The sequence below is a fragment of the Scyliorhinus torazame genome, chromosome 19 (genome assembly GCF_047496885.1).
Source record: "Scyliorhinus torazame isolate Kashiwa2021f chromosome 19, sScyTor2.1, whole genome shotgun sequence".
Taxonomy (NCBI): Eukaryota; Metazoa; Chordata; class Chondrichthyes; order Carcharhiniformes; family Scyliorhinidae; genus Scyliorhinus; species Scyliorhinus torazame.
The window spans coordinates 106,161,431-106,232,978 of NC_092725.1; the positions used below are offsets into that span (position 1 = coordinate 106,161,431).

The window sequence follows — 71,548 nt, forward strand, 5'->3', positions numbered from 1 at the left end:
TGGACTCAGTGGTCGGGAACTCGGTCCATTGGGGACGAAGCATTGGGGGAGGGCCTTCAGGTGACATCCTGCGGCTGTCCCAAAGGTGTGCGGCAGGCTCCACGATGACGCCGTTTTCGAGAGGGCAGAGCATGCGTAAACAGGCGCCGTCCCCGATTCCATCGTAAAAAGGGATTCTCCGCCCAATCGCCGATTTACGAAATCAGTGTCGGGGAACGGAGAAACCCGCTCTATGTTCTCCCATCAGAGATGAATCACAACTGATTTGTGATCTCGCTTGCGCATCCCATTAACGGCCGGGCACCGTATTCTCCAAATAATTCCTCTATTTTCACACTTGAGTATCTTTCAAGTAGTCAGCTATGGAACTAGCAATGTTTACAAACATCTAGCTATGATTGACAGCTGTTGTACTGTATCAAAGCCAGTTAAGTGCTTTAAATGTTCTCACTTCTCTTTTTCTCTGTAGAAAGCACTTCTGTCTCATTTTGTGTTTACCCAACACTGGATTCTCCACCGCATCGGGAACTCCGCTACTGGTAGCAGGGAATCCAGCCCTCGATTAATCTATTCTATCCCTCCTCCTTTTCCATTCTTTCTTTTCAAAATGTTGTGTACACTAGAATATTCATTTTCCCACCTTGGTTACTTTGTATGAGAGGGTCAGTGAGGCAGAGCTAATTGGGGAGGTGGGTAGTGGGGTGTGTCATGATATGCAAACATGCAGCTAATGAACACATAGAATAGGGCACGACCAATGAGCAGTCAGGACACTCAGGGGCGGTATCTCACTATAAAAGGGATGAGGCACTCACACCCCACCTCTTTCCACAGGCCAACATCTACAGAGTGAGACAGGGTGTATCCTCAGCATCACAGCCCAGCACGTGGTTTAGAGCAAGGCTGGTTCAGTTAGACTGAGTTCCTACATTTAGATTAGCAGAGAGTCGAACTCATTGAGAACTGTGCTAATAGTTCAATAAAACACATTGAACTTACTGCAAAGTCTGGAGCATCTTTTACTCAAAACTGCATCAAGTGGCAGCTTGTGTTATTCCAAATTACGTAACACAACATGATACCAGGAGTCTGTTCAATCTAGTTAATTCAACTCAGCAAGATCCGTGACGACCAGCGAATGTATACCGGCACAATGGGAAAGATTCAGGCTCCTCACCAGCTCAGGACCTCCGGCAATCTCAGTGCCAACTGTGGACATTCAAGCAGAAATTTCAGCTTTATGTCGAAGCATCAGACCTCAATGGTGCGTCTGATGCACGGAAGATAGCTCTTTTCCTCACCACAGCGGGTGATCACGCCTTGGAAATATTCAACTCCTTTCACTTCGCCGAAGACCAGGACAAGACAAAGTTTCAGACCATCCTGGACAAGTTTGACAGCCACTGTGAGGTGGACAACAACAAAATCTTCGAGCACTACATATTCAAGCAACGATTGCAAGGTAAAGACGAATCCTTCAACTTATATTTAACTCTTAGACTTCTAGTGCAATCCTGCAACTTCAGTGATATCACTGACTCCATGATCAAAGACCAGATCATTTTTGGAGTTCACTTTGAACCTCTGAGAGAGCACTTACTGAAGATCAAGCATATGACCCTGCCAGTCGCGAGTGAAGCATGCACAGTGCATGTGCACACTAAAAATCGCTATTCTCAGTACAAAATGGCAGGAAATGATAGACTAGTCTCCCACGAGGCGGAGAGTGTGCAGGCCATCTCCCGGATGCAGCGCCTCAACATTGACAAAAGCGGCCATTTTGCGCGGTCTTCCCGGGGCCCGACGCCTGCGCGATGCAAACGGGATAACAAAGCGGCCAAAACCCGCACTGTGCAGGTGCAGACATCTGAGAACCACACTGCGCATGTGCAACGAAGCACGGAGCGTCAGGACGCCGACGTTATGACGTGTTCGAACTGTGGCACTGCCCATTTAAAGAAACACTGCCCTGCAAGAGGCAGATCCTGTTTAAACAGCAGGAAGCCAGGCCACTATGCAGCCCTGTGCAGATCTGCACCACCAGTCAGGAGCCAGCGCTCCCAATTCCGACGACGGTGCATCCGGAGTGTGCAACAACGCCTACAGGATTCTGGTCCCGGCAGTGCAACGGATCCAGATGATGAATGTCTGGACAACGCCTACCGTGTGGGCAATATTACAACGTGTGAATATGCCACATCAGACACATCGCAAGTCCAATCCATCCTAGCTGTGGATTCGGAGGGCGAATGGCGAGCAGTGATGAAGGTCAACCACTGCCCCATCCAGTTCAAGCTGGACACAAGTGCCTCTGCCAACCTCCTCTCACAGGCAGACTTCAGACGCATTAAGAAGCCCCCCACGGTCCTTCCAGCTGCCTGCAAGCTCCTGAATTACAACGGGAATGCCATCACGGCACTGGGATCCTGCCATCTGCACCTATCCAACCGACACACGCAAGCACGGTTATGCTTTGAAATTGTTAAGCCGGACAGGGCATCCCTACTAGGTGCGCATGCCTGCAAGCAGCTGAACCACATTCAAAGGGTTTACACCCCGACATCCTCCCATGTGGATCTTCAGGCCGGCATCAACAACATCCTCGCCCAGTATCCAGATGTGCTCAACGGGATGGGCACTCTGCCGTATCGATACACGATTCTGCTACAACCTGATGCCAAGCCAGTGGTCCACACACCACGACGAGTCCCTGCTCCACTGAGAGAGTGCCTGAAGGCACAGCTCAAGGATCTTCAGCAAAATGGCATCATATCCAAGGTCACCGAACCGACTGACTGGGTCAGCTCAATGGTGTGTGTAAAGAAGCCTTCGGGGGACCTGCGCATCTGCATTGATCCCAAGGAATCAGTGAGAATATCATGCGGGAACACTACCCCATCCCGAAGTGGGAGGAACTCACAAGTGAGATGGCACACGCGCGCTTCTTCACCAAATTGGATGCATTTCCAGGGATTTTGGCAAATACAGCTAGAAGAGTACAGCAGAAGGCTCTGCACCTTCAACATGCCTTTTGGTAGATACTGCTACAATCGCATGCCATTTGGCATCATCTCGGCATCGGAGATATTCCATCGCATCATGGAACAGATGGCATCATGGAACAGATGATGGAAGGCATTGAAGGGGTTCATGTGTACGTGGACGACATCATCATATGGTCCACGAGCCCTGAAGAACAAGTGTCCCGTCTCCAGAAGTATTCAGCCGTGTACATGCCAACGGCCTAAAGTTAAACAGGTCCAAATGTTGTTTTGGCACATCGACGCTCAAGTTCCTAGGCGACCAGATCTCACAGCTTGGTGTGCACCCGGACACAGACAAAATCAAGGCCATCGAGGCGATGAAGGTCCCGGAGGACAAAAAGGCGGTGCTGCGTTTCTTGGGTATGGTCAATTTTCTGGGCAAGTTCATTCCAAACATGGCCTCACACACCATGGCCCTACACAACCTGGTGAAAAAAAAGTCAACTGCCTTTGAGTGGAAGGCGGCACACCAGACAGAGTGGCTGGAGCTGAAAGCCAAGCTCACCACTGCACCAGTCCTGGCATTCTTCGACCCGGACCGGGAGACAAAGATATCCACAGATGTGAGTCAGGATGGCATCAGTGTGGTGCTGCTTCAACGAGATGACATATCATCCTGGGCACCAGTAGCCTACGTATCAAGGGCGTTGACGCCCACTGAAACCAGATATGCACAGATTGAGGAGTGTTTGGGTCTTCTCACCGGCATCTTCAAATTTCATGATTATGTCTACGGCTTGCCGACATTCACTGTCGAGACGGATCATAGGCCTCTGGTCCACATCATCCACAAGAACCTGAACGACAAGACGCCTCAGTTGCAGAGAATCCTGCTTAAACTTAGGAGGTATGACTTCAACTTGGTGTACAAACCTGGCTAGGAGCTCATCATCGCTGATACATTGTCCCGCTCCGTCACCTCGCCCAGTGAGCCGCTGGAGATCATCCAGCACATCGAATCGCAGGTGCAGCTGTGTGCTAGCACTCTCCCGGCGTCAGATGAGAAGGTAGTTCTCATACATGAATGGACAGCCAAAGACCCCCTCTTGCAGCACGTCATCCACAACCTCACCAATGGCTGGCAGAAAGGGCAGTGCCCACAATTTTACAATGTGAAGGATGACCCGACGGTGATTGATGGTATCCTCCTCAAGCTGGACAGGATTGTCATTCCGCTCAGTCTCCAGGGCTTGGTGCTGCGCCAGATTTGTGAGGGACACCTGGGCACCAAAAAGTGCAGGCGCAGAGCCAGACAAGCTGTGTACTGGCCCGGCATCTGCCTGGACATCACAAATATGGTCTTGAACTGTGCTACCTGTCAGCGGTTCCAGCCAGCGCAGAGCAAGGAGACGCTCCAACAACTTGACATAGTGACCTCTCCGTGGTCCAAGGTTGGCATCGACCTCTTTCATGCGAATTGTCGCGACTACGTATTGATCATCGACTATTTATCGAATTACCCTGAGGTGCTGAAGCTCCCGGACCTCATCCCTCGGACCGTCATCAAAGCCTGCAAGGAGACGTTCTCAAGGCATGGCATCCCAATCACCGTCATGAGCGACAATGGCCCGTGCTTTACCAGTCGAGAATGGTCCACGTTTGCCAGGCCATACAATTTCCAGCATGTCACCTCCAGTCCGCACTAACCGCAGTCCAATGGAAAAGTCGAGAAAGGGATGCACATTGTGAAACAGCTCATCTGCAAGGCCGCGGACCCTGCTTCCGACATACACCTTGCACTGCTCGCGTACAGGGCGACTCCATGTCGCCGGCTCAACTCCTAATGAACAGGGACCTGCGGACGACGCTTCCAGCCATACACCTGCCCAACCTGGATCACCTCCCAGTGTTGCAGAAGATGCAGCAGCTCAAAGACCGTCAAAAGCAGGGCTGTGATGCCCATGCCACCGATCTGGCCATGCTATCCCGACAGACACTGTCAGGATCAAGATACCGGATGGTGGGTGGTCTGCTCCGGCTGTCGTTGTTCGAAAGGCCGCGCCCCGCTCTTATGTTGTACGTATGGCTGATGGCTCGATCGTGCGAAGGAATCAACGGGCACTGCACAATGTTGCCTGCCCGCAACCACTTTCTCCTCCATTTCCATATGTTGAATTGCTACCTCCTGATACCTTGCACCATGAGGCCACCAGTCAGGCTTCCATCCCGCCTGTCAAGGCGCCGTCGTCCCCTCCGCCACCTCTCCGGTGGTCGACCAGGATCAGACACAAGCCTCAGAGACTGGACTTCTGAACGTTTGTTTTGTTTGCTCTGTTCTGTTGTCCTCCGTCAGTCACGTTAGACAGACTCATTCACATGTAAATACATTCACATACGCCAACAAAACATTTTTAAAAAAGGGGAGATGTCATGATATGCAAACATGCAGCTAATGAACACATAGAATAGGACACGACCAATGAGCAGCACGGTAGCATTGTGGATAGCACAATTGCTTCACAGCTCCAGGGTCCCAGGTTCGATTCCAGCTTGGGTCACTGTCTGTGCGGAGTTTGTACATCCTCCCCGTGTGTGCGTGGGTTTCCTCCGGGTGCTCCAGTTTCCTCCCACAGTCCAAAGATGTGCAGGTTAGGTGGATTGGCCATGATAATTTGCCCTTAGTGTCCAAAATTGACGTTAGTGTTGGGTGGGGTTACTGGGTTATGGGGATAGGGTGGAGGTGTTGACCTTGGGTAGGGTGCTCTTTCCAAGAGCCGATGCAGACTCGATGGGCTGAATGGCCTCCTTCTGCACTGTAAATTCTATGATAAAAAAAGGACACTCAGGGTGGCATCTCACTAGAAAAGGGATGAGGCACTCACACCCCGCCTCCACAGACCAACATCTACAGAGTGAGTCAGTGTGCATCCTCAGCATCACACCCCAGCACGTCTTAGAGCAAGGCTGGTTCAGTTAGACTGAGTTACTACATTTAGATTAGCAGAGAGTCAAACTCATTGAGAATTATGCTTATAGTTCAATAAAACACATTGAACTTACTTCAAAGTCTGGAGCATCTTTTACTCAAAACTGCATCAAGTGGCAGCTTGTGTTATTCCAAATTACATAACACAACAGGGCGGAGTGAGTGGTGGTTATTTGGCGGGGGAGGTGTCAGTGAGAGGTGATTAACTTGAGGAATCAGTGAAGGTTGGTTAATTTTGGTGAGGTCAGTGAGGAGTAAATTCTCTTGGGGATGGTGGGTAATTATCAGTTCACTGAAGGGGTAATTTAGGTCTCTCTCTCCCTCAGGCCACGGTCTGTCTCGCTCGCTCTCTCTCTCCCTCCCTGGGCCCATGGTCTCTCCCTGGGCCTGCAGTCTCTCCCAGGCCCCAGTCTCTCTCACTCTCTCTCCCCCGGGCCCGTGGTTTCAGTGAGAGGGTGGGGTTAATGAAGGGTGTATTGTAGCAGTATCAGTGAGGGGAGTAATTTTATGTGTGTTAATATGGGGGAGGTCAGTGAGGGTTTAGATTTTGGGGGGGGTTCAGTCGGGAGTAAATTTTGGGAGGCCAGTGGGGGGAGCTAACAGGGTTAATCTTGGCAGATTAATGAGGGGTAATTCTGGGGTGTATTTTTGAGGGGTTAATTTATGCAGTGTAACACTGGGGGTAATTTTTTGTAAGGGTAATTTTGGAAGTGGAATTCGAAGGCATTTTTTTTGTAAGAGGGTAATTGTGGGGAACAGGGTAAATCTGGGGGCTATTTTTTGTGAGGGGATAATTTTTTGGGTGGTATTTTTGTGGGAGGTTACTTTGCGGGTAATTATTTGAATAGTTATTTTGGAGGGGTGCAATTCTGGGGGAAGGGCACGGTATATCTGAGGATTATTCCAAGGAGAGTATTTTGGTCGGGATAATTTTGGGGGGTAATTTAATGATTTTAATGACTCCATCTACAAGTTTGCTGATGACATGACCGTAGTGGGTCGGATCTCAAACAACGATGAAGCAGAGTACAGGAGGGAGATAGAGAACCTAGTAGTATGGTGTAACGACAACAATCTCTCCTTCAATGTTAGCAAAACTAAGGAGCTGGCCATTGATTTCAGGAAGCGAAGTATCATACACATCCCTGTCTGCATCGATGGTGTCGAGGTGGAGATGGTTGACGGCTTCAAATTCCTAGGTGTATATATATCCTCATCAATCTGTCCTGGTCCACACATATTAACGCTACAACCAAGAAAGCACAGCAGTGGCTATAGTTCCTCAGGAAACTAAGGAAATTTGGCATGTTCGCATTGATTCTTACCAATTTTTACAGATGCACCATAGAAAGCATCCTATCTGGCTGCATCACAGCCTGGTATGGTAACTGCTTGGCTCAGGACCGTAAGAAACTACATAGAGTGGTGAACACAGTCCAGTCCATTACGTGAAACTGCCTCCCATCCACTGACTCTGTCTACACCTCCAGCTGCCTGAGGAAAGTGGGCAACATAACCAAAGACCCCTCCCACTCAGGTTATTCTCTCTTCCAACCCCTTCCATCGGGCAGGAGATACAAAAGTCTGAGAACATGCACTAACAGGTTCAAAAACAGCGTCTTCCCCACTGTTATCAGATTTTTATGGACTGAGCTGATCTCTCCACACATCTTCCCTACTGAGTAGTACTACAATCCGTAAGCTTGACCCGACGTCTGTGTATTTACATTGTGTATTTATGTATCTCCTATGTTTTTGCATGTATGGAATGATCAAGCTGGACTGTAGGCAAAACACTACTCTTCACTGTACCTCGGTACACGTGACAATAAATCAAATCAAATGAGTGGAAGGGTTATTTTGGGGGGGGACAATTTGGGGGTAATTTCTGGAGGGGTTAATTTTGAGGATAAAATTGGGGTTAAATTTGGGGCAATTTGAGAGAATTTTTGGGTAATGTTTTAGAGGTTTAATTTTGGGGGTAATGGAAAAGTTTTTTGTGTGGGTGGGGAAATTTTTGGAAGGAGGGGGAATTTTTGGGGAGGGTAATTTTTTGGGAGGAAGGGTGCATTTTTGGCGAGGGGTAAGTTTTTTTGGAGGCGGGATAATTCTTTGGGATAAGGATTTTTGGGGGTGATTTTTTTTAGGGAAGGGGAATTTTGGGGGAGGAGGAATTTTGCGGCTCAGAGCCGGTTGCAGGCGGGAGATTGTCCTCGGTCTGGGCTCCGGTCCCCCATCCCCCACCGCTCTCCAGTCACCCGACCGCGGCTGCAGCGGTAACCGGGGCCCCGGTCTGCCCCGCTCCCTCTCGCCGGGATGAGTGAGCCTCCGGCCAGCCCTGTGCCTCTGGAACAGGCGGTGCTGGAAACCTTCTTCTCGCAGCTGGGGATCTGCTCCCATGACCGGGCCAAGGACTATGTGGAGCGGGAGAAGGAGAACAGCCGGAGCGCGGGCCCGAGCTGGGCCGGGATCCTCTCCGCACTCGCTCACCTAGCGGCGGCCGAGAAAGCTTATCACAGCATGGGCTTCCTGGGACAGAAACTAGGTAAGGGGCGGGGGACAGAAACTGGGTAGGGGGGGGCAGAAACTGGGTAAGGGGGGGGGGGCAGAAACTGGGTAAGGGGGGGGGGGCAGAAACTGGGTAAGGGGGGGGGGGGCAGAAACTGGGTAAGGGGGGGGCAGAAACTGGGTAAGGGGGGGGGGCAGAAACTGGGTAAGGGGGGGGGCAGAAACTGGGTAAGGGGGGGGCAGAAACTGGGTAAGGGGGGGGCAGAAACTGGGTAAGGGGGGGGCAGAAACTGGGTAAGGGGGGGCAGAAACTGGGTAAGGGGGGGCAGAAACTGGGTAAGGGGGGGGCAGAAACTGGGTAAGGGGGGGCAGAAACTGGGTAAGGGGGGGGCAGAAACTGGGTAAGGGGGGGGCAGAAACTGGGTAAGGGGGGGGCAGAAACTGGGTAAGGGGGGGGCAGAAACTGGGTAAGGGGGGCAGAAACTGGGTAAGGGGGGGCAGAAACTGGGTAAAGGGGGGGCAGAAACTGGGTAAGGGGGGTGTAGAAACTGGGTAAGGGGGGTAGGAACTGGGTAAGGGGGTAGAAACTGGGTAAGGGGGGTATAAACTGGGTAAGGGGAGCAGAAACTGGGTAAGGGGGGCAGAAACTGGGTATGGGGGCAGAAACTGGGTAAGGGGGCAGTAACTGGGTGGGGGGCAGAAACTGGGTGGGGGGTAGAAACTGGGTAAGGGGGGTAGAAACTGGGTAAGGGGGGGTGTAGAAACTGGGTTGGGGGTAGAAACTGGGTAAGGGGGATAGAAACTGGGTAAGGGGGGGTAGAAACTGGGTAAGGGGGGGTGTAGAAACTGGGTAGGGGGTAGAAACTGGGTAAGGGGGGGTGTAGAAACTGGGTAGGGGGTAGAAACTGGGTAAGGGGGGTAGAATCTGGGTAAGGGGGGTAGAAACTGGGTAAGGGGGGTAGAAACAGGGTAAGGGTAGAAACTGGGTAAGGGAGGGTAGAAACTGGGTAAGGGGGATAGAAACTGGGTAAGGGGGGGTAGAAACTGGGTAAGGGGGGGTGTAGCAACTGGGTAGGGGGTAGAAACTGGGTAAGGGGGTAGAATCTGGGTAAGGGGGTAGAAACTGGGTAAGGGGGGTAGAAACAGGGTAAGGGTAGAAACTGGGTAAGGGAGGGTAGAAACTGGGTAAGGGGGATAGAAACTGGGTAAGGGGGGCAGAAACTGGGTAACGGGGGGGTAGAAACTGGGTAAGGTGGATAGAAACTGGGTAAGGGGGGTAGAAACTGGGTAAGGGGGATAGAAACTGGGTAAGGGGGTAGAAACTGGGTAACGGGGGGGGTAGAAATTGGGTAAAGGGGGGTAGAAACTGGGTAAAGGGGTAGAAACTGGGTAAGGGGGTAGAAACTAGGTATGGGGGTAGAAACTGGGTAAGCGGGAGGGTAGAAACTGGGTATGGGGGTAGAAACTGGGTAAGGGGGTAGAAACTGGGTAAGGGGGATAGAAACTGGGTAAGGGGGCAGAAACTGGGTAAGTGGGGGCAGAAAATGGGTAGGGGAGGGGCAGAAACTGGTTAAGGGGTGGTGTAGAAACTGGGTAAGGTGGGAGAAATTGGGTAAGGGGGGTAGAAACTGGGTAAGGGGGTAGAAACTGGGTAAGGGGGGTAGAAACTGGGTAAGGGGGGCTGACACTGGGTAAGGGGGGTAGAAACCTGGTAAGGGGGGTACAAACTGGGTAAGGGGGGTAGAAACTGGGTAAGGGGGTAGAAACTTGGTAAAGGGGGTAGAAACTGGGTAAAGGGGGGTAGAAACTGGGTAAGGGGGTAGAAACTGGGTAAGGGGGGTAGAAACTGGGTAAGGGGGTAGAAACTTGGTAAAGGGGGTAGAAACTGGGTAAAGGGGGGTAGAAACTGGGTAAAGGGGGTAGAGACTGGGTAAGGGGGGTAGAAACTGAGTAAGGGCGGTAGAAACTGGGTAAGGGGGGTAGAAACTGGGTAAGGGGGTAGAAACTGGTAAGGGGGTAGAAACTGGGTAGGGGGAGTAGAAACAGGGTAGGAGGTAGAAACTGGGTAAGGGGGTAGAAACTGGGTAAGGGGAGGCAAAAGCGGGGGGGGGCAGAAATGGGGGGGGCAGAAACTGGGTAAGGGAGGGCAGAATCTGGGTACAGGGGGCAGAAACTGGGTAAGGGAGGGCAGAAACTGGGTAAGGGGGGCAGGAACTGGGTAAGGGGGGCAGGAACTGGGTAAGGGGGGTAGGAACTGGGTAAGCGGGGGGCAGAAACTGGGTAAGGGGGGCAGAAACTGGGTAAGGGGGGCAGAAACTGGGTAAGGGGGGGCAGAAACTGGGTAAGGGGGCAGAGACTGGGTAAGGGGGGCAGTAACTGGGTAAGGGGGGGCAGAAACTGGGTAAGGGGAGGCAGAAACTGGGTAAGGGGGTGGGCAGAAACTGGGTAAGGGGGGCAGAAACTGGGTAAAGGGGGTGTAGAAACTGTGTAAGGGGGTAGATACTGGGTAAGGGGTAGAAACTGGGTAAGGGGGTAGAAACTGGGTAAGGGGAGTTGAAACTGGGTAAGGGGGGTAGAAACTGGGTAATGGGGGGTAGAAACTGGGGGCAGAAACGGGCGGGCAGAAACTGGGTGGGGGACAGCAACTGGGTAGAGGGGGATAGAAACTGGGTAAGGGGTGTAGAAACTGGGTAAGGGGGGTAGAAACTGGGTAAGGGGGTAGAAACTGGGTAAGGGGGGCAGAAACTGGGTAAGGGGGTAGAAACTGGGTATGGGGGGGGTAGAAACTGGGTAAAGGGATGGGTAGAAACTGGGTAAAGGGGGTAGAAACTGGGTAAGGGGGGTAGAAACTGGGTAAGGGGGTAGAAACTGGGTAAGGGGGGCAGAAACTGGGTAAGGGGGCAGAAACTGGGTAAGGGGGGTGGAAACTGGGTAAGGGGGTAGAAACCGGGTAAGGGGGGCAGAAACTGGGTAAGTGGGGCAGAAACTGGGTAAGGGGGGTGGAAACTGGGTGAGTGGGTGCAGAAACTGGGTAGGGGCAGAAACTGGGCGGGGGGGCAGAAACTGGGTAAGGGGAGGCAAAAGCGGGGGGGCAGAAATGGGGGGGCAGAAACTGGGTAGGGGCAGAAACTGGGTAAGGGGGGCAGAAACTGGGTCAGGGAGGGCAGAATCTGGGTAAGGGGGCAGAAACTGGGTAAGGGGGGCAGAAACGGGGGGGAGAAACTGGGTGGGGGGCAGAAACTGGGTAGAGGGGGGCAGAAACTGGGTAGAGGGGGGCAGAAACTGGGTAGAGGGGGGCAGAAACTGGGTAGAGGGGGGCAGAAACTGGGTAGAGGGGGGTAGAAACTGGGTAAGGGGGGTAGAAACTGGGTAAGGGGGGTAGAAACTCGGTAAGGGGGGTAGAAACTGGGTAAGGGGGGCAGAAACTGTGTAAGGGGGGCAGAAACTGGGTAAGGGGGGGCAGAAACTGGGTAAGGGGGGCAGAAACTGGGTAAGGGGAGGCAGAAACTGGGTAAGGGGGGCAGAAACTGGGTAAGGGGGGGCAGAAACTGGTTAAGGGGGGGCAGAAACTGGGTAAGGAGGCAGAAACTGGGTAAGGGGGCAGTAACTGGGTAAGGGGGGCAGAAACTGGGTAAGGGGAGGCAGAAACTGGGTAAGGGAGGCGGGGCAGAAACTGGGTAGGGGGCAGAAACTGGGTAAGGGGGTGGGCAGAAACTGGGTAAGGGGGGGCGACAGGGTGTGAACCGAGGAGAAGGAGCCGGACAGAGATATCAGGTGACGTGGGGGTGGATGGTGAGTCAAGTGGGAGGGGAGAAAAGGCAGAAGGTGTATGATGACGGGGTGGCACGTGGCGCAGTGGTTGGCACTGAGGACCCGGGTTCAAATTCCGGCCCTGGGTCACTGTCCGTGTGGACTTTGCACATTCTCCCCATGTTTGCGTGGGTTTCACCCCCACAACCTAAAAATGTGCAGGTTAGGTGGAATGGCCACGCTAAATTGCCCCTTAATTGGAATTAAAATAAGTGGGTACTCTAAATTAATAAAAGAAACGGTGTGTGATGGGTTGAAGTTGGTATACTTCAACGCAAGAAGCATCAGGAATAAGGTGGGTGAACTTAAGGCATGGATCGGTACTTGGGACTACGATGTGGTGGCCATCACGGAAACTTGGATAGAAGAGGGGCAGAAATGGTTGTTGGAGGTCCCTGGTTATAGATGTTTCAATAAGATTAGGGAGGGTGGTAAAAGAGGTGGGGGGGTGGCATTATTAATTAGAGATAGTATAACAGCTGCAGAAAGGCAGTTCGAGGAGTATCACCCTATTGAGGTAGTATGGGTTGAAGTCAGAAATAGGAAAGGAGCAGTCACCTTGTTAGGAGTTTTCTATAGGCCCCCCAATAGTAACAGAGATGTGGAGGAACAGATTGGGAAACAGATTTTGGAAAGGTGCAGAAGTCATAGGGTAGTAGTCATGGGCGACTTTAACGTCCCAAATATTGAGTGGAAACTCTTTAGATCAAATAGTTTGGGTGGGGTGGTGTTTGTGCAGTGTGTCCAGGAAGCTTTTCTAACACAGTATGTAGATTGTCCGACCAGAGGAGGGGCAATATTGGATTTAGTACTGGGTAATGAACCAGGGCAAGTGATAGATTTGTTAGTGGGGGAGCATTTTGGAGATAGTGACCACAATTCTGTGACTTTCACTTTAGTAATGGAGAGGGATAGGTACGTGCAACAGGGCAAGGTTTACAATTGGGGGAAGGGTAAATACGATGTTGTCAGACAAGAATTGAAGTGCATAAGTTGGGAACATAGGCTGGCAGGGAAGGACACAAGTGAAATGTGGAACTTGTTCAAGGAACAGGTGCTACGTGTCCTTGATATGTATGTCCCTGTCAGGCAGGGAAGAGATGGTCGAGTGAGGGAACCATGGTTGACAAGAGAGGTTGAATGCCTTGTTAAGAGGAAAAAGGTGACTTATGTAAGGCTGAGGAAACAAGGTTCAGACAGGGCATTGGAGGGATACAAGATAGCCAGGAGGGAACTGAAGAAAGGGATTAGGAGAGCTAAGAGAGGGCATGAACAATCTTTGGCGGGTAGGATCAAGGAAAACCCCAAGGCCTTTTACACATATGTGAGAAATATGAGAATGACTAGAGCGAGTTCCCCATAGTAGGCTTCTGCAGAAAGTAAGGAGGCATGGGATAGTGGGACATTTGGCCAGTTGGATATCGAACTGGCTAACCGATAGAAGTCAGAGAGTGGTGGTGGATGGCAAATATTCAGCCTGGATCCCAGTTACCAGTGGCGTACCGCAGGGATCAGTTCTGGGTCCTCTGCTGTTTGTGATTTTCATTAATGACTTGGATGAGGGAGTTGAAGGGTTGGTCAGTAAATTTGCAGACGATACGAAGATTGGTGGAGTTGTGGATAGTAAGGAGGACTGTTGTCGGCTGCAAAGAGACATAGATAGGATGCAGAGCTGGGCTGAGAAGTGGCAGATGGAGTTTAACCCTGAAAAGTGTGAGGTTGTCCATTTTGGAAGGACAAATATGAATGCGGAATACAGGGTTAACGGTAGAGTTCTTGGCAATGTGGAGGAGCAGAGAGATCTTGGGGTCTATGTTCATACATCTTTGAAAGTTGCCACTCAAGTGGATAGAGCTGTGAAGAAGGCCGATGGTGTGCTCGCGTTCATTGACAGAGGGATTGAATTTAAGAGCCGTGAGGTGATGATGCAGCTGTACAAAACTTTGGTAAGGCCACATTTGGAGTACTGTGTACAGTTCTGGTCGCATCATTTTAGGAAGGATGTGGAAGCCCTGGAAAAGGTGCAAAGAAGATTTACCAGGATGTTGCCTGGAATGGAGAGTAGGTCTTACGAGGAAAGGTTGAGGGTGCTAGGCCTTTTCTCATTAGAACGGAGAAGGATGAGGGGCGACTTGATAGAGGTTTATAAGATGATCAGGGGAATAAATAGAGTAGACAGTCAGAGACTTTTTCCCCGGGTGGAACAAACCATTACAAGGGGACATAAATTTAAGGTGAAAGGTGGAAGATATAGGAGGGATATCAGAGGTAGGTTCTTTACCCAGAGAGTAGTGGGGGCATGGAATGCACTGCCTGTGGAAGTAGTTGGGTCGGAAACATTAGGGACCTTCAAGCAGCTATTGGATAGGTACATGGATTACGGTAAAATTATATAGTGTAGATTTATTTGTTCTTAAGGGCAGCACGGTAGCATTGTGGATAGCACAATTGCTTCACAGTTCCATGGTCCCAGGTTCGATTCCGGCTTGGGTCATTGTCTGTGCGGAGTCTGCACGTCCTCCCCGTGTCTGCGTGGGTTTCCTCCGGGTGCTCCGGTTTCCTCCCACAGTCCAAAGATGTGCGGGTTAGGTGAATTGGCCAATGAGAAATTGCCCTTAATGTCCAAATTGCCCTTGGTGTTGGGTGGAGGTGTTGAGTTTGGGTAGGGTGCTCTTTCCAAGAGCCGGTGCAGACTCAATGGGCCGAATGGCCTCCTTCTGCACTGTAAATTCAATGATAATCTATGATTAATCTAGGACAAAGGTTCGGCACAACATCGTGGGCCGAAGGGCCTGTTCTGTGCTGTATTTTCTATGTTCTATGTTCTATGTGCCTGGGGATTTATCTCTTGCATGTCTGAGAGCGTAGGTGCCATGTGTATGCCCATGAGCTTGGTTATGTGCTAGACTTGTGTGCACGTATATAAATACATGGGGGGTTAGCTCAGCTGGCTGGACGGCTGCTTCGTGTTGTAGAGCGATGCCAACATTGCCGGTTCAATTCCTGTACCTGCTGAGGATATACATGAAGGCCTTCTCAACCTTGCCCCTTGTCTGAGGTGTGGTGTCTCTCAGGTTAAATCACCAACCAGTCATTCTCCCCGTCAGCTATGATCCTCTGGGTCTGTGGCAACATTTACCCACCATTTATATGTACACATGAACTGCTGAGGGCTTTGGCTTTTCTCTATGACTTAGGTTTGTGCAATTGAGCCAGGTTGCTGGGATGTTAACCTGGATTTTATGCTCAAGTCTCTGGAGTGAGACTTAAACCCACAACTTCCGTGTTGTGTTCTAGGACTGTACATTCTAAATATGATTATGAAAATGTTTAGTTCAGTGCTGAGAATGTGAACGTGTCTTATAGTTCCTGGAATTGCTGTTTTGAATTGGAATTTATTCTTCTTTTCAAAAATGGCCTAAATTTCCCCTTGTGCCTTTTTTGGTGCAGTTTGCTTGGAATCTGCAAAAGCAGTACAAAAAATGACTGTGGAATTTTAAACTTGTATTTACTCCTTTTATTTGCATTCATCTGAAAAATCTCATGCTAGAACCTAACCACGCCCTCGGATCAAATTAATCATCACAGAACCGGTGCGATTTTGGGTGTAGTTTGCACCTGCATTGATTATTGATTATTGGGGACACTAAGTCAGTGGCTTGTCCAGAACCAGGGGTCACAGTCTGACGATACGGGGTACACCATTTAGGACAGATGAGGAGAAATTTCTTCACCCGGAGAGTGGTGAGCATGTAGAATTTGTTACCACAGAAAGTACTTGAGGTTGGGGGAGATGAACGGGGGTGAAGATCAAGGAGAAAGGGAGTTGGGAGGGGAGATCAATCGGGAACTATGGAGTGAGGCACTGTGTAGGGTAAACGGGACCTCCTCCTGTACAAGGATGAGCCTGACACAGTTTAAGGTGGTGCACAGGGTGCATATGACTCAGGCGAGAATGAGTGGGTTCTTCCAGGGGGTAGCAGATGAGTGTAAGGGGTGTGGGCAGGGGGCGGCTAATCAGACACACATGTTTTGGGGTTGTGAAAAATTGGGAAGATTCTGGGCGGGAGTATTTGCTGTCTTAGCCAGGATAGTGGAGGAGGAGGTGGACCCGGACCCTTAGGAGGCAATATTTGGGGTTTCTGAGAAGTCAGAGCTCATGGAGAGGAGGAAGGCCAATGTCGTGGCCTTCGCCTCTCTGATTGCACGGCAGCGATTTTTACTGGAGTGGTGGTCGGCATGGCAAGCCACGGCAAGTAGCGGCTTGGTTGGGTGACCTGTACGACTTCCTGCGCAGTTGGAGAAGATAAGGTATGAGTTAAGGGACTCCGCAGAGGTGTTTGAGAAAAGGTGGGTTTGTGACCGTGTTTGAGGGGCTGTTTGTCACGGGGAGGGCGGGGAAAGGGGAAAAAGTTGTACAGACTGTATAGTTGATTGCTGGGAAGTATGTTTCCCAGGGTGTTTATTTGCTGAAACCTTTTTTGATCCATGTTTGTAATAAAATACATTTTTTAAAAAAGTATTTGAGGCCAAAACATTGTATGTTTTCACTAAGCAGTTAGATATAGCAACTGGGCGATGGGAATCAAAGGATATGAGGGGGCAGGGGGAGGCGGGATTAGGCTATTGAGTTGGATGATCAGGCATGATAATGAATGGTGGAGCAGGCTCAAAGGGCCGAATGGCCTCCTGCTCCTATTTTCTATGTGTTTAAGAAAGTGCCAGTGGGCAAATTGGGGCAGTGCTGGTCTCATGCCACCTGTGCCCATTGCTGACACGGGCAGTGTGTCATCATATTTTCATTTCCGTTGCTTTTTCACTGTTTCCCTGTGTGTGAATTCTCACATAGCCTTTGGCTCAGAGCCACAGATCCACTTTGCACATGGCCAGACAAAAGCAAATTGGAAGAGATCTTTAATCTATATTTGTTTTAATAACGTTTTGGGATACAGCAGATGAGTAATCTGAGATATGACACGTGGTAAGTGCAGCAATAGCAGGCTTGGGAGCAATAGGTGGCTTTGGACCTGTGGTTTCCAAAGCAACTGGGGGCTTCCTTATGTCTCGGTCTGTTGTGGACCAATCAATAGTGATTGATTGATATGATTAGTCAGCTAACTCTTTTTCATTGTATCATGGGACTAAGAAGCTGATACAGGGCAGATTAGTTGGATCTTGTCTTTTTTAATCTCGACCTTTTTTGGTTGAGCAATTTATTAACTGCCCCACTGGTGTTTTTGCTAAAATGTCGGATGTCGATGGTTAAATATAATTCATCTATTTTGGGAAAGAGGATTCAAAGACTGATAGCTCTCAGTGTAAAAGCTACAATCAGTCCCATCTGCACTGTGGGAGATGAAGAGAAAGCCAATATCAGATTGACTGCAAAATCATTTTGCCATTGACGTGTTGCATTCCCTTTCTGGAACTAGCCAGTGGTTACTGTTTGAAATAGAGCTGTAATCAGTCACTGTTTGAAAACGGCAACAGCACCTGCTGATTTTTTCATTTAAAAAAAAAAAAAGTTTATTTGTAGATTTTGTCTTCTTTACGCATTTGAAGAGAAATACCTTTCAAGAGAGACTGGATAGGCTGGGGTTGTTTCCCTTAGGGCAGAGGAGGTTGAATAAAATTATGAGGGGCATACATAGGGTGGAAAGGAAGAAACTTTTCCCGTTAGCAGAGGGGTGAATAACCAGGAGACATGGTTTTAAGGTAAGGGGCAAGAGATATAAAGGGAATGTGAGGAAAAGAATTTTCACTGAGGATGGTTGGAATCGTGAACTCACTGCCTGAAAGGATGGTAAAGGCGAGAACCCTCACAAACAAAAGTATTTAGATGAGCACGTGAACTGCCATAGCATACAAGGTTACAGGCCAAGTACTGAAAAATGTGTTTAGAGTAGTAGTTTGATGGACGGCACGAACACAATGGGCCGAAGGGTCCTCTGTCCTGTAAAAACCCGGTGAATCTTAAGACTTGTGGGGCCTGAGTGTGCAATTGCAATATAAAAACATCTGTTCATATGATGTTTTATCATGTGCCAAAGTATCATAATTAGCAATTATTTTTGACATGACCGCCAATTTGTGAACAGCAAGTTCCTACAGCCGTAGATGACACCAACGACTTAAAAGAAAATAAAGACTTGCCTTTATATACTCTTTTCTTGGCTACTAGATGTCTCAAAGCACTTCACAGTCAGTGAAGTACTTTTGAAGTTTAGTTGGCAGCCAAATTGGGCACTGCAAGTTCCTTCAAACCGTAATATGATAATGACCACATAATCTGTTTTTGTGATGTTGATTGAGCGATCAGTATTAGCTAGGACACGAGGGATGACCTCCCTGCTCTACTCCGAATAATGCTGTAGGATAATTTACATCCACCTGAGAGGGTAAACAGGGCTCTCAGTTTAACGTCTTATCTGAAAGACAGCACCTACAGCATTGTAGCACTCCCTCAGTACTGCACTGGAGTGCCAGCCTGGAGTTTTGTGCTCTGGTCCTGTAACTGAGACTTGAACTCCGAACATTCTGACTCCAAGACCAAAGCACTACCAACGGAGCCATGGCTGAGGCATGCATTGTGGAATTTATTTCCTGGTGTTGGCTGTTGGAGGAATGCTGGGTGTATGGGAGAATCGCCGTTCGCGCCATTTTTTCCCGTGGCGCTGGTCCGACGCCGGCTCGGCGCCGGTTGCGGGCCGCTGTCTGTGGCCGGGCTGCCGATTGTCCGCGGCCAGGCCGCCGATTCTCCGGCCTTGATGGGTCGAGCGGCCACGCGGAAACAGCAGAGTCCCGCCGGCGCCATCCACACCTGCTCGCAGCCGGCGGGAACTCTGCGTGTAGGGTCGGGGGTGGCCTGTGGGGGGGGGGGGGGGGGGGTGGGGGGAAGAGGCGCTCCTTCACCGGGGGAGGGGCCTCCGATGGGGTCTGACCCGTGATCGGGGCCCACCAATCGGTGGGCAGGCCTCTCCAGCCCCGGCCCTATTTTATTACGCGGCTGGACCCTGAACCCCCACGCCATGTTGCGTCGGGGCCGGCGCATTGAGGAAGTCCCCGGCGCATTCACGGGTTGGCGCAGCCCAACTGCGCATGTGCGGGTTCGCGCAGCGCCACTGCGCATGCCCCCTGTGAGGGCCAGAATCGGTAGTGCCCGTGCCCGTTTCGTGTCGTCGTGAAAGACGACGACGGTGCGAACACTCTGCCTCCATTTTGGAGAATTCCGCCCGTTATTCTGGACAGTGGGTTGAGGTATCTTTTCTGAATGGACGAAGAGTTACAATAGGGCGATTGTTCTCTGATTGGGGAGTTAGTAACTAGGGCTGTTGATCATCTATTTTGGACACAGTACGAAGTCTTACAACACCAGGTTAAAGTCCAACAGGTTTGTTTTGGGAAAGAGGATTCAAAGACTGATAGCTCTCAGTGTAAAAGCTGCAATCAGTCCCATCTGTACTGTGGGAGATTATTTTCTATATGGGGAGATGCATAGGAAATCAGAAGCACAAGTGACTTGGGAGTACTTGTTCACGATTGGTTCAGTCGGCAGTTAGGAAGGCAAATACAATGTTAGCATTTATGTCAAGAGGGCTAGAATACAAGACCAGGGATGTACTTCTGAGGCTATATCAGGCTCTGGTCAGACCCCATTTGGTGTATTGTGAGCAGTTTTGGGCTCCGTATCTAAGGAAGGATGTACTAACCTTTGAAAGGGTCCAGAAGAGGTTCATAAGAATGAGACCTGGAACGAAGAGCTTGTCGTATGAGGAACGGTTGAGGACTCTGGGTCTGTACTCATTCGGACAAATAAGAACACTTATATTCTATGATGATGATGATGAATGGACATCGATAGTTTAGATGAGTGGTCCAAAATGTACCGATGGAGTTTAACTGGATAAGTGTGAGATCATGCATTTTGGTCTGAAATATGGGATAGCAACTTATTATCTAAATGGGGAAGACTTTGGGGTGCCCAGTTGCAGAGGGATCTGGGAGTCCTCGTTCATGAGTCACAGAAAATTTACATGCAGGTACAGTAGGTAATAAAGCAAATGGAATAGTGGCATTTAAAGCTAAAGGAATAGAGTATAAAGGTAAGGAAGTGTTGTTGCAACTGTACAAGGCATTGGTGAGACCACACCAGGAGTATTGTGCACCGTTTTGGTCCCCTTATTTGAGGAAATTTGAGACAGCATTATGGCATTGGAGGCAGTTCAGAGGAGGTTCACTAGGTTGATTCCAGAGATGAGGGGTTTGTCGTATGAAGAGAGATTGAACAGTTTAGGCCCATACTCTTTAGAGTTTATAAGAATGAGGGGAGATCAAATTGAGGTATGCAAGATGATAAAAGGTATAGATAAAGTAGACGTGGAGCGAATAGGGCATTCTAGAACGAGAGGCCATAGTCTTAGGATAAGAGGTAGCAAATTTAAAACTTAGGTTGAGGAGAAACCTGGATAGGGAACAGCTTTTCCCCTGTGTTGAATGGTTGGTTACTAAGGGACATAAGTTCAAGGTGAGGGGCGGGCGGTTTAGGGGGGATTTGAGGAAAAACCTTTTTAACCCAGAGAGCGGTGACAGTCTGGAACGCACTGCCTGGGAGGCGGGTTGCCTCACATCCTTTAAAAAGGATAGGGCGGCATGTGGCACAGTGGATGGCACTGGGACTGCGGCGCTGAGGACCCGGGTTCGAATCCCGGCCCTGGGTCACTGTCCATGTGGAGTTTGCACATTCTCCACACGTCTGCGTGGGTTTCACCCCCACAACCCAAAGATGTGCAGGTTAGGTGGATTGGCCACGCTAAATTGCCCCTTAATTGGAGGAAAAATAATTGGGTACGCTAAATTTAAAAAAAAAAAGTACCTGGATGAGCACTTGGCACATCTTGACATTCGAGGCTATGGGCCAAGTGCTGGCAAATGGGATCAGGATTGGCAGATCTGGTGCCTTTCATGCAGCGGTATTTTTCTGTGATACTTCTCCCAAAGGGTTGTAAATCTGTGAAATTTGCTACCCCAGAGTGCGATAGATGCTGGGACAATGAGTAAATTTAACGAGGCGTTAGACAGATTTTTAATTGGTAATGGGTTAAAGGGTTGTGGAGAACGGGCAGGACGATGACATCAGCCATGGCCAAATGGCGGAGCAGACTCGATGGGCCAAATGGCCTAATCCACCTGAGCAGACAGGCGTGCCACAAGTTAATGTCCCCCTCCCCCCACCCCGCCAAAAAAAAAAAGCATCTTCCACAACACTGAAGTCTTGGAGTCAGGCTTCAATCTATCATCTTCTGACCCAAATGAGAGTGCTACCTACTGAGCTAAACATTAATGTGGAGGTCTCGACCTAGCAATATTGATCGGCCAAAAGCAGCAGCTGCTTTCAGTCATTTGCACTCCGCTCCTCGAGAATGTTTATAGATTTACCAGAATGGTCCCTGGGATTAGTGAATTTAGTTACAAATAGGGTTGTTCTACTTGGAGCAAAGGGGATGATTGAAGGGAAATTTGATAGAGACGTACAGGATTATGACAGGTTTAGATAAGGGAGATGAAAGCATTAGCTGATGGTACAAGGGGGACACAGATTTAAGATTTTGGACAAGAGATGCAGTGTGGAATTTGAAGAACATTTTTACACAGCTAGTGATAATGACCTGGAATTCTGCATTCGAAAGTGGTGGACGCAGAGACGATGAATCAATTGAAAAGAAAATTGGATGGACTCTTGCAGCACAATGGGGATAGAGCGGGGGAAATGGGACTGATTGACTGCTCTACAGAGAGCTGGCATGGAACCAAATACGCCAAATGGCCTCCGTCTGTCCCATTATGAATCTAGGGATGAGCAATTTTTGTTTTACAAATGCTCTATGTAACTTTTAATGTCATTTTGCTGCACAATCCGAGATGAATGATGAGTTGAATGAAAGATCAGAAAGGAGCAAGAGATTTTTTTAAAATTTAGAGTACCCAATTCAGTTTTTTCCAATTAAGGGGCAATTTAGCGCGGCCAATCCACCTACCCTGCACATCTTTGGGTTGTGGGGGAGAAACCCACGCAAACACGGGGAGAATGTGCAAACTCCACACGGACAGTGACCCAGAGCCGGGATCGAAACTGAGACCTCAGCGCCGTGAGGCAGCCATGCGAACCACTGCGCCCCCGTGCTGCCCTATAAGAGAGAGATTTTTGCGTGAATTTTCATTTTTCCTATTTGAAATTCACTAATGTCCTTCAGGGAAGAAAATCAGCCTTCCTTATCCGGTCTGGCCTACATGTGACTCCAGACCAACACGGTCTGGGGCAGCACGATTGCATAGTGTTTGGCACAGTTGCTTCACAGCTCCAGGGTCCCAGGTTCGATTCCCGGCTTGGGTCACTGTCTGTGTCTGCGTGGGTTTCCTTGGGGTGCTCTAGTTTCCTCCCACAATCCAAAGATTTGCGGGTTAGGTGGATTGGCCATGCTAAATTGCCCTTAGTGTCCAAGAAGGTTAATTGGGGGTTACTGGGTTAAGAGATGGGGTGGAGGATGTGTGTGCTTGAGTGGGGTGCTCTTTCCAAGGGCCAGTGCAGACTCGATGGGCCGAATGGCCTCCTTCTGCATTGGAAATTCTATGAACACAGTGATGTGATTGGCTCTTAACTGCCCACCTCTGTAATGGCCGAGCATGCCACTCTGTTCAAGGGCAATTAGGGATGGGCAACAATTTCTCAGCCAGCACGTGACACCCGCATCCCAAGACCAAATTTAAAAAAATGAAATGGTCACTTTGAACCTTGAGCATTAACAACATTCTAATAAAAGTAAAAATTGGGGCAGCACGGCGGCACAGTGGTTAGCACTGCTGCCTCACGGCGCCGAAGTCCCAGGTTCGATCCCGGCTCTGGGTCACTGTCCGTGTGGAGTTTGCACATTCTCCCCGTGTCTGCGTGGTTTTTGCCCCCACAACCCAAAGATGTGCAGGCTAGGTGGATTGGGCACACTAAATTGCCCCTTAATTGAAAAAAATGAATTGGATAATCTAAATTGATTTTTAAAAAGTAAAAATTGCAGATGCTGGAAATCTGAGATGAAAATGCTGGCTGAACTCAGCAGGTCAGGCAGCATCTGTGGAGAGAAACAGAGTTAACATTTCCAGTCTAAATGACTCTTCATTTAAGACCCAAAACATGAAGTCTGTTTCTCTCCACAGATGCTGCCTGACCTGACGGGTTTACCTAGCATTTTCTGTTTTTATAACTGAAACACCCCCATTGGTCTGTTTAAAAAAAAAAAAATATATATATATATTATTCCTTTCTCAGAGTTCACAGAGTGGGCAGGGCAAGCCCTTAATCCAACTCGTTGCTTGTCCTAAAGACCAATTCAAATTGAATCCAATTCATGGTCCCCACAAAAGAGACATACATGATTCAAGCTGGCAAGAACAAGCATTGCACCTGATCTCGGGCTTGATCCTATGTTTGATTATAGCCAAAAGGCCGATATTGCTCCATGTATTCTTTGTTTGCAAAAATATACTTTATTCATTAAATATCGGAAAGAACATTACAAAGTTGCCATCACACAAAGTGCAATAATATTCAGGTTCTCTACATACGTCATGTTGCACTGTTCAGGTGCTTTAATACAGCCAAAGAAACATTACAGACATTTCAAAATGGTCATTACAGAAGGTGCAAATGTAGTTAAGTTATCTACGTAGATTAAGTTGCACTCTGAGGTGCTTCAACAATTGTGATACCCTGTACACGTAATATTCACTGTATCCATCTTTCATTTATGACAGTATCTCTTTCTTTTAAAAAAGATCAGTTTGTTCCAAAGATGCCACTATTCCACTTCTACACTTTGTAATGGAAGCGGCTAGAGAATGATATTGAGACATTCCCAATGTAGACATACCACGTGTGCGTATTTCCAAATGGGTACATGTGCTAAACTGTGTTCTTATGTACATGGTTGTGCATTTGTGTATATGTGCACTTGTGTGTGCGTATGCACAGGTGGATATGTGCATGTGCGTTTCTTCTGCTGTCAGATCACTCTGGCCTGTAATATCATCACCAGGAGTTTGGTATTCTGGTGGAGGAAAGGGTGAAACAATAGTGCAGTCAGTACTGTGTTGCTTTGAAGAACACGCTTGCAAACATATAAATCTTGCCCTTTCAAACTTGGGCTGTCTGGAATCAGCATTTGAGTTATTGACCAAGAGATGGAGTCTCTTCAGGCAATGAATTGAAAGCATCATGTAAAGCATTCCAAGTCTTAAATGTGACATTTTTCTTTATTATATTGGTACCACTCCACTGCAGGACAGGGGTGTCATGGTGGGACAGTGGTTAGCACTGCTGCCTCACAGGTTTCCTCCAGGTGCTTCGGTTTCCTCCCACAGTCCAAAGATGTGCAGGTTAGGTGGATTGGCCATGCTAAATTGCCCCTAGTCGGGATTATGGGGATAGGGTGGGGGATTGGGCCTAGGTAGAGTGCTGTTTCAGAGGGTCGGTGCAGACTCGATCGGCCGAATGGCCTCCTTCTGACTGTAGCGATTCTAGAGATTCTATGATTCTGCAAATACCTCGAAGTGATTACGAGGTTGTGTGCAACGCACTTCAGTCAAATTTGCTAGATTTAACTGTCAAGTTTAATTTACTTTGTCTCAGTCCATAGAGCAGAATAAAGTCTAGTACTGGATTCAAACCCAGGCTAGGTAGTTGTGTTAAGTCACTGTGTCATGCAGAACAATGATGGCTAATACATTTTAAGAATTGTTGTCAGTACTAATAAGTTAGTCAGTTTGTGACTGAGACATTTCAAGTTTAGCTGTTTGTTGGTACCAGAGCTTGAGAGGTTGAGCCTATCTGGAAAGACTGAACAGGCTGGGATCCTTTCCAGAAAACAGAAGGCGGATGAGCTGTGTCCAAATAGAGGCCTATAAAATTACAAAGCAGGTCGACAGAGTAGATGTTGGGGAGATGTATTTACTTGTGGGTGGGAGCCCAAAACAAGGGGTCATTAATATAAGATAATCACAATTAAATCCAATAGGAAATTCAGGAGCAACCTATTTAACCAAGTGTTTAGAAGATGAAACTCGCTATCACAGGACGTGTTTTAGACAAAAAGCATGAATACATTTAAGGGGAAGCTAGATAAACATATGAAGGAGACAAGGAGAAGAATATGTTGATAGGCTGAGATGAAGTAAGATGGAAGGAGGCATGAATCTGATGGGCAGAATGGCCAGTTACTGTACTGGAAAATTCTGTGTAATTCGTGATATTTAAAAAAAATCTTTTCCTGTCTCTTCCCCCCTGGCTTGTAGGTGGACAGTCGTTTTTTAGTCGGAAGGATTCCATTCGATCCATCTACACATCGCTCCACAACGAGCTACGCAAGCTGGTCACCAGTGCACGGAACTCGGCAGCTGGGACCTCCCCACATTTGGAAGAGCTCCTCTCCCACCTCTCCGAGCAGCTTTGCTTTTTCATTCAGGCCCGAATGGAGATTGCTGACTTCTACGAGAAGATGTATTCCCTCAGCACGCAGAAGTCCATCCATTCAACAGAGGTGCTGCACACGCTGGAGTCCATTCTACAGAAATATAGCTCAAGGTCAGTGGTACACACAGGGCCTGTTCTACGACGGTGGAGGGGGACTAATGAATAAAGTAGAGCCATAAGTGATTACCAGTGACCGCATTCTCAGGATATTGAGGAGTAACGGAAAGGTGAATGCTTCAATGCTGAAGGCTGTTAACCAGAGGGCACAGATTTACGGTGATGGCAAAAGAACCAGAGATGTCATGCAGGCAATCTTTTATACACAACAAGGAAAACAGAAAGTGCTGGTAAAACTCTGTGTAGAGGGAAACAGAGTTAACGTTTTGAGTCCAGTCTGACGACTCTTCGGAGCTGTTCTGACCTACTGAGTTTTTCCAGCACTTCTGGTTTTTAATTTTGGGTCTCCAGCAGCTGCAGTATTCCACATTTTTCACAGAATGCATGGTTAGGATTTGGAATTCACTGCCTGATGGAGAAATGGCTGCCATCAAAAGTGAACTGGATAAATACTTTGAGGAGAAAATTATTGGTGGAATGTGAGAAAGGAGTCAGGACAGGAAAGAGTCACACTGGGTTGCTCATCAAAAGAGCTAGCACAGACTTCATAGGCCGAATGGCCTCCTTGTATTCTTTGCTATTCTATGAAAGATTTGCATTTACATAGCGTCCTTTACAACCTCAGAATGCCCAATGGCACTTTACAGCCAATGAAGTATTTTTGAAGAGGAGTCACGGTTGTGATGTAGGAAATAAATCTGTTTATTTTTTCTTAGTCCACTTCAAACCTTTCCATGTGACCAAAGCCCGTCCTGTCCTCCTCGAGGCCCTGGTGCCTTGTCACTGAATGCTGTCAGTTTGAGCAGTGCACTAACCATTCATTTTACTATGCGCCCTGTCAGCTGCATTGTCAGAGATTAGCTGTGCCCCTCATTGAGGTCTCCAGGTTGCTTCTAATTCCATCAAACCATGGACCTTTATATTGCAGAAGGAGGTTACTTAGCCATCATATCTGTGCCATCCCTTTGGCAGAGCAATCCAAGACTGAGCCACTGGCAGAATCTTGCCCCAACCCACTGGATTTTTAAGCAGCTGGCTTCATTTGAAAGCCAATCTGAGCTGTATATTGGAAAAAAAAATTCTATGTAGCGTTGGCTTCGGTGCCAAGCATTGCCGGCGCTGTCTTCTGCGCTTGTAGCTTCTGGGACTCCAATGGGCTATGGACCTGCTGGAGTGTTGCTGACATCCCCTCTGAATATCATGGCTGCACCCTATCGACTGCATTCAGGGTAAACCTGGTCCAGAGGCTCAGCATCTGACTGGGAACCAGCTGGGTCTTGGGATCCAGCAGACCTCCGACTGCTGTCTTGCCTGGGCGTTGCTGCCTCCATCTATTTGATGTGCAACAGCAACTGTGTAATTCTCACCAGAATGCACCCTAGAAGCTTGTCCAATACTGTTGCCCACCGAGGTGTGCGTCTCTGCGCTGGTGGAGAGTGTGGATGACAGCTATGCCGCGTCTATGGTTGTATCCTCGGAGCTCCCCTCTGAGGTGCTGTCATGAGAGGCGGGGGGGACCACTCTGGATGGGCCGGCAACATTGGATGGAGATCCTGTGGGAGAATGGTCAGTGGGAGGGATGGGTCAGTCTGTATGGCAGTAACAACTCATGTGACAAGTGTTCTGGGTGGGGATTGGTAGATCCTCCCCCTTGCACGTTATGCCCACCTCTAGGTCAGTGACCGATCTGTCGTCGGCCACCCCTGCGACCTCCAGGACCCGTTCCTCAAAGAGGGTGAGGACTCTGTTGTCCGGTACCAGGCCGCCCTCCGGGGTCCTCACCCATCTTGTGGGCCAACCTCCTGCGGGGGCAGAGAGGGAGCAGCGTGAGCCGCACATGTCGTTCATTGGTGGGTGTGGGGCACATGGGAGGCGCATATGGGGAGGATGGCGAGTATGGGGGGGAATGGGAAGTAATGGGGGTGCTGTATGTGGAGGGACAGCGTGGGCTGAACTGCTAGATCTGGTTGGACCGGGGGGCGGTGCCAGAGTGATGGTGCCAACCTACCCGTGCAGCCAGGTGGAGGTCGTTGATCTTACGGACGTTGGTGCCGGTTCTCCTGGTGACGATGCCCGAGCTGACGGTCGCTGCCACTTCCTCCCAGGCGGCACTGGCTGCCCTGCGGCTGACCCTCTGAGCTCCTCAGGAGAGCAGGACATCCTGTCTGATCTCGACCGCGTCCAACAGTCTGGCCATGTCGGCATCCCCAAATCTTTGAGCTGGTCTCCCTTGTTGGCGGGGGACTGGCGAGCGTGGTCCCGGCAAATCAGCCAGCGGGACAGTCATTTGCAGCGTGAAGCCCATGGGGCCTCGCTAAGTCAACCAATTAACGTTTGATACCGATGATGTCCTCGCTGGGTCGAGTGTCGGGAAGCTCGCAACAGTTCCCGCTCACTACCACACTTAGAAACCTTTCCATTAAATCTCGCCCAGGATAGATTAGTCTGTGGGGAGCGGGGGAAGAAAAGACTTACATTTATAGTGTGCCTTTCACAATCCAAGGACATCCCAAAGTGCTTCACAGACAAAGGAGTACTAGTTAAAATGTATTTACTGCTGTTAATAAAAAAAGGAAATGTGGTAATTTGTGCACAGCAATTCACTCATTAAACACGTGGCCAGGTCAGGAGCGAGATTTTAAAATTTCTTTCATGGGATGAGGTGTTGCTGGCAAGGCCAAGATTTGCTGCCCATCCCTAATTGTTCATTGAGAAGGTGGTGGTGAGCTGCCTCCTTGAAATGAAATGAAAATCGCTTATTGTCACAAGTAGGCTTCAAATGAAGTTACTGTGAAAAGCCCCTAGTCGCCACATTCCGGCGCCTGTTCGGGGAGGCTGGTACGGGAATTGGACCGTGCTGCTGGCCTGCCTTGGTCTGCTTTAAAAGCCAGCGATTTAGCCCAGTGTGCTAAACCAGCCCCAGAACCGCTGCAGTTCCTCTGGTGCAGGTACATGCACAGCTACTAGGGAGAGACTTCCAGGATTTTGATCCAGCAACAATCAAGGAATAACAATATAGTTTCAAGTCAGGATGGTGAGTGGCTTGCAGATGGTGGTGTTTCCAGGCATCTGTTGCCCTTACCCAGCTAAGGTGGTAGAGGGTGCGAGTGTGGAAGGTGCTGTGAAAGGAAGATTGGTGAGTTGCATCTTGTTGATGGCACACATTGCTGCCACTTGACAGTGGTTCTATGGGAGTGAATGTTGTAAGTTGGTGGATGTTGTGTTGATGGAGCGTTGCCCTGGATGGTGTTGAACTTCTTGTTGATTGTTGGTGGAACCACTCTCAACCAGGGAAGTGGAGAATTTTCTGGCTCTATGAAATAGTGCCATTGGATCTTTTACGACCTGCGAAAGGTAGACAATGGTCTCAGTTTAATATCTTAGCCAAAAGATACTGACGGTGCAGCACTTACCCAGGGGCTGTCTACATGTTGAGGTCTCTGAACTGGGAATTGAGTTGATTACCTTCCAACTAAGAGGCAACACTGCCTCCCACTTAGCCGTGGCTAACACCTACAAGGCCACCTTGATACTCATGGGAGTAGCAACCAAGGGCGGCATGGCAGTACAGTGATTAGCACTGTTACCTTACAGAGCCAGAGTCCCAGGTTCAATTCCCGGCTTGGACACTGTATGTGTGGTGTCTACACGTTCTCCCCGTGTCTGCATTGGTTTCCTCTGGCCCTCCGGTTTCCTCCCACTAGCACTGAAAGACGTGCTTGTTAGATGAATTGGACATACTGAATTCTCCGTCAAAGTACCTGAACAGGTGCCAGAGTGTGGCGACTAAGGGATTTTCAGTAACTTCTTTGCAGTGATAATGTAAGCCTACTTGTGACACTAATAACGATTATTATTATTATAAGGCTGGAGTTTGAACACTTATCTACCTGGTGGGATTTGCAAATCTGACTGACGGAGCTCCTTGTCCGTGGGTTCATTTGTTACAGAGGGAGGTTAAGCCAGCAATGCAGAACTCCAGAGGGGCTAATCCATGAGGATTTTAAATGTCTTAATTTTTATTTCTTTAGGTTCCATCACCCAATCCTGAGCCCTTTGGAGAGTAGCTTCCAGCTGGAGGTGGACGTGTTAACTCAGCTGCTGAAGGCACAGGCTGAGATCAGTGAATGGAAGTTCCTCCCCTCACTGCTCAACCTACACAGTGCCCATTCCAAACTGCAGACCTGGGGCCAGACGTTCGAGAAGCAGCGGGAGACCAGGAAGCACCTGTTTGGGGGTCAGACCCAGAAGGCCCTTCAGCCCCCGCACCTCTTCCTATGGCTTGGCAAGCTGAAGAACGCCCTCTTGGCCAAGTTCACCTTCTACTTCCACGACGCACTGAGCCGCCAGACCACCTCCTCGGAAATGAAGGCCCTGACTGCCAAGACCAACCCTGACTACTGCGGCAAGATCTCTAGTTTCATCCGGAAATACGACGCCGAAAATGTCTCTTTGATCTTCGACAACCGAGGGTCAGAGACCTTCCAGGGTCATGGGTACCACCACCCGCACTCATACAGGGAAGCCCCCAAGGGGGTGGATCAGTACCCGGCGGTTGTTTCGTTGCCCACTGACCGACCTTTAATACACTGGCCCAATGTGATCATGATCATGTCGGACCGGGCGACAGAGCTGAACACATTGGACAAAGTAGTCCATTTTTACGATGACAAAGTTCAGAGCACTTACTTCCTGACACGCCCCGAACCCCAGTTCACCATCGTGGTCATCTTTGACTCCAGAAAGTCAGAGAAAGACTCCCACTTTCTCTCCTTTCTCAACGAGCTCTCCAGCTCCCTGAAGAACTCCAAGCCGTTTGCCAGCCTGAAGCCAGGTTCAAAGGGTTGACACCACCATCTCCGACCCAAGTGAAAACCACTGTTGTGAAAAGAAGGTCAGGAGGCAGATTCTGCTACCAGTGAATTCCAGAGTAATTCACCACACTCGAGTCATGTCTCTATCATCCATTATTGTGGGTGGGGAATCGCTACTCTTTAATTGTGTACGGCTATGGGATGTTTTAGTCTGTTAACTTGCACTCAACTAAGAACTGCACAAGCTATTTACCAAGTACGATTGCTGTAATTTTAATGCTAACTGATGTAATGATACAGTCCACTTAAACAAGTTACAGGTATGAAATAAAAGCACTTGAATTTGATGCCAAGATTAATCTTTAACCCTAATTGTTATTGGAAAAGTTAATGGAATGTTTGATAGTATTGCCAGGACAATTAAATGTAAAACAAGGAACTCTGTCGTGTTTTTCTATGAAGCCTTGGACTTGACCCCTTCCAGACCAAGTGTTCTCAACCTTTTTGCTTCAATTTTTAAAAAAATTCCGCCGACCCCTGAAACACAAGTATGTTTTCTGTATAAAAAATAGTTATTCAATTAACGATATATTTATAATTATTTTTGTTTTACTTAGCTAATGGGTGACGACTAATTGAATTAAGACAGGCCATTATCCTGATCTCCAATCCCATTTTATTCGCACTGAATTAGTTTAGTCAGTTGTGGAAGTGGTCAGTCAGCAGACTGTAGAACAACAAAAGCAAAATCCATCACATTTAATAATAATAATCTTTATTGTAACATGTAGACTTACATTGCAATGAAGTTACTGTGAAAAGCATCTAGTCGCCACATTACGGCGCCTGTTCGGGTACACAAGAGGGAGAATTCAGAATGTCCAAAGTACCTAACAGCACATCTTTTGGGACAAGTAGGAGGAAACCCACGCAGACACGGGGAGAACGTGCAGACTCCGCACAGTGACCCAGCCGGGAATCGAACCTGGGACCCTGGCGCTATGAAGCCACAGTGCTACCGTGCTGCCCCTCTTCAGCTCTAAAGAAGAATCATACAAACTTGAAACGTTTATTTTTTTAAATGTATTTTATTACAAACATGTAGGGGCAGCACGGTAGCATGGTGGTTAGCACAATTGCTTCATAGCTCCAGGGTCCCAGGATCGATTCCCGGCTTGGGTCACTGTCTGTGCGGAGTCTGCACGTCCTCCCCGTGTGTGCATGGGTTTCCTCCGGGTGCTCCGGTTTCCTCCCACAGTCCAAAGATGTGCAGGTTAGGTGGATTGGCCATGCTAAATTGCCCTTTGTGTCTAAAATTGCCCTTAGTGTTGGGTGGGGTTATTGGGTTATGGGGATAGGGTGGAGGTGCTGACCTTGGGTAGGGTGGTCTTTCAAAGAGCCGGTGCAGACTCGATGGGCCGAATGGCCTCCTTCTGTACTGTAAATTCTATGAAAGCAGGTTACAGCAAATAAACACTCCGGGAAACGTATTTCCCAACAATCAACTATACAGTCTGTACATATTTTTCTCCTTTCTCAGCACCCCCACCTCTCCCACCCCCTGGGACGAACAGCTCCTCAAACACGGTCACAAACATGCCCCACCTTTTCTCAAACTCCCCCGCTGAGCCCCTCACGTCATACTTTAACTTCTCGAACCGCAGGAAGTCGTACAGGTCACCCAACCATGGTGCTACCCCCGGTGGCGATGCCGACCGCTACAAAGTGTTTGCCTGTTCACCTCCTTTACAGTAACAAAGCATGGACAACCTCTGCTGAACAGCTTCCATTTCTGCTGCCTCAGATTAATATTGGGGATCGCCTGGCAGGGGAATCTGCTGAATACAGAAGTACACCAGCGTGCAGGGATCCAAAGCATATTTTTGCTCTTGAGTCGGCAGTGATTCCATTGGCTGGGTCATGTGAGCCGAATGGTAGACTGCAGCATTCCCAAGGAAACGCCAGCTTGCTGTCGGCACGAGACCAACAGGTCGCCGACGTCTGCGATGCAAAGATGTCTGCAAACGAGATCTCAAGTTGACCGGGAATGGAGTTGATCCACGGTAAGTCCTCACTGCTGACCGGATGATGCCTGGTGACAAGCACTTGGGAAGAGCATGAAAAAAAAGCAGAGGACGAAAGAAACAACCAGACGACGGGAAAGTGTGCCCGCTGAAAGGAAAATCACCAGTTGATCTCAGGCCAAACGCTAATAACCTGTGTCAGCTGTGGAAAGGGCTGCCACTCGCGAATCAGCCTCCACAGCCGCAACAGACTGTGTTCAATCCAGAAGGGATGTGCACCCCGGGTGCAGTCCATCATCACCCAGACCGACAGACTGATGGATGGATTTATCCACATTAATTACTCCCAATTTATCTGGTACATTTTCAAATCTGCACCATTAAGAAACAGCTATTTATCTCATTCTACACAAAGCCCAGTTTAAGAAAAAGATACTTATTGAAATGTTTACCATTTAGCCATTCCTAACTGTTGTCGTTGCACACATTAAGAGCAATTACATCTCCCTGAAGCTGAGAAACGGGTTTGCAATGACCAATGTTTAATTAATTTCTCTCATTAAGCAAGTGATTATCTCATTTGCTGTGGGGTCAGCTTCAGTTGTTATTCCTTTTAAAATGGCATCATGCTATTATACTACTAACAAACTAAAGGCCAGCTGTCATCGCAGTATTATAAATAAAAATCAATAGCAGTATTACACCAGCAGACCAAGTCAGTCTGATTTACCCTTTCATTACAGAATGGATTTGCAGTGAGTCGCACAATCTCAATGTGAGCTGTATCACCCTCCTCAAATTAATATTTGACCATTGCTCCAGCATCTTGAATGTGAGATTATCTATTGGAAAACCTTTTCCTATGTAGATGCGCAATGATATTCAACACGTCAACTTGTATAGTTAGGATTGCCAAAAAAAAGAGCCACGTTGTCGAAGCTTTTCATCTTGCACGCAATAGAATGCCAAATTTCAAAGGGAACAGCAAATTATACTGCACGAGAAAAGTATGCTGATTGGTTGGCAAGTCGGCTCTGACATTACCAACGAGAATTCACCAGAAAACTATTGTCTTCATGCTTGTTTTAATTCAAAAAAGGTGCAATGTCTGGATATGTTCATTTTGCCTGCAGAGGGCGGGTCCATGTATATAACTAGGTAGCTTCGAGCAAGCACCAATGACCCTCACGGTGAGCCTGCCAACCAATTAGCAGCTTTTTCTCATGCAGTATAAATTATTGCTCCCTCTGAAATTTGGTATTCTTGCATCTATCCAGATGAATACAAAACAAAAAGCCTTGACATCATGTCTCTTTTTTCAACAGTACTCAAGCACTGTAAAACCAAGCAACTATCATTAGGATTGTTCTAAAATGCTGGATAAATTGAATATTGTTGCATTTTCTGAATAACTTTATTGACATTATTATCAAATTTTCACACCTTAAGTTCCTCGTTCCAATAATCCTGGTCTAGGAACAGAACAGGGCCATGTTCCTCCCTAAAGAGCAAGGAGAGGGGGATAATCATTTCTCCTGTAGTGAACAGATACAACGTGGTCTTGGCAGAGGTCGTGGAATGGGTCACCTTCTCAATTTGAGCTTGTTGCCTGTCAAAGGCATGAAGGAAATTTTAAAAAAAACGTAGTAAAATATACCCATGAGGAACATATAAACACACGAAATAGGAACCGAAGTAGGCCATTAGGCCCCTCCAGCCTACTCCATCATTCAACAAATTATGGCTGGTCAGTTTTTCAAGTTCCACATTTCCATCTACCCCGACAACCTTTGACTTCCTGGCCTAAGAATCTATCTCCCTCCACTTTAAATATATTCAGTGACCCCACGTCCACTGCCTTCTGAGAGTTCCAAAGTGGCATAACCCTCTGAGAAAAATAAATTCTCACCTCTGCCCTATAAGAATGATCCCTAATTTTAAACCAGTGCCCACTTTGTCAAGACCATTCAGGATCTTGTATATATCAATCAAGTCATCCCTTGGAAACAGGCCAAACCTATCTAAACTTTCCTCATATGACAGCCCGCTCATTCCTGGCATCAGTCTAGTAAATCTCCTCTAAATTGCCTCCACAGCATTTACATCCTCCCTTAAAGGAGACCAAAACTGCACATAGATGATGTCATGTGCACATGCACAGCTGTGAACATGAGGCTCATGAAGCAAGCTGAACTTTTCAACCTCTTTGAAACACCTAGGGGCTATGTTTGTCACCTTAATTGGACTAGCCATATGAAATACTGCAGTTATAGGAGATCAGAGGCTGGGAGTTTAGCCCAGACTGACTCATCTCCTGATTCCCCAGAGACTTATCACCATCTGCAAGGCACAGACTCATCACACCTTCTCAAGAGATGGACAATAAACCCTAACTTTGCCAATGGTGTCCACATCCTGTAAATTAATGAAAACAATGCCCATTTCTGTTGTAGCCTTTCGTGATTATCAGTTTGGTCATTTATGATCAAATGAGCACTTTATGCAAAATAACCATTTTCTTATCTCTATGAAGGTAATTTGCAATAAGGTTATTATAGTTCAAGAGAAGTCATCAGGGACTCTGGCTGTGACTGCTACTTTGGATATAAATATTCAAAACAGAACTTGGCATAAGTTAGAAGTAAACATTTAAATATTTCTAGTCAACTGGCAGAGACACAGCGAATGACAGGAATTTATAGGTTGACGTCATTGTTACAAAATCTATGCCTTCGGGAAAAAGTAAAGACGAATGCTACTGATAATGCAGAGAAGCAAACTAAAGATTGTGGCCTGGCGATGTGGGGCCATCAATCTTTTAAATGGTCGGATGTCCTAACTTTTGCCTGATCAGATTAATGGCCTTCCTCGTAATACGTGGAGGATAATGAATGTTGAAGGAACAAACCTACACATGGCTTAAACATGCATTTTGCTAATGGTGCATTATAAAAAAAGAACATTGATATATATAAGGAATAGATTAAATGGAATAGCATATGAGAGATCTTTAAATAAACAACACTGAAGATGTAAAGATTCCAATGCTGTGTTATTGCGTCAGTCAAGGTGAGGGATATCATTCATGCAGTCATACCGCAGCTGTAGTATCACAATTAGATGCAGAGTAAAGCTCACTTTACTATGCCTCTGCAATGTATCTTAATGTGAATTTCAGAAGAATAGACACCAGACATGTGTCCCCACAGCAAGTGAGATTGCCAATTAATGTGATGCTGCGCTAGTTCCTTACTGCAAACTGGGTTAAGCTGCGTGTAGGACCATTACAATCAGCAGAGAGGAGAATTTTCTCCCACCAGTCTTGACTTAATTCAAGCTCTTCTCCCAATGGCCTACTCATTCCCCGGTGGGACTTCTGAGCCGTGCATAGGTGGAACATTAATCAGATGTTCTTGCAGAACTCAGGGTAAATTGGAGTCTTCAGCCTTGTCAAAACTCAGTGACAGGATCATTGATTATTTGGCCTCAAAAAAAAAAGAATGACATTAGAAAAATCTTTCCATCACCAACAGTCACGTACATAGGAACACTTTCTATTTGAAGAATGGATTATTGGTATCACAATCTATTCCACACAACAGTAATTGGACAATGATAAAATGAGCAAGATCAATTTAATCAACTATTGCACACTCCATCTAATTTTCCAATCCATTGACGTCATTGGGTGGGTTGTATAATTGCAATCCATTGCATTGCTAACCATTTCCAACTATCACGTTTAGTTAAAATTACCTCTATTGTGTTTAATCAGTTATCGAGGTTTCAAATGCACTCTCTAAATTTGTAATCATGTTTCATTGTATGGTCGAGGCCCAGAAGGAGGTTTTGGGGGATTGTCTATTCTCCAAAAGAATACTGTTCTGTACTGTAGTGCATCAAAACCATTACTTTAAAAAAAAAAAAATTTAGAGTACCCAATTCATTTCCAATTAAGGGGCAACTTTGCGTGGCTAATTCACCTACCTTGCACATTTTTGGGTTGTGGGGGCGAAACTCACGCAAACACGGGGAGAATATGCAAACTCCACACAAGACAGTGCCCCAGAGCCGGGATCGAACCTGGGACCTCGGCGCCGTGAGGCAGCAGTGCTAACCACTGCGCCACCGTGCTGCCCTCAAAGCCATTACTCTTTATTTAAAGCAAATACTTATACGTGTAGAAGGCAGAGCTAGATAAGGGGCGGGGTTCTCCGACCCTCCGCACCGGAAATCCGGTGTGACAGCGCTTCCGCGATTCTCCGCGGACCTGCTAGTCCCGCATGCGCGGTCGAACTCCCGCCGGCGTGATTTACATGTGGTACCACCCGGCGGGAGCTGGAACCCGCGGCCGCCGTCCTGGTGGGGGGGCGGTTATCTGACTCCGGGGGTCCTCAGCGGTGGCCAGGCCCGCGATCGGTGGCTACCGATAGGTGGGTCCTCGCGATCTGGGAGGGTCCTACCTTACTCCGCCCGGGCCCGCTGTGTGGCTCCGCCATGTTGGTGGTGCCTGTGCCGAGGTGGGCCACCGTGCGCATGCACGGACCCGCTTGCGGCCGCTGTACGCATGCGCGGCCACGCGGTCTGGCTCAGAGGGCGCCGCCGGCAGCCAGAGCGGGGGGACGCACGCTGGGGCTCTGCCAGCCCCCTGGAAAATGGAGAATCACCCCGGATCTTCGAGGGAAAAGTCCGGAGTGATTCTCGCCCAAGATTCTTGATTAGCATTTTCCGTGCCTGCATGGGTCTCACTCCACAACTGAAAAAGATGTGCCGGGTAGGTTGAATTGGCCAGGCTTAATTGCCCCTTAATTGGAAAAAAAAAGAATTGGATACTGTAAATTTATTTTTCTTGATTAACAAGGGGTGAAATGTTATTGGAACAGGAATATGGGATGAAATTACAATCAGATCAGACAAGATCTTATTGAATGGTGGAACAGGCTCGAGGGGCTGAGTGGCCTACTCCTGCTCCTAATTCGTATGTTCATACAGGAGGTTGGAGCTTTTCCTCCTTCCGGATCTCTCTTACTTCCTAATCATGTGACCTGAGATAATTATTATAGCAGCATCATGTATGCTCCTGTTGCTAACCTTTTACTCTATATCTCCCCCATGTCTTTATCCCTATCATATTTCTATCCTCCTATATCTCCCCACAAAGTCTCAGGTTTCACAGGGTCAGTCTCCGAGGTGCCTTGAGCAACCTCCCTGATCTAATTCTGATCTCGTTTTGAGGTCAACGATATTCTGAACTCTTTCTTCTGTCACTGTGTGTTGTTCTCCTAGTGTTTGTCGAGCTTTCTTCTTCTTCATCAGGATCTGAGCAGTAAGTCCAAGTTTCTAAGGTTTTCTCTCCAAGGATATTAAGATTCCGCAGTTTCTCCATATGAAACCCTGGTCTGTTTCAACCTTGTAAGATCTCGGTGTGGAGTTTTGTTTCAATGATTTTCAATAGAGTTGGGGACGGCAGCCTAGCCCAATTTGGAATTTAGGCCGGGACATCACGTGGCAGAGGAATTCAGTCACAGCTACAACCTGACCTCTCAGTCTTTCCTATGGCATATTGCGCAAAGTCAAACACTGCCATATTGACCAGCAGTGTGTGCAATTTCTCTATCATGCACTCCCCTCACAGCACCTATTCATTCTGACTTTAGGGACATCAATGAGTTTCCTTGATCAGGCCTGTTAATGGGTGGGATTCTCCAGCCTATCAGGCCTGTATTTCTCAGCAGCGCACTGTTCACTGGCGGTGGGATTCTCTGCTCCCACTGCTGTCAATGGGAATTCCCACTGAAGCCACCCCACACCGCCAGGAAACCCGTGGGCGGGGGGGTGCTGTCAACAAGATTCTTTGCGACCGACCAAAGGATTTTGGCCAATATCTCTATTACCCTCAGTCTCATTTCACAACGGATTTTCACCCAGTTTCTTTATAATGGACACCCAATTCAACTCCCCTCCCTGAGAATATATTGCATATCCAGTATTCCATGAGGAATTATCTTACACCGCCAACATTGCTCAAGACTTCTGAACTTTGTATTTATGACTTCATTGTTCAGACAAATAATTTATTTACTTTCCCCATTCTATGTGCCTTCCAGCTCTATAGAGTTGATGATGCCATGTGGCAGGAGATAGTGTGTTCAAGCCCCATGTCAGAGACTTAAGCAGAAGATTTAGGCCGACAATCTTGGGCATGCTGTATCATTGGAGGTGACACTTTTTGGGTGAGATGTCAAACTGAGGTCCCATCTGCCACCTCTGGCAGATATAAAAGATCCCAGAGTGCTTTTCTCAAAAAAGAGCTGGGGTATTTTCCCTGGCCACCTTGCTGTGCACAAATCGGCTGCTGCATTTCCTAGATTGGTTGTGATGCACATTGCGATATCCTGTGGTCAGGAAACAGCATGAAACAGCCCTCTGCATGTATCTCACCCCATGGGCTGCAGTGGTCCAAGAAGGCGGCTCATCACTACCTTCTCCATGGCAATTAGGAATGGGCAATATAAATGCTGGCCAAGCCAGTGACACCCACATGAACGAATGAGAAAAATAGGTGCTATTGACATGCAAGTGTTCCATATCTTTGTAGACCTTTATCTCATGCCTCTTCTCTTGATATAGTCCAAGGTCACATATGAGACCTGTTCCATAATGGTTAAAAATGCAGATACAATACAATGAGGTTGCAAATTTTGAAGGGATTTAGAGGAGCCTTTGAATAAATAAACCCCAGAAGGATGGACCAATTTCCTTTATTAGAAAGATACATCTAGAACAAACCAGAAGATATACTGAAATTGGTAATGCTACATGCCAGATGTACAGTACTATACACAAAAGTGCATTGTCACAACTGATTAACAGTACATTGTCACAAACTGCATCTTTTTCTTCAAAACCACAGAGTTGTTCAATGGGTGAAAATGGAAATGCAACAGTACAGAGCAAGGCTCAAGTTCCTCTAAGAGTTTAAAGGCACTTCCACATGTACATACTACAGATGTACATTGACACAAGGGGGTAACGGCTGACAATTAGGAAACTACCTGTAATAAAATGGCAGCAAAAGGTACAGAGTTTGTCAGGTTGGTGATAAGTGGTAGTTACCATTCAGTGTGCCTGTAGCTGTTATCAGTCTGTTAAAAATCCACTTAAACTGCAGTTTAAAGAAGCTTAGCCTTGGACTACATATTTCCCATGATTGCACCAAATTGACCATTTCCATTATAAGTTACTTTTGGTAAATTAGATCCATTAGGAGCGTATCTTGCAATCCAGTATAATTATTATTTGAATATACAAATCCTGGGAGCAGTACAAAGTTGCAGTATCCATTTTGGCTGATGTACATTTTATTTTTAAATTAATTTAAGTAAACTCTATACTACATGTTCCTTAAAAGTACAATCACCTTCTTTCAAAGACCACACAAGGTGGAAACTGTAAAAACTTTCAAAAAGTACTAAATTTAGTCAGTTAAATCAATGGCAGACAAAAATGAACGCGCATCATAAGTTAAACATCTAGATCAGTAACTGCGGATTGGATACACATAGCTTTTAATGACTTGCAGTCTTTGAGGTTCTTCTTGTAAAGGAGCAAAAGAATAGGCAGCACTTTGAAAAGATTGAGTAGGCAGATTGTGGCACTATTGGATTAATCTACTAGCGCACTGTGCCACAGGGTGGTAGAACGCTAGCAATGCTTTGGTGATTCCCAAGGGTGGTACTCCAGACTCAAGTCAGGTTGGAGAGAACTCAGCGGAGGGGTTTAATGGGGTATTTTGCACCCCCCATCCTCAACTGCGAAAGAGCAAGCAAAGCCTAACAGCCAACCTTCCCATATGTAGCCGGCCGTAGATGCAATCAGAGTGTAGGAAACGGAGATATTGGCACCTTCCCTGGAATCATTTGAAAGGGATCTGGGGTTAGACGCTGGGAAGTCCTCCTGGTGGACAAGCTGCACTTGTGACCTGTGCTATCCTGGCAGAGAAAGCACACTGATCTTGGGCCACGGAGCAATAATGATGTAGGGAATTTAATCGTTTTCCCAGGAGTTTGTTCAAAAGCTAGAGGGCCAACTGTAGGAAGAGGTCACCAATCAACACCTCTGGCAGCACAGCCCCAAGTGAAAAAAACTCAGTGGAAAAATGTACTGGGGTATTTAACAAAATTACAGAAAGTTCTATTGTAGGGCATACTTACCAGCTTAAATTGCAGATAGTAATTGGGCATGTGGCAATGTTTTGTCATTGCAAACGGTGAAGAGTGATGATACTCACCGCAGTGAGTGCATGCTCCACGATATGCAAGTGCCTTAACTTAACCCCAAGGCAGACTAGGGAAGGAACACACTAATCTATTTCATGTAACTTGGCTCAATGGAGGTCATCAACTCACATCTTTCCCAGTAAGACCTGGTGCCTTAAACATTCGTCTTGATATTTTCCTCTGGGTTTTCATGAAAGTTCCAGTACATTGAATTTGTGAATGATAGAATATTGTACATGGAAGGAAAAGGTCAGGATTAGTGGGCAATTCTAAGACCAGATTCCCATTGTTTGAAGGGATCTGCCCCGTAGTCAACACGTGTGGGGCTTGTAAAGGGGGCTGTAACAGTTATTCCAATTTTAAGATGTGGCAGATAGTCTAATGAAATAGAAAAAATGTAGTAACATGCACTGTTTTTCCCATAAGGTGCGTGTGTTTTTTAAACTCAGGCATTATTGTTAGTTTTACCCTGGCTGGAGATATTTTGAAGGGTACACCTCTGCTCACTACTTTCCTCAATAAGCAGCTTTTTTGAATAAGCTTAAAACTAACTGGGGGAACTGGAGTGAGTCAAACAAGTTGTACTGGAGGAATCCAAATACCATTACAGAAGGTGGAATAGAAGAACAGGAAATATTAGTTAAAATGTAAACTGAGGAACTCTTTTGTGACTGTGTAAACACGAGCATTTATGTAAACAAAAGCAAAGCAGAACATGAAATCCTGTATCCCAATGGGAAACTTGAGGTTGGCCACTCCCCTGCAGCAGGGAGAAGACGTAATTCGAGATGTGGGGTAAACTGACCTTGGCCAATACATAAAATGGACGATATTGAATGAGTTGACTATTTTCCATTCCCATGGAAATTCATGTATAACATTGGCTGATCCCATTTCACCCATTTAATACTAATAGCCAAAGTCAAGTCAACGCACTCCATCTATTAAAGATGCAATAATGATCTACCTTAAAGGACTATTTAACTGCTTCAATTCCAACAACTGTGGTTACCCGAAAAAACACTCGCAGTGTATCGAGGAGACAATGAGGGCCCACCGTAAAGGTCTTTCAAATGCTTCAGGGTCAAACTGTTGACCCGGTGTGACTAATTATTAAAAGCAATTGCTGTGCTGAGGTCCTGCAGGGACAACTTGGACAACATTTGCGGACAAAAATGGCTGTTTCCCCCCCCCCCATCCCAAGTGGAATTTCCTTAACCGCACAACGTCTGGCAATAGAGAGCCTTGGACTCCATCCTCCAACATGCAAGTTACAAACTGAAGATACCATTTTTGGAGAGCGTCATCACGCCCCTCCCAGTTTTCTCCATTTCTACCAAGACCAATTTTGAGGTGCAGTGCCCTAGTGGAGAAGGTGCAGTCGGCGGGGTGTGGGGTAGGGGAACTGGGAGGCAGGGGCAGAAAAAAGGTTTGACGCGGTCAGTAACAGTGTAGAAAGAATTCCAGGTGACTTTGGAGTGTCTCAAATTTGCCAGAATTAGTAGACGATGCCAAGGGAAACGAGAGTTTGACAGGGAGGAAGGAAAATCAGATGGGCTGGGTACTAAACAAAATCTAATTGCAGCTGGAGAGCAAAGGGGAATGCGAACACAACAGCATGCCTAACTAAGTGTTCGCAAAGCAATAGTATTCACATGTCAGACATGGTCCATTCAAGAAAACTGCAGGACATAAGCATGTGTGAATTTATAAAGTGTCAGGAAGAGACGAGGCTGATGTGGACTCTCCAAGATCTACATGTAAACTTAGAATATTTAACTTTACCTGTATCCTGATCTTAGTGTTTCAATCAACAGCGCATGCAGCTTCGGAGAAGGCTGAAGTGTGCAGAAAGGCAAGGATGTTGGTGCAGGATTTATTGATTTATTTTTTAAATAAATGCATAACGAGACGAGGTGGCAGCAGCTTAATGAGTGGTTATCCATTTGACTCTTTCAGTCATTTTCAAAGCAGTGCTTTCATAATAGCAAAACGTGGCAATAAGGCCAAAGGAATGTTAAAACAGAACAAAAAAGCCAAACTACAGGGAGTAGTAATGAACAAAAGCAAAGCACTCAGCCACAACATGGCTGCTCTTTGATAAATTGTAAACTGATGCAGAAATTCCTCCCATCAGCTCCAGGCAAAAGAAAAACTATCACATTTCCCCCTTCTTATTTAAATAAACTGTCTGTTCAGAAGATGGGAAGTATCTTCCTCTTTTGCTAACTTTCTTTATTTAAAAAAAAAGTCAACAGTTGCAGCATAAGTTTTCAAGTCTAGTGTAAGTTCCACATATAAACGGTCCAGCTTGAAATGGAAATCAAATGCCCTTGTTAATTTACTACCGAGACATATATTCTAACACTGAAAGAATACATCTCCAATTATAAATGTTAAAATATCAATATTCTTATCCATGTCCTTAGCCGCCCACATTTATCCAAAGGTGATTTCAAGTTACATCAGTTTCTTTACATGGTGCAGGATTTGTCTGTGGAGCCCTGGACTGTGGGAGGAGGTCCCACGCTGGGGTTGGTCTTGGGAAGCACCACGGGTTTGGGCCTCAGGGCAGGGGGTTTGAGCTGCAAGCCCATTCGGGGCGACAGAACAGGCTTGAAGGTGCTCATGGGGTCACAGGAAGAGCTGGTGCTCCGTCGGATGGCAGGGTCGATGCTCTTCAGCACCACCGAGTGGTGGGGGCTCCTCGACTCCGAGGGGGCGAAGGAGGCCGGTGAGCTCTTCTTCTGTTCCAGGGTGTCCAGGACCACATCGGGGGCATGCTTTGCCGTGCTCTGCCGCTCCAGCTCCCGCAACTCATTCAGTGCAGTGTTCATCGTCTCTTCAATGTCCTGTCAGGAAAGCAAAAAGAAAAGAGTTCTTCCTTTTAAAACTTTTGAGCATAACGTTGGCTATTTTGTTTTGTTAAAATGAAATATGCATTCACCATGTCTGGCCATCTGAAAATTTGCAAAGGTTTGGTCAGAGAAATCTAAATGGCAACTGGGCCAATCTTTAGCATCCACGAACGTAACCCTCTGGATCATTCTACGACAACACATGGCATTTTTATATTTAATGTAGTAAGATGTTTCACAGGAGTGTAAATTTGATAAGTTTATTATCCCAAAAAGCTAGTTCATGAGGTAGGTTTTCAGGAGCTACATAACGAACAATGGAGGATTTTAGGGAGGGAATTCCAGAGTTTAGGGCCTTGGCAGCAGAAGGTCTGTCCTGCAGTGGGGAGCGTTTAAAATCAGGATGCTCAATGGGCCAGAATAGGAGCAGCGTAGAGATCTAAGCCACAACCGTGACTTGCATTCCCCAATACTACGACAATGACAAAATCCATTATGGAAAGTTCTGGAAGTTGCAAACTGTGCTTTCTCTTTTCTCCAGAGAAAATAAAATTTCAACCGTGGCAAGACACATCTGCTGTGGGGAAATGCTGACAGCGAATGTCATGGACAGTTGAATTTCCGAGGGGAAAAAGGTGATTTTTACGTTAGCTACTTTCACGGCAACAAAATACAGGGCATCAGTGCATGTTCCACGATTTAGGGGAAGGAACCAAGAAGGCTACGTCATCCAAATGGCATGGTTTTCATACAAGCATTAAGTGTCCATATCAAAGACGGTGGAGGATATACACAACAATCATTATATAGTCAATATAGGAAATAATATTGAAAAGACATAAGAAATCGAAGCTGGAGAAGGCCATTCGGCCCCTTGATTCTGCTCTGTCATTCAATATGATCATGGCTGATCATTGATAGCAACTCCACATTCTTGCCCTGTCCCCACATTCCTTGATTCATTCAGATCCTGAAGATCAATCTATTTTGATCTTAAACATAATAATCAACTGAGCATCCAGAGCTCACAGGAGTAGGAAATTCAAAAGGCTCACACATTTTCAAGCAAATAAATGTTATCCTCTTTTCAGTCCAAAATGGCAGACCCCTTGAGACTGGATTTTCCAGCCATTGGAAATCTGACAGAAGCCTTTGCCCATCAGGAATTTTATACATTTCCATGACAACACCCGCATTCTTCAAAGTTGGTGGTGGCACAACCCCCAAGTATACAATTGAGGCCCGCAGTTTGTTTTTAAACGAAAGCCCGGATCAAACGATACCCCTAATAGTTTCCTGGTAGATAACTCAAATCTCTTTGCATAAACATTCAGAATGTTAATGCATTTTCTTTTTGACTAAGTGCCTGAAATAGGATCCAAAAGAATAGCAAACATTAATACGGATTCCAAAACGGACATAATTATTTGGACTTCCTCTGGTCAAACTATGTTTTTGAGATCTCGAATGATTTTCAAAGCAATTTGCTTTCCAGTTCTTAAATCACCCTCCACACATTCCACCGTAGAGAACCCAGAATTACACACCCATGTTCAGCCTCGTAATATGAACTCATTCATTTCAGAGACCTCTGTAATAGGCCTGGACAACCATGCATTCAGAAAGCCATACACTGATATTCCTAGTTACACACCCATGCGGGTTGGAAGGCCTAAGGGATGTTTTTTTTTTGAGCGAGTTGATCTTGTTTGTGGACAGGTTGTGAACTTCCTCTCTATGGAGTTGAAAGAACTCTGGATGAATTGCCGGTTTATCGAACGTTACCTGTTCCTAATTTGAAGTGCATACGGGTTGTTTTTTTTTCTGTTCCATTGAGCTGACTAATGTTGATCTTTGTTCAGACAATGGCACAAGAAAAATGCTTGTGTGGCACGATGTTCTTTAATTTATTTTCCTGGAGTGGGTATAACTTTACTAGATGGATGAAATTTGGCAGCAACCTTTCCCCTAATTTTCAACAAGATAGGAAATGAACATCCTCACAATTGTACTTAAATGGAGCAAATATCTGGTTCGCTTTCAACTTGGGATCTCGTATTGAACAAGTCTTGAAAGAATCCAAAAACTAGGGGTTTTAAAGGCATGATAGTTACTAATAAATCCAACAGGGAATTAAGGATAAACTTATCTTCTCGGAGTGATGAGAAGGTGGAACTCGCTACCACAGAAGGGGGCGGAGGCAAATAACTTTGAAACGTTCAAAAGTAGACTAGATGAGTACATGAGAGAAAAGGGGATAGAAAGATATGAGGTGAATGAATGGGAATAGGTTTGTATGGATTAGCTGGGCTGAACGGCCTGTTACTGTTCTGAGAAGGGTCATCTGGACTCTAAATGTTAAGTGTTTCTCTCCGTAGATGCTTCATTTGTCCAGCATTTTCTGTTTTTATTACAGGCCCATTACTGAGCTGCATCTTGGTTGTAAGGAGTAGATGTTCAATTTGCCATTCTACTTGCTGTTACAGATTGTGATTCGTCATAGAAACTGGCGAATATTCATTTCCAAATGAATAGCGATGAACACCTGGCCGTTTCTTTCATGGGCAGCCTATTGGCAAAACTAGTTTTGCATTAGTTGGGGCAACAAATTAAAAACATATCTCACACATAATAATTTGAAGAATTTATACAGGATTTCAATAGTTAAACCAAAATCCTTGTTCAGCCATGTGAACAGCCTGTGTGTCCACTTCCGATTCAGGTGCCAGGCAGTGATCCGTTTTCCTTCCGGTTGATGCCAGGCTCTCTGTAGTGGGTGCCCATCAATAACAGAGGTGGGCCCTTCTTTGACCAGCCCTCCAATCACTGGTTGGCTACTTCCACCTCTGTAGCTCATCTCCGTTGCTGCTTTAGCCCAGCTCCTGCTGAAGCCCTCCCCCATGCTTTCTTTCCCCCAACTTTCAGACTCGACTATTCCAGCATTCACATGGTTGGCCTCCCATCTTCCATAAACCTAAGCTCGTTGAAAATTCTGCTAACTCACACCAACCCGCGCTCACCCTTGGCCTCATCCCTCCCTTTCTGTGTGCTTTCCTTCATTACTACAACCCTTCAGGAAGTCTGCGCTCATAGAATGGTTACATCATAGGAGGAGGCTATTCAGCCTGAAAGATCCATGCCAGCTCTCTGCATAAGCAATTTAGCTGGTCTCAATTCACTGCATGTTTTTCTTTTCAGGTGCTTATCCAATTCTCATTTGAAAGACCCAGTTGAATCTGCCTCCACCTTACTCGCCGGGAGTGTGTTCCAGATTGTAATTACTCACTGTGTAAAGAACTTTCACCTCATGTCGCCTTTAGAACTGTGTCCTCTGGTTCTCAACCCTTCTGCCATTGAGAAAAATTTCCGTTATAAGAATCTTGATTATTGTCACAAGTAGGCTTACCCTAGCACTGCAATGAAGTTACTGTGAAAATCCCCGAGTCGCCACACTACAGCGCCTGTTTGGGTACACAGAGGGAGAATTCAGAATGTCCAATTCACCTAACAAGCACTTCTTTCGGGACTTGTGGGAGGAAACCGGTGCACCCGGAGGAAACCCACACAGACACGGGGAGAACGTGCAGACTCCGCACAGACAGTGACCCAAGCCGGGAATCGAACCCGGGATCCTGGCACTGTGAAGCAACGTTGCTAACCACTGTGCTACCGTGCTGCCCATACTCCCCACTCCCTTCCCTGTCACCATTGCTCAACTGCCTTGAGCTCTGAAATTCCATCCCTAAATCACTCAGTCTGTCTGCCTCTCTCTCCTTTAAGATGCTCCTTAAAACCTACCTCCTTGATCAAGTTTTTGGTGACCTGTCTGAACATAGGATTTGGGAGCAGGAGTAGACCATTCAACCCTTTGAGCTAGCTCTGCCATTCAATAAGATCATGGCTGATCTGGTTGTGGTCTCCACTCTACTTTCCTGTCTGCCCCAGATAACCTCGACTCCCTTGTCTATTCAAAAACCTACCTAACTCTGCCATGAATAAATTCAATGACACAGCCTCCATGTTTTCTGGGGAAGGAGAATTCCATAGACTAAGGACCCTCAGAGAAAACAATTCTCTTAATCTCAATCTTAAAAATTGCCTCCCTATCAAGTCCTCTGAGGATCTTATATATTTCAATAAGATCACCCCTCATTCTTGTTAGGAAAATAAAGATAGTTTTAAGGGATTTGCACTTGCATTGGTAAAATTAAGAAATTAAGGGGCTGGATTCTCCATCGGCAGGACCCTCTATGTCACCGCCAGCACACACACACCCATGAATTTCTGACGGTGTGGGGGTGCCCACAACGGGGAATCCCATTGGCCGGCTGCCGGGACGGAGAATCCCGCTGTTGGCGAGAGCGCACTGCACCAGAAAACAAGTTGGCAGGACGGAGAATCCCAACAAGGTATAGTTTTATGTGGGTTTAATTTAATGTTTCCGTGCCTGGAAGAATAAAACCAAGAGTTAGATTCATGCTGGATAAAGGTGTTTGTGTGTGTGTGGGGGTTGAATAAGTTCCAACTGTTTTTCTATTGTGCTTAGAAAGGGCTAAGGCGTGAAGAATGAATAAACCAGCAGTAGTTGCTTAGCAACTGGGGCCTTGTAAGATAGAGAAACTTTAAAGTTTTAGTTTGGCTGATTTGATTGCTGTTGAAGATAGGTAGTGAGAGAAGAAAGTCATACCATGGAGTAATGGTTAAGAAAGCAAGTGCAGAGATCTGAAGGGCAGCTAGTTAAGGAAGCTAGCAAAATTAAGACGCTTCCAAGTAGTCGGAGGTTAAACGTACAAGAACAGAGCACTCGTCAGTAAAGACAGACAGAGCTGAGAAGAAGAAGGCTGAGATGATTATCTAAAGTGATTTTCAGGCTTGAGAGATTTTACTACAGCCTGTGGAATGTGAGTTGAAATAACTGTGGAAATTGGTGTTGGATCTCAGAGTTTGTGTAAAAGCAGTTAAGACAAACCTAAAAGGGAGTAGTGTAAAATCCTGGACTGGATTGATTTGATATCAAAAGTGGAACGGAAGCATTGTTTAAAAGTGTCATTTGCAAAACCAGGACTGGATTTTGGAATGCAAACTGCTAAGGGAAAGCATTATTATGAGAGAAGATTTAAAAATGTGTATTTGGGAGTGGAATTTGGAAACTCTCAATGATCATCATCTGGGGGGTATTTGAGGAGACATCCACAAACATTCACTTGGGGTTCAGAGTTGAGAGCGTATTTGTCCACAGTCATCTTGTGTGCTTAAAAGGGACTGTGTTCATGAGACCATTGTAGATTAAGATTTATTTTGGAATCTGTGTTAATCCTAAAAACTGTGTTGTACTGTAAACTGAAGGGAAGAGTAAAAGTGTATTGCATCATAATCCATTTGTTTCTTGTTTAAGAAATGCCTTTTTTCTTACTGTTAAAACTAATTAGCGGTCCTGTGACTGTTCCTCCACGTTTTATTAAAAATTAAAAGTTATGGGGTGGGACTCTCCGAGCCGAAATCGTGATTGTTGATGCCGAAAATTGGCGCGACACCGCTCCTGCGATTCTCAGGTCTCCGGAGAATCACCCGCCGGGGTCTACATGGCGTGGGTAGGGGGCTATTGACTGAGGCCCCCCACCCCGTGATTCTCCGAAGAAAACTGGGCAGGTTCCTGACGGCGTGGTTCGAACCACATTTTGCCTGTCGGGAACGGTCGTCGTCGGCTGTGGACTCAGTCTGCGTCCGCCCTGGTGGGGGGGTGGCGGGATCCTTCACGCGGGGGCCTCGGGGACGGCCAGGCTTGTGATCGGGGGCTACCGATCCGCGGGCGCCGCGATCTCGGGAGGGGGGGCCCTATATTTTCGGGGCTACTCCGCAGTGCGAGTCCGCCATGTCGCGTGGGGCGGCCACCGAAGGCCCATGCCGTGCGCGGACCCCTGACCGTGCAGGGGTCCATATAGGCAGGCAGAGCTGCGTGGAGCACTCCCGGGCCCTGATAGCCCCCTTCAGGTAGGAGAATCACGCTGGACTTTCTTCAGCCAAGTCCAGAGTGAAACGCACGCTGGAATTGGAACATAGTCCCATTATTGGAGAATCCCGCCCAAGGTCCTTTGAGCCAGGCATCCATTCTAGGATCTTCCTAACTAGTTATAACATTAACTGAGATTGTAACATTCTTCTAAAGTCAAAGCCCAAACATTTTTCAGTGAAGCCTCCAGCGTAATAGCCCCTTATGGTGGTCAATATTGGGGCAACATGGTGGTTAGCACTGCTGCCTCATGGCGTCGAGGACCCGGGTTCGATCCCGGCCCCGGTCACTGTCTGTGCGGAGTCTGCACATCCTCCCAGTGTGTGCGTGGGTTTCCTCCGGGTGCTCCAGTTTCCTCCCACAGTCCAAAGATGTGCCGGTTAGGTGGATTGGCCATGATAAATTGCCCTGAGTGTCCAAAATTGCCCTTAGTGTTGGGTTATGGGGATAGGGTGGGGGTGTTGACATTGGGTTGGGTAGGGTGCTCTTTTCAAGAGCCGGTGTAGACTCGATGGGCCGAATGGCCTCATTCTGCACTGTATATTCTATGATAATTCTATGATAACACAACAATACAAAAAGATGTGCAATGTAGGTGAATTGGCTACGCTAAATTGCCCCTTAATTGGAAAAATAAAAGAATTGGGTACTCTAAAAATTTTAAAGTTTCACTATTAAACTTTGTTTGATAATGCTCCTGTGAAGTATCTGGCGAGGTCTTTGTAATGTTAAAAGTGCTACATAAAATGCAAGTTGTTGCTGCGAGCCTGGGGTGGAACAGTTGCCTTCCCTCCTCAGATGGCGTTAACTAATTTATCATCGCAGGCAGAATAGAGACCGTCAGTTTTATCTATCTCTCCCCAGTACTAACCCGCTTTACCCAATGACGAGGTAGCAAACTATCACTGATTACTGCCCCATAACCTTTGGCAAAACGTAATGATACCTGCAGACTAAATTCGGTCAAGCATGGTTTGGTACAGATTAAGTGGGACAAATTTGAGATTTGAAAACCAAGATGGTATCTGTGCAGCAAGGATTCAGAAAATGTACTGAAGGACCCAGCATGTTCTCGGAACCAACACTGAAAAAGGTTAAAACATCAAAGTCAGATAAAAAAATAATAATGTCTCACACAGACCTGGGCGATTGTTTCAGGGTCTAGAGGTTTATGCTCACTGAAGCTGGTGTATTGGCCGGAGGATGTCGACCTTCTGATTGGTGGACTCTCAATCTTTTTGAGAGCCTGGTGGCGGCTTAGGTTGGAAAGGCTGCCAAGGCCACCCCGGCGGCGCCTCTCCGGACTGTCGACCGGTACGCTGCGATTCTGCAGATAAAGGCGGGAGGTGACGTGGGGGGGCGTGATCAAGGGGCCACCGACCCCTGAGCTACTTACTAAGCCATGGACCGGGTGCACTGCACAGTGCCCATCGCTGGTTCTCAATGGGCGTTGAACTGCTGGTGGCTCTGGCCTCCTCTTCTGTCTAAGCAACAAAAACAAAAGGCACGCCATTTTTTCATAGTCTGCACAAGTGGGGCTGGATGTTATAATCCCAATTTAAATGTACTTCAGGTTTACAAATGCACTATGACCATTGAGTTTTAACAAAAGGAAGTAATAGCCACATTCTGCTGGTGTTTCAATGCCACATTTGCCGTTATAACATAAATAATGAATCTTCAAAACAATTCACTCGCACTTGAAGGACATGGAGTATCCCAAGGGCGTGGAAGGCACTATGACAATGCTGGTTCTATTTTTTAAAGAATCTGAACATGCTCAAGAAGACTAGGAAAGGTTTACACTGTGAAAAGAAATGTCATACCTAAAAGGATTAGTTGGAGCCCAATTTGGGTTTTTTTTGAGTGATTGTCAACGGACATCCAATCCATTCTCTGCCCTGGGGAACATTCACTGAAGTACTGCATTTGTAAACCCGAAGTATATTTGAATTAGGATGATAATATCCAGGTTGACACTACAATTAAGCCGCATAGAAGCCAGGTGCATTAAAAGTCGGTGTAGTGGTAATGTCGCTGGACTCGTAATCCAGGCCCAGTCTAATCCTCGAGAGAGAGAGAGAGAGAGAGAGAGAGATGGGTTCAAATCCCACCATATGAAGCCAGTGAAATTTAAATTCTATTAATAAGATCTGAGATATGAAGTAATGATGACCATGAAGCTTTCATCAATACTTATTTTTTTTAAATCTTCCCCTTCTGGGAAGGAAATCTGCTGTCCTTACCTGGTCTGGTTTATATGTGACTCCAGAGCCACAACAATCTGGTTGACTCTTAACTGCCCTCTGAAATGACCCACAAAGCCACTCAGTTCAAGGGCAGATTTGGGATGGCAACAAATGCCAGCCTTGCCAGTGATGCCCACACCCCGTCAAGGAATCAAAATAAAATGTTGTCTGCAGGTGCCTATTCACCCTGTTCTTCCACACAACAATGTTGGACACATGCTTAGCAAGTAGGGTTTTCCAGCTTTGGCTCCGCAATTTATAGAATTACACAATGATGCAACAGAGGGGCCACTTGGTCCATTGTGCCTCTGCTGGCACCTTGGTAAAACAGGCTCAGTGCCCTTTCTCCCCTGATTACCTGCACATTCTTTCCCTTCAAGTATCTACCAAATTCTCTTCTGTCTTTTTAAATAGAATCATAAAATTCCTACAGTGCAGAAGGAGGCCAATAGGCCCATTCGAGTCTGCACCGACCCTCTGAAAGAGCAACCGACCTAGGCCCAATCCCCCACCCTACCCCATAGCTCCACCTAACTGCACATCTTTGGAATATGAGAGGAAATACTATGCCCAAAGTTTTGGTTCTGGAGGTATTGAACCCCGATGCTGTCAGTCATTGACCAGGATGTTAACTTGGTTTTTCTCTTCACAGATGCGGTCAGACCTGCTGAGTACATCCAGCACTTTCTGTTCTTATTTCTGATTTCCAGCATCCGCAGGATTTTCTTTTGTATTAATGACACGTGAATAATTTACTGGAACACGAACTGACCTTGCTGCAAAAACATCTGGAATTCGATCAGTTGGTGAGCTGATGTCATTTTTCGAGGACAACTTATCTTCGGCGGTTGGTCCACTGCTGCTTTCACTGTCAGCTTTCTGGCTCAGTGCATCAGAAAAGGTATCATCCCTGAGAGAAACACAAGCGAGAGTTAGCCTCAAGTTTCAGGAGATCATCCAAGTACAGAAATTTCATCCATTATTCACAACCTAATAGGAAGAACTGGTCACCTGCAGGGGGTCAACGTTAAAAACGTAAATGTAACCTAACCAGCTAAGGGCTCATTGAACCCCTGCAGTGCAGAAGGGGACCATTCGGCCCATCTGTCCGCACCAGCCCTCCGTAAGAACGCACTACCTAGGCCCACTCTCCCACCCCATACCCACAATCTAACTTGCACATTTTGGACTGTGGGAGGAAACCAAAGCACCTGAAGGAAACCCACGCAGACATGGAGAAATGTACAAACACAGACAGTCACCCACAGTCGGAATTGAGCCCGGGCCCCTGGCGGCGTGAGATAGCAGTGCTAACCACTGTGCCACCGTGCCGCCCTCCTTCTGTATGCAATTAATGCTCCTTTCCCTTTAACCTCCAAGTAAGAACAGAGAGAATGATCAGAACAAATTAGGAAGTGGTTAGTACTGCTGCCTCATGGCACCGAAGAGCTGGGTTCGATTCCGGCCCCGGGTCACTGTCCGTGTGGAGTTTGCACATTCACCCCGTGTCGGCGTGGGTCTCAACCCCACAATCCAAAGATGCGCAGGGTAGGTGGATTGGCCATGCTAAATTTCCCCTTAAATCGGAAAAAAAAAAAGAATTGGGCACTCTAAATTTATATTTAAAAAGATCAAAATAGGAAAAAATAAAGGACCGGAAATAAGGACAAAGCTGGGAAAACAGACTTGCATCATGCACCATTCATGGTCTCAGTACCTCCAAGAGTGCTTTGTAGCCATTGAGGTACTTTCAACATGTAGTCACTGTTGCAGCAAGCATGGCAGGCAGTAGGCACCCCGAGAGGGAAGGTGCCGGCCTTTATTTCAGGTCTCATCTGAAAGACGGCACCTCCGGCAGTGCGGCACTCCCTTGGTGCTGCACTGGAGTGTGAGCCTGTCCCCCAGCCACGTGTTTCTTGGTGGCAGGATTCTCTACAACGGGATGTCCCACTGCAGCCACCCCACGCTGCCGGGAAACCCACGGATGGGGGTGTACTTTCCAACAGCCGAAGAATTCCGGCCTAAGTCTCCCGAGTGAACCTCGTGACTCAGGGAGGATACCGTGACCAATGAGTTGTAGCTGCTGTCGACGTTTAATGGCCAGAGTCAGATGCGGAGGTCACATCAGTGTCAGCACCGGACCCGGGGCAGCAATGGTTACCATGGAGCTCCGACTGATTCTGGACAGCTGCAAGACCCCTTTAACCGCTGCTGTTTTTTCTATTGGTGGCCATGGCCTAATGGACTGCCGTCGAAGGCTTGAACGTGGCTGCAGAGAAAAAGCCCGTCAAAAGATTGGCGTTTTGGTTTTAAAAAAAAAACTTTCAGCAACTGAAGCCTTTTTCTCTTGTACATCCCCTCTCACCCCACCCCCAGATATATGATTCTGGGGTCACATAAAGCCTGAGTCATTAAAATGGGCCCATAACAAGAAAAAGTTTGGCAAGCTATGTGCTTATTCCTTAGTAATTTTACATTCATATCAGGTACAAATAAGAGCCAAGCTGCTCTAGCACAGGATGAATGGTTGTCAGTTAGTCAATAAGAGCCATCGTTTTTTTGTTTTTTTAAATGTTTTTTTCCAATTAAGGGTCAGTTTAGCGTGGCCAATCCACCTTCCCTGCACATCTTTGGATTGTGGGGGTGAGACCCACACAAACACGGGGAGAATGTGCAAACTCCATACGGACAGTGACCCGGGATCAGGATCGAACCCGGGCCCTTGGCGCCGCAAGGCAGCAGTGCTAACCACCGCGCCACCCTAATAAGAGCCATTGATGAAAGATGAGAACCATCACTTACGTGTCCTGCACCACTATGTACTGATGGGGGACTAGCCCATCAAGCCCATTGTGTCTCCCCTCCCACCAGTCCTCAGAGGCTCTGTGATAGAGAAGCAACGAAGCTCCTTTCTTAAACGACAACTCCCGGGCAGACCGTCCAGCGTAATCGAACTTGGCTATTGCTTCAATGGGCTCACCTTCTGAAACAGAGCAGAATATGATGCCTGTTAGTGCAAAGGTTGAATGATGCCATTACATTCAATCATCTTGACCCAAAGCTAAACCTTGCGTTTTTCCATTTCCCTCATTGCACTGTGCATCAAAGAGAAAAAGGAATTCACACCATCAGCTTTGGTATATGTATAATCAATATGATCCAATAATGGATAAAGAAATCACATCCAGAGATTTGTACCTTTTAATCTCTTTATGTTTTTCAGGCTTTAAAAAAAAACATGCTTAAGTGTGAGTTTAGTGATAAATTCTTAACTTATTCAGAGGCCTCACCATTTAAAACCTTTCTGCTCAGTTCATTTGAGGTGTGTGAGTGATGAGGCCAAAGCGCATTTATTGCCCTTTCAGTTGAAGGTGGCGGGTCAGCTTTCTCCTCGAACTGTAGCAGCTCTTGCACTAATAATGCTCCCATTGTGGAATTCTAGGTGGAGAATTCCTGACCTGGGTTTTCCAGCACCCCTCCTCCCTCGCAGCGGGTTTTCCCATGGCGCAGGCAGCTCACCACTGGCCGCCAGCAGGGTCTTCCAGTCCTGTCAAAGTCTACGTTGTTTGCATAGCTCACCTGTCCCACCACCAGTGAACCCACAGCAGAAGTCAACCTCGGTAGGAGCGGAAGGTCCCGTCGGCGGGAAGGGCTGGAAAATCCCACCTTAGGATTCTACTGAGTGACCATGAGGGAACAGCAGCGCTTGTCCAAGTCATAAGAACATCAGAAGCAGGAGGTGCTAGCAATTCGACCCTCCTTCACCATTCAATAAGATCATGGCTGATCTGATTGTAGCCGTAACCCCATTTTCCTGCCTGCTCCCCATAATCCTTGACTCTCCATCACACAAAAAAAACCTGTCTAACTTAGCCATGAGTACATGCACGGACAGTGACCTGGGGCCGGGATCGAACTGGGTCATCTGCACCGAGTGGCAGCAGTGCTAACCACTGCGCTACCATGCCTCCCACAAAATGTGTGATCCCTTATTCTGAAACTGTGCCCCCTAGATTTAGATTTCCCCACCTGAGGAAATATCCTTTTTAGCCTCTAGCCTGTCAAGCCCCCTCAGAATCTTTTTTAAAAATATAAATTTAGAGTACCCAATTCTTTTTTTCCCAATTAAGGGCCAATTTAGCATGGCCAATCCACCTATCAGGTTGTGGGGTGAGACCCACGCAGATATGCGGAGAATGTGCAAACGCCACATGGTCAGTGACCCGGGGCCAGGATCGAACCCGGGTCCAAGGCGCTGTGAGGCAGCGGTGCTAACCACTGCGCCGCAGTGCTGCCCGCCCCCCCAGAATCTTACATGTTTCAATAAGATCCCCTCTCATTTTCTAACCTCGTGAGCCCAACCTTTCCTCATAAGGTAATCCCATCATCCCAGGAACCACCCTAGTCAACCCTCTATGAACTGACTCCAATGGAAGTATGACTCTCTTTAAAAAGGACATCAACAAGTTAGTGGGGTGGGCAGACAGGTGGAAGATGAAGTTCAATGCGGAGAAATGTGAAGCAATTCAATTTTGTAGGAAGAAAATGGAGACAATATTAAATAAAGGATACATCTCCGAAGGATATACTGAAGAAGAAGAACCTGTGTATTTGCAGAAGTCATTGAAGGTGGCAGGACAGGTTGAGAGAGGATGCCGTATCCTGAGTTTTATTAATAGGTGCATAGAGTACAAGAGCAAGGAGGTTATGTTGAACTTGTATAAGACACTAGTTCAGCCTCAGCTGGAATATTGTGTCCAGTTCTGGATGACCCACTTTAAGAAAGATGTGAAGCCATTCGAGAATGCAGAAAAGACTCACGAGAATGGTTCCAGGGATGAAGAACGTCAGTTATGAAGTTGGTTTGGAGAAGTTAGGACTGTTTTACTCGGAGAAAAGGCCGAAGGGAGACTTGATAGATGTATTCAAGATCGTGAGGCGTCTGGACATAGTAGATAGTGGGGAAACTGTTCCCACTCATGAAAGGATCGAGAACAAGAGGACACAGATTTAAAGTAATTGACAAAAGAATCAAATAAGTGATGAGAAAAAGCTTTTCACGAAGTGAGTGGTAAAGATATGGAATGCTCTGTCAATGAGAGTGTGGTAGAGGCAGCTTGAGTCCACTCACTCAAAAGGGAATTATATTGTTATTTGGAAAGGAGGATATGCAGGGTTATGGAGAGAAGACAGGAGAATGGCAGTAAGTAAACTGCACATTCAGAGAGCTGCTGCAGACACAATGAGCCAAATGGCTTCCTTCTGCACGGTAGAAATTCTGTACATATGAGAGGAGGCCGGAATTGCTTATAATACTCAGGTATGGTCTCCCCTTTACAGTTGTAGCAATGATGGCATGTGACTTGGGCAATGTAGAGATGATGGTGCTTTCACAATACTGCTGCTCTGCACATCTCGAGGTTGGGGGTGGGGTTGGTGGTGGGCATGGGAGGGGGACGCACTGTCGGAGGAACCTTGACAAGTTTCCAGACAGATTGAAAATAGTGTCACACTAAAAGCAGCCTGCGAAAATCTTTCAAAGGGTGAAATTTCCTCCAATTCCGCTCTCCTCCATCAAACCATAGAACAAAATCAAACATTGCAGAAACACAGGACAGGTCAAGCAGCGTCCACTGAGGAGAGAAAAACAGAAGAGTTGTAACTCTCCCGCTGTTTGCCCTCATACGAACCTACAAATCTTTCTTATTTATTATTTTATTTATTTTTCTTTCACAAGATGTGGGTCAGTGGCCAGCATTTGTTGCACATCCCTAATTATCCGAACAGGCGCCAGAGTGTGGCGACTCGGGGATTTTCACAGTAACTTTATTGCAGTGTTAATGTAAGCCTACTTGTGGCACGAATAATCATTATTATGAATTGTCCTTGAGAAGGTGGCGGTGAGATGCTTTCTTGAGCCGCAGCAGTCCATTCATCCCAGCGCTCTTAGGGTGGTAGCTCAAGGATTTCGACTCAGTGACAGTGAAGAAACGCCAATATAGATCAAAGTCAGGATGCCGTGACTTGGAGGAGCAGGTGGTAGTTTTCCCCACGTGTCTGCTGCCCTTGCCCTAGGTGGTAGAGTTTGCAGGTTTTGAAAGTTTTGGTGAAGGAGCCTTGGTCAGTTGTTGTAGTGCAGGGGTTCCCAAACCGGGGTCTGTGAAGAATCACCGGGGGGACTGGCACGGGAACCACTGCCAGGCTGGCATTGTGCCCACACCAGGGATCGGGCCCATGGATGGGTTGCCGGGGGTGGCGGGAACCCCCGACAGGTGAGCTGGGGCTTTGTGGGGGGTCCACAGGTTGCGTCAGGGGATCGTGAGATTGGGGTGCCATTTAAAAATAGCGTCTGATCCCTTCCTGCACATAGGAGCTGCACTCGGCGGAGCAGCTCGGTGCAGGAAATGTGGCTAAGTGCAGCCTCGGTGGGGCATAAACAAGACAGAGTGCCGGTAGATAGCGAACGGCACTGTTTTATTTTGGTTAGGTTGCGCCCACAGCTTACATTTTATTTCTGTGTTCGCATAAAAGGGGCGTCGACATTATGGGAATGCTTGGCTCCACGATGCTCTCAGTAGGTCGGCTCCACGATGCTCTCAGTAGGTCACGTGGGGTTCTGCGGCTCAAAGATTGGGAAACCCTGCTGCAGCGCATCTTGTACATGTACACACTGCTGCCACTGTGCACCTGCAGGTGAGGGAGGGCATGTTTAAGGCGGTGGATGGAGTGCCAATCAAGTAGGTTGCTTTTTTCAAGCTTCTTGAGTGTAGTTGGAATGTTGCTTTCATCCAGGCAAGTGGAGAACATTCCATCACACTCTTGACTTTGTTCCATCACATTCATTTCCTGTGAGGTGGACAGTCATGAGGGGAGTTCATCGCTGTAGAATTCCTAGCCTCTGACCTGCTCTTGTAGCCACAGTATTTATATGGTTAGTCCAATTCAGTTTCTGGTCAATGGTAACTCCCAAGGTGTTGCTAGTGAGTTATTCAGTAATGGTAATGCCGTTTAATGTCAATTTCTCCTTCTGTGATATGTAAAATCATAGGATTTACAGTGCAGAAGGAGGCCATTCGGCCCATCGAGTCTGCACCAGCCCTTGGCAAGAGCACCCTACCTCAGCCCTCACTTAACCTTTTTTGGACACCAAGGGCAATTTAGCATAACTAATCCACCTAACCTGCACATCTTTGGACTGTGGGAGGAAACCGGAGCGCCCGGAGGAAACCCACGCAGACACGGGGTGAACATGCAGACTCCACACAGACAGTGACCCAAGTCGGGAATCAAAATGGGACCCTGGAGCTGTGAAGCAATTGTGATAACCAGTGTGCCGACCCAATACAGTTCCAAAGACCTCCTGTCCTCATCAGAGGGCCCACACGGATGAATAGTTCACCAGGGATCCGGATCAGAAGAAACCTAGGTGCTTTTCTTCCACCACCTCCCTAGCCAAGTTTGCCTTGGGTCACCGAGCTTCAATCTCTGCTGTGTCTCAGTAGCACACAGTGCAATAATGCACTGAGACACTAGGGGGACCCAGGAACATTTTGCTAAGCACTTGCTACTCGCACAATAGCAAAGCTGAGAAAAAGTGTGACATAAAAAAGGGTAAAAATCAAACAGCAACTAAAAACTGGCATCAATTCATAATCTATTACAATGTCTCATTCCCCACCATTAGATGCTGCCCAGCCTTCACATCACTGGCTCGTCAAATGGGGACAGGATGTTTCAAATGGCAAGTTCACAAGGTGCAAGAGAAAGGCGTGGGTCAGGAAAAGTGGGAGGTGTGTAGTGGAGCGGAAGAGAGAGGGAGAGGAAAAAGAGCACACAGATGTGAGAGGGTGAAGCGGGGGAGGGTGGAAAGGGAGAGGAGAGAGATGGAGTGAGGAGAGAAAGGTAGGGAGAAGAGAAGTGAAAGATGGGAAGGGAGACGACAGTCAGGGGAGAAATTAAGCGGGGGAGGAAAGAGAAGTAATGATAAAGAGGAGAAAAAGGAAGAGGGATGAGAGTGAGGGAGTGATGAAACAGGAGAGGATAGAGAGAAAGAGAAGAAATAAGTACCTTTGCTTCCCCCCCCCTTTCAGTTTATCTTAGCCCTTCGGGGGGGGGGGGGGGGGGGGGGGAAATCCTTGAGCTCCCTACCTGACACACTGTGGGTGTACCACTGTGAGTGCAGTGGTTCAAGAAGGTGGCTCACCACCCACCTGGCCAGGTGGGCACAGACAATAAATGCTAGCTAGCCTTGCCAGGCTAGCCTTCCCATATCCCAAGAACGAAAAACAAATGTTGACGAGCACCAGACAAAAAGAAGAGTTTTCCTCCATATAATGGCAGCGAGTGCAGGAAGAATAATTTATTTTGGATTAGTGATTTCTTTGCTTTGTGCCTGGGTCTGTTGTAGACTAATTGACAGAGACTGATGACTATAATTAGTCCAGGACTCCATTACTGTTGTGTCATGCGACTACCGGGTTGGTAGAAAGCACAGTCAATGGAATGTGGTCTTTTTGCCTCCAGCAATTCCTATGTTCAAGGCGCCTTTAGAAAAAACAAATCAGGGGTTTACTGTAACTGGCGCTGCTCGTGTAGTATACAAGTCAATGCAAGTTCAGCAGATGATGAGCAGTGAAGTTTGGCCCATTAATAAGGGAGTGCTTTTCCACTCTGGCTCAATTCCCATCAGATGGGATGACACCAATTCATCACTGCCGCTGGTCAGCAGAATGACTTTAGCAGATGTCCTTTCAAATCAATACGGTTTTCTATTCCGCCTGGTGCCTTTATAGCGCTATTCTGAGAGGAATCAATGAAAGGACAGATCACCCATCACAATTATTTCATATATAATTCTCCTGAATTTCTCTCTCTGGGCTTTTGGTAGTGTGACAGATACTCTATCAAACAGCCCGCAATCGCCCCTCCACAAGTTCTGAACAAGAGAATTTATCTGAAGACATTAGAATCTATATGTAACTGAATCTATCTGGCAGTGACAGAAACCCGTGCCGTATACATTTGTCCGCTCCAACATTTTCTGATAACTCGGGGCTTCGAAACTGTCAACTGCAGAAAACGAGACTGCAAATTAAGCCCGAGAACAGCTCGTGTTTCCAGTGCTCTTCTGCGTTACTTCAGTCGAGTATTTTTCCAATAATGTTCATTGCTGGTTCACGCAGACCAGGGTTTTTCAAAGTGCGGGTCGCAGGTGTCGGGAGGTTTGAGGAGCGATTGGTCGCGGTCCCGATCGTGAGAGATGCGGCCAGTGGCCGCTGCCTGCTTTTTCATTGAGAATGGCGACCGCTGCAGCCTTATAAATGAAAATGAATGAGGCTGTGTGGGAAATTGTAAGGGTGCGGGGTGATGTTGTCAGAGCCGGGGAGGATAAACAAGGTGTTCAGGGGGAATTATGAGAAGCTGTATAGGTCCGAGCCATTGGAGAGGAAGGGGATATGCGGCGGTTTTTGGGCCGGTTGTAGTTTCCAAGGTTGGAGGAAGAGAAGAGGCGGGCATTGGAGGATCCGCTGGGGCTGAGGGTGATAGATAGTATCAGGGGCATGCAGTCGGGGAAGGCCCCTGGGGCTGGATGGTTTTCTGGTGGAGGTGTTTGTGGCAGAGTTGGTACCTCATTTGTTGGGTATGTTTAGTGAGGTGTTGGAGAAGGGGGAGTTGCCAGCGATGCTGACAACGCGCATTGATTACACTGATCCCGAAGAAGGGGAATGATCAGGATCTGTGGGGCGTATAGGCCAGGCATTTTCAAAGTGAGGGTCGCGACCTGCGGGTGGGTCGCAGGCGGGTGTCATGCGGGTCGCGGAACCATCCATTGTGGCGTCCCCGATCGCAGGAATTCAGGCGCAATGGCCGCAGCAGCCAGCTTTGAAAAACGGCGGCCGGGTCAGACTTTAAAAATGCAGGCGCGCTGCGCATGCGTGCCCGCTCATCAGTGCACATTCCCGCAGCCCAGAGAGAAACACCGCCTCCTCCTGTCATCAGCGCACTGACCCAGCAGAAGATTTAAAAAAAAATTTAATTCACTCTTCCTGCATATGCTCAGTGGCTGAACCTGCAGAACTCTCTTTGATAGTGAATTTTAGACATTAAAAAGATACCCGATACTTTGAGGTAAGTAATTCTTCCTCATTTATGTCTAAAATCGTCACTATATCCTCAGATCTCCACCCATCTGAGGACAACTTACATTCTGTATCTGCTCTGCAGAGTCCTGAGAGAATAATGCCTGCTTCAATGAGGTCATTTCTCATTCTTCGTTACTCTAGACTGTAGAATATAAGCCCAGGCTCACCACTTGCATGGAAGAGAAAATGGTGGGTTGCGAAGGTCGGCCGGCGTGGATCACGAAGGTCGGACGGCACGGGTCGCGTAGGTTGGACGGCGCGGGACCCGAAGGTCGGCCGGTTGGTAAAAATAGGCCTTGGGCAAAAAGTTTGAGAAACACTGGTATAGGCCCATTTCATTGTTGTAAACGGACATGAAAGTACTGGCTCAGGGAAGGATACAGGGATGTGTGGCAGGGTGGTTTCTGAGGACCAAACGGGTTTTGTAAAGGGCCGACAGCTCTCTAGCAATATCAGGAGGCTGTTAAATGTGGTTATACCTCCGTCAGGGGGGGCGGGCGCCGGAAGTTATTGTTTCAATGGATGCGGAGCAGGCCTTTGATCGGGTGGAGTGGAGGTGGAAGGTTTGGGTTTGGGCTGAAGTTTGAGGCATGGTACGTTTGCTGCAAATATCCCCGGTGGCAAGTGTGCATACGAACGAGGTGGGTTCACCAAGTTTTGGAATGCACAGAGGAATGAGGCACGGGTGTCTGCTATCGCCGCTGTTGTTCGCACTGGTATAGAGCGCTTGGTGATGGCCCTTCGGGGGTCGACGGAGTGGTAGGGGATTGTGAGGGGGAGCACCGGGTATCGTTGTACGCGGACGACCTGTTGCTGCCAGACACGTTGGAAAGTATGAGCAGGATCATGGGACGTTGGGAGAGATTTGGGGCATTCTCAGTTGGATGTTGGGAAGAGCAAGGTGTTTCCGGTGAATGCGAGGGGAGGCCAATTTGGGGCATTGCGGTTTAAGATAGCTAGAGAGATTCAGGCATTTGGGGATTCAGGTGATGCGTGAATGGGCTACGATGCACAGTTAGTGGAGGGGGGTCAAGGGGGATTTTAAGGGATGGGTTACATTACACCTGACACTGGCAGGGAGGCTGCAGGTGCTAAGGATGAATGTGCTGCCAAGGTTCTGGTTTGTTTTCCAGACCCTCCCGATCCTTCTCCCCAAGGCCTGCTTCCAGAGGTTGGAGACAGTGATCTGAGTTCATATGGGCAGTGAAGGTGCTGAGAGTAAAGAGTGTTGTGTAGCAGAGGCAGAGACAGGAAGGGGGGGTTGGCGCTGGGGAACCTGCTGCACCGCTATTGGGCGGCGAATATGGAGAAGGTGAGGTGATAGTGAGGGGAGCGGGGAGGATGCAGGATGGAAAAGGAGTCCTGCAGAGGATCCAGTCTGAGGGGCATAATGATGACTCCGCTACTGTTAGCTCTGGGGATGTATCTAGGGAGCCTGGTGGTGCAGTCGACGGTCAGGGTGTGGAAACAGCTGACAAAACATTTTAAGTTGGAAGGGATGTCGGTGTTGACGCCAGTGTGTGGGAGCCACAGGTTCAAGCCGGGGGAGATGGATGGGATGTATGGGAAATGGAGGGAGGCGGAAGTGGAGACTGTTGGGGACCTGTAGTCGGAAAGGAAGTTTGCAGTTCTGGATGAGCTGTGGGAGAGTTTGGAGTTACTGAGGAGTAGTGAGTTTAGATATATGCAGGTGCGGGACTTCACTCAGAAAGAGTGGAGGACGTTTCCCAGGTTGCCGGAGCAACAGCTACTCTCGGATGAGCTGAGCTGGGGAGAGTAGGATTGGAGATATATGTGGGTGGTTGGGAGAGCAGGGGGAGATGCAAGTGGTGAGGGTCAACAATAAATGGAGGGGAAGAGTTGTGGGGGAGAAATAGGTTGGGGACTCTCAAACCTCCTCCTGTTTGAGGATGAGCTTGATTCAGTGCAAGGTGGGGCACAGGCTGTACATGACTCGGGCGAGGATGAGTGGGTTCTTCCAGGGAGTGGCCAATGACTGCGGGAAGTGTAGGCGAAGGCCGGCGAATCATGCACACGTGTTCGGGGGTTTCTAGATGCTGGGGACATTCTGGGAGGCGGTGTTTGGGACACTATCTAAGATAGTGGGGGTAGATGTCAGGCCGGACCCGTAGGTGGCGATTTTTGGGGTATCGGAAGTGCCGGAGCTTCTGGAGACGGGGGCCGGCGTTATGGCTTTGGCCTCTCTAATTGCCCGACAAAGGATCCTTTTAAATTGGAGGTCGGATACACCGCCAGGAGTGGCAGCCTGGCTGGGGGACCTGTACAACTTTCTCCAGTTGGAGAAGATTGAAGGCTTCGAGTTGCTCTGGGGTTGTTCATGAAACTTTTTGAGGAACTCTTAGTCGCGGGAGGAATGGGGGGGGAAGGAGGAGAACTGTACAAACTGTGGACTGTGATCGTATGGAGTGTGTTTTGTATTTTGCTTTTATTACACATGTTTGGAATAAATTATCTTTTTTTAGGAAAAGGTACGTGAACATTGATATGTGTCGCGAAGGTCGGCTGGCGTGGGTCGCGAAGGTCGGCTGGTATGGGTCGCGAAGGTAGCCGCTTAGCGAATGTGGGTCCCAGGAAAAAAAGTTTGTGATTAAACAAGGTGCTAGTTGATAATCTCCAATTATAGGAGTAACACAATTGAGAGATCTGTTTGTAGATGGAACGTTTGCAAGTCTGGGAGCGCTGACCGAAAAATATGGGTTGCCCCAAGGGAATGCATTCCGGTATATGCAACTCAGGGCTTTTGCGAGGCAACAGGTGAGGGAATTCCCGTAGCTCCCGACGCAGGAGGTGCAGGACAGAGTGATCTCAAAGACATGGGTGGGGGACGGTAAGGTATCCGATAAATATAGGGAAATGAGGGACGAGGGGCAGATTATGGTAGATGAGCTGAAAGGGAAATGGGAAGAGGAGCTGGGGGAGGAGATTGAGGAGGGGCTGTGGGCTGATGCCCTAAGTAGGGTAAACTCATCATCCTCGTGTGCCAGGCTAAGCCTGATACAATTTAAGGTGTTACACAGGGCGCATATGACTGGAGCACGGCTCAGTAAATTTTTTGGAGTAGAGGATAGGTGTGCGAGATGCTCGAGAAGCCCAGCGAATCACACCCACATGTTCTGGTCATGTCCGGCACTACAGGGGTTTTGGGTGGGGGTGACAAAGGTGCTTTCGAAGGTGGTGGGGGTCCAGGTCGAACCAAGCTGGGGGTTGGCTATATTTGGGGTTGCAGAGGAGCCGGGAGTGCAAGAGGCGAAAGAGGCTGATGTTTTGGCCTTTGCGTCCCTAGTAGCCCGGCGCAGGATACTGTTGATGTGGAAGGAAGCCAAGCCCCCGGGTGTGGAGACCTGGATAAATGACATGGCAGGGTTTATAAAGTTGGAACGGATTAAGTTCGTCCTAAGGGGATCGGCTCAAGGGTTCACCAGGCGGTGGCAACTGTTCGTCGAATACCTCACAGAAAGATAGGGGGAATGGAAAAGAAGACAGCAGCAGCAACCCGCGGGTGGGGGGGGGGGGGGGGGGGGGGGGGAGAGGGAGGGACCAGAAGGACTCTCAGGGATGTTAGTGTACAGGTATAATATGTATAGGTTGTTGTTATAGGTAATTGTATATTGGACTGTTGAATTGTATTTTTGGAGAGTCTTTATTTGGGACAAGGCAGCTGCCATTTAGTTTTGTTTTTTAATTTTGATGTTGTTTATATATTATTTATTTCTTGCTTAAAACTGGCCATTGTTATTTATATTGTTATATTACTGTGTAAAGGATACACAATGTACTGTCATGGTTGGCCAAAAATTTTGAATAAAATATATTTAAAAAAAAAGATAATCTCCAATTATTTAACAATCATAGTTCAACATGGCGACTGGGGCTGATGGTCATTTCAGATTTATTCCCCACAGTGTAGGAGCAAGAGATTTTATATTTTTTTCATAAAAACAGACGGTGTGTGCATGCAACTGAAGGGACATTTGTGTGCTAAAGCCACATCCTTTCGATTGCTTGTCACATCTTTTCCATTCTGTTTCGCTCTCAAAACCACAGCATGTGAAAAGAAATGATCGACTTAGTTTTACACAGCACCTCGTCAACTGTTCCGAGTCTTTCTGGGAGAACAGGTAACTGTGAAGTGCAGTGACCCGGATGGCGTAGGAAAGCACATTCCCAAAGAGGGAAACTGGATGGATAACCAATTGCTTTTTTAAATATAATGTGGGTGGGAAGATCACCAAATAGTAGGAAGTAAATGGTATGAATGTGAGAATTGAGATTCATGTGATACCCTTTCATTTACATCAGAGAAGTTTAAGGGGAGAATTCAAAGAGGCGTGGTATAAGTTAATGCATAGGTTGGAGGAGCTGTGGTGGTTTTCCTTACCGACAATCAAGACGAGACTTTTAAATATAAATTTAAGAGTACCCAATTCTTCTTTTTCCAATTATGGGGCAGTTTAGCGTGGCCAATCCACCTACCCTGGACATCTTTGGGTTGTGGGGGAGACCCACACAGACACAGGGAGAATGTGCAAACTCCGCACAGACAGTGACCCGGGGTCGGGATCAAACCCAGGACCTCAGCATCGTGAGGCAACAGTGCTAACCACTGCGCCACCGTGCCGCCCTGATCAAGAGGAGACTTGAGAAGGAGATATTCAGAACCATGAAGGACCTGGACAGAGTAGATCGGGGTAAAACTGTTCCCATTGGCGGAAGGATCAGGAATCAGAAGCCACTGATTTAAGGCAAGAATCAAGGGCACCATGAGGTAAAATCTGTGAGTGGTTAACATAGAATCATAGAAACTAGGAGCGGGAGTCGGCCATTTGGCCCTTCGTGCCTGTTCAATCATTCAATATCATCATGGCTGATCCTCGATCTCAATTCCATATTCCCGCTTTCGTCCCATAATTCTTGATGCCATTAAAATCTAAAAAGTTATCCCTTTCTTACCAGATGGAATGCAATGGCTGAGAGTTTGGTGGAGGCAGATTCAACGGTGGCTTTCAAAAGGAATTGGATAAGCATCCAAATTGAGAGAATGTGCAGGACTAGAGCGGAAAAGGGCATAGCAATGCGGCTGGATGAACTGCTCTCGCAGAGAGTGGCCTCAGCAGACCAAATAACCTCCTTCTGTGTTGTAACTGTTCCAGGATTTGATGAGGGGTGAACAAGGAGAAATTGTTTCCACTAAGGGTGAGAGGGTGGGAACGGGGTGGTGGGGAGGGGATGGTCGTTAGCCAGTGGACACAGATTTAAGCTAAATGGCAAAAGAACCAGCAGATAGAGGAGATGAATTTTCTTGGTTATGCTGCGAGTTATTCAATAATAACTTTATTGCCTTTATACCCGTAAGCTATTAAGTTCCAGATATATGGGGAAAGAACACGTGCGACTAGCTAGGTAGCTCTTTTGAGGAGTTGGTAGAGGCAGGATGGGTCGAATGGCTATATTCTTACCAATTCCATCACAAAACAAATGGTGACTGCACTTCAAAAGTAATCTGTTGGTGGTAAAGTGTTTAGGTGTCTGGAGGGTGCTGTATAAAAGAGTTATATAAAAGCAAAACTGTTCTTTGTCATAGACTGAATACCAATATTTGCCACTCCCTGTTGTCCTGCCAGAATCAAGGTCTGATCGTTTGGGTCACTCTGCCTACACTCTTACTATTACAGCACCCAATGATGCGATCATGAATGTTGCCTGTAATAATGGCAGGAAACCGTCATAAATTGGCTGTTTACATTCCATCTAATGTAGATTTCCGGCGCTTGGACTGCCCAGATTTGCAGTACTCAGACCTCGAGGCTCACTTGAGAGAGTCTGAAGCGTTTACAATCAGAATTAGAGGCCGCTAATTCCCAGCACATAAAACTCTGCTAAAAAGGGTTTTGATTTCTTTCCCAGTCTGATTTACACTCCTCCACTACCTCCACCTGTGCAGAGGTCAGCACAGATTCGCACTTTGATCTCAAGCACCTCAAATCACATGACCTTCAAAGCACTTTCCCGTTGATATTCAGCATCTTCAACGACAACTTGCATTTGCATATCGCCTTTAACTGAACAAAATACACCAAGACATTTCACAGGAGCATTAGAAAGCAAGATTAGACACCGAGCCACATACCTTGATATTTGGTCAGTCGGCCTAAAGTTTGGTCAAAGAGCAAGCCTCAAAGGAAGGCCGTGAGGTCAAGAGGTGGTGAGGTTTAGGGAGAGAATTCTGGAACTTGTGGCCGGGGAAGCTAAAGGCGCAGCAACTAATTGTGGAGGGATTAAAATTGGGGATGCACAAAAGGCCGGAATTGGAGAAGTGCCAATATGGCAGAGGGTTGTGGGCCTGGGGGAGTTTATGGAGAGAGGGACGGAGCAACATCATGGAGGGATATGAAAACCAGTAGGAGAATTTAGTTTTTTCTATAAATTCCCACATTGGAGTTTTGTCTGCTGGGAATGTAGTTTATGAATTCTGGCTTGGAGCTCAAGTGCGCTGACCCTTGACCTCCCAATGGGACTTCCTGTGCATTAATTTTGATGTTAGGTATCTGTCAAACCTGCTCTATTAAAAAAAACAAAGTCCCTTCCCTTATAGAACCCAAATCCATTTTACACTCATGACTAGGGAAACATGTCCATTAAAATTTGGCTCCCAGGTATTTTTTTTATAAAAATCATATCGACCAATCAGGAACATACCATCTTCACTGGTGTGTGTCTCAGTGCCAGCATCTAGATCGACATCCTCCAATGTGCCATGTTCACTGTAGGGGCTGTCGCTGTTGGGCAGAGTGGAAATAAAAGATTACTTTTGGAGACAGCCACGCAATTCTGGAGGGAGAGTGGTCCTGATTATACAACCCAGTCACTCAATCATTATGATTCAATGTCTAATTGAGATGTTTAAGATAGGGGTTGAGAGAGAGTAACTATGACCTCAGCAACAACAACCTGCATTCATATAGCACCTTTAATATAGTAAAACACCGTCAAGGCACTTCATGTGACAGTGATCAAACCATGACGCTGAGTCACGTAAAGAGATAGTAAGATAGATTGGTCAATGAAGTAAAGAGCATCTTAAAGGAGACTAAGCGGTGAACCGAGGTTTAGGGAGAGAACGCCTGCGGGTGGGTACAGAGCAAGGGGACATAAACCTTCAAGTTAGAGCCAGGCCATTCAGTAGTGATGGTAGGAAGCAGTTCTTCACCCACAGGGGAGTGGAAACATGGAACTCTTTCCCCACTGCCGCATCACCCAAAACAAAGAGTGCTGTTGAGGCTGGAGTGTCAATTGAACATTTCAAAACTGAGAGCCATAGATTTTGGTTCGGCAAGGGCTACAGAACCAAGCAGGCTCAATGGCGTTAAGGTGCAGATCAGCCAAGATCTAATAGGGTGGCGTGAAGTGGCTCAAGAGGCAGAATGGCCTCCTGCCCTTCCTCATAATTTAACTTGAGCAACAAAGTAATACAGTGATTTTTTAAAAAATTTGATTTATCAGGCAGGCAATCGTATTGATTTCTGAATAGATTGAACCTTGAGGGGTTACTCCAGAGTTATACTTGACAGTCTCTTAGTTGAAATAAGTCTGTGCCTACAAGGGCACTCGCGAGGCTTTATTGTTTCTGTGCATATCAGGACTACCCATAAGGAACGCGGCTGTGCAATTAATTCAGAGGACACAGAGGCAAGGCCCCTCTGAGAAGCAGACTGAAACTCCTGAGGGTGAAGACTTGCTCAGTGGAAAATGTTGAGGGAAGATGGCTCGGTGGGGAGGATGGAACATGGAGAGGCGTTTGAAGGAGCTGAGAGTGCTGGACAGTTAGCGGTAGAGACCAAGGTATTACTTGGTGATGAGAGCCACCCCTCCAACATGGCAGTCTGAGCAGGGCAGGTAGTAGAATGTCAAGAGATGAGGCTTCAGTCAGAAGCAAAGTTCATTTTTGCTAATTTTCAGTCAAAGTCAGGATGTCAATGTAATCGTGCACAATTAGGTCAAGGATAGGGAGGGTCTTTTTTGAGACCTGTTCTTGCAGCCAGTCAAACATAATTGGCCTTTAATGCAAGATAAGCTAGTTAGCACATATAACACATGATGTATTAGGAAGATGTTGAGCTCACTGGGCTGGGACTTTGGGGACCAGAATTCATTGAAGAGCTGCTGATTTTCCTCAGAGTTTCTCAGTTATTTCCAGTCTTATAACGCTCCATTCAACAATTGGATTTTGCAACTTAAAAAATGAGGGCGGGAGAGGACAGGGGCAGGGGAGTTAAAAAACATTGTTCACAGGGTCCTCCTGTGCTGCCCTGTTACATTTTGCGTAGGTATTATTTAGATAAAACCCAGACTCTCACTGACCCTCGCCTGCAGCAGACTCTTGAGAGGAGGAAGCACTCTTGGTAACATTGTTCTGTGGGCCTCAAGCTTCTTCACACTATCACAGGAACTGGTGTCCTGGGGCTTTAGCTCAATGGTCATTATCAGCCTTGAGCTACTTTGAGATGGGAGGATTCACTTTCTCAACTTGTTAATAAACAGAAGTGCCTATGTTTTGAAGAGCCTGTGTTCCAATCTTGCCAGTGCCTTCCCTTAGACACTCCCCATCTCCGTCACCTCCTCCAGACCTGCAACCCTCTCTGTTCCCGACTCTGGCCCACCCATCTGCCTTCATCAGCTGCCTTGATCTTTCTCCAATAACTTAAATTCGCCAATAACTTATATTGATTTTTAAAATTCATTCATGGGATGTGGGTGTAGCTGGATGGGTCACCATTTATTGCCTATTCCCCTTGAACTGAGTGGCTTGCCAAAGGGACATTAGTGAACCAGATAGGGTTTACATCAATCGACAATGGTTTCATGGTCACCATTAGACTTTTAAGTCCAGAATTTTATTGAATTCAAATTCTCCATGTGCCGTGGTAGGGTTTGAGCCTGGGTCCCCAGAGCATTACCCTGGGTCACTTGATTACTAGTCCGGTGACAATACTGCTACGCCACCCCCTCTCCCATAATGTCTTTACTTGATAAAACATCCTGGGATTTGATCAAAGAGACTGATTTTAAGGAGCGTTAAGACAGAGAGAAAGAGGTTTGGGGAGGGAATTCCAGAGCTTAGGGCCCAGGCAGCTGAAGGCATGGCTGCCAATGGCAAATGGGATGCACAAGAGGGCAGAATTGGATGAACAGAAAGATTTCTACTCGTCCTTTAAAGCTAACTGGGTTGCCCA

At 47.2% G+C, this 71,548-nt stretch overlaps 2 protein-coding genes across 7 annotated transcripts in view; one reads left to right on the plus strand and one right to left on the minus strand.

The window, feature by feature from the left end:
- The first annotated feature begins 8,141 nt into the window (after window positions 1-8,141).
- On the plus strand, window positions 8,142-31,174 carry kics2 (KICSTOR subunit 2). The gene is made up of 3 exons (XM_072485008.1): window positions 8,142-8,515; window positions 25,627-25,915; window positions 29,953-31,174. The coding sequence occupies exons 1-3, from the start codon at window positions 8,287-8,289 to the stop codon at window positions 30,767-30,769; spliced, it is 1,335 nt and encodes a 444-aa protein (XP_072341109.1). The 5' UTR covers window positions 8,142-8,286; the 3' UTR covers window positions 30,770-31,174.
- Window positions 31,175-39,504: 8,330 nt separating this feature from the next.
- The window catches only part of LOC140396409 (SLIT-ROBO Rho GTPase-activating protein 1), a 312,310-nt gene continuing 280,266 nt past the window's right edge, over window positions 39,505-71,548 (minus strand). For 4 of the 6 annotated variants that reach the window (XM_072485012.1, XM_072485011.1, XM_072485009.1 and 1 more), the window contains exons 18-22: window positions 69,015-69,094; window positions 54,958-55,138; window positions 52,928-53,065; window positions 51,048-51,390; window positions 39,505-43,890 (exon numbers count right to left, since the gene is read on the minus strand). In XM_072485012.1, the coding sequence (XP_072341113.1) occupies window positions 43,513-43,890; window positions 51,048-51,390; window positions 52,928-53,065; window positions 54,958-55,138; window positions 69,015-69,094 (1,120 nt within the window). In that variant the 3' untranslated portion in view covers window positions 39,505-43,512. The remainder of the gene's footprint in view (window positions 43,891-51,047; window positions 51,391-52,927; window positions 53,066-54,957; window positions 55,139-69,014; window positions 69,095-71,548) is intronic. The other 2 variants (XM_072485013.1, XM_072485014.1) reach the window with 2 other exon arrangements.

Excerpts from the sequence above, each read along its gene's own strand:
- kics2 (XM_072485008.1), top strand. The coding sequence starts at position 8,287 with ATGAGTGAGCCTCCGGCCAGCCCTGTGCCTCTGGAACAGGCGGTGCTG. Across the intron at positions 8,516-25,626 it reads CTTCCTGGGACAGAAACTAG|GTGGACAGTCGTTTTTTAGT; the intron begins GTAAGGGGCGGG and ends CCTGGCTTGTAG. Across the intron at positions 25,916-29,952 it reads CTACAGAAATATAGCTCAAG|GTTCCATCACCCAATCCTGA; the intron begins GTCAGTGGTACA and ends TTATTTCTTTAG.